General features: G+C 42.9%; 3 protein-coding genes, 1 long non-coding RNA gene and 1 pseudogene across 8 annotated transcripts; 3 read left to right on the top strand and 2 right to left on the bottom strand.

The window, feature by feature from the left end:
• The first annotated feature begins 8,100 nt into the window (after window positions 1-8,100).
• LOC4332820 (uncharacterized) lies at window positions 8,101-13,738 on the top strand. The gene is made up of 3 exons (XM_015777631.3): window positions 8,101-8,497; window positions 9,878-10,696; window positions 11,481-13,738. Exons 1-3 carry the CDS (start codon window positions 8,471-8,473, stop codon window positions 13,281-13,283), a joined length of 2,649 nt encoding a protein of 882 aa, XP_015633117.1. The 5' UTR covers window positions 8,101-8,470; the 3' UTR covers window positions 13,284-13,738.
• Window positions 13,739-15,659: 1,921 nt separating this feature from the next.
• On the bottom strand, window positions 15,660-20,707 carry LOC4332819 (metal tolerance protein 2). 2 transcript variants are annotated; one of them, XM_015773216.3, is made up of 12 exons: window positions 20,314-20,707; window positions 20,147-20,216; window positions 19,238-19,335; window positions 18,910-19,058; window positions 18,327-18,442; window positions 17,908-18,004; window positions 17,319-17,403; window positions 17,160-17,222; window positions 16,915-17,020; window positions 16,229-16,368; window positions 16,064-16,155; window positions 15,660-15,973 (listed from the first exon to the last, which is right to left on the bottom strand). In XM_015773216.3, exons 1-12 carry the CDS (start codon window positions 20,662-20,664, stop codon window positions 15,811-15,813), a joined length of 1,530 nt encoding a protein of 509 aa, XP_015628702.1. In that variant the 5' UTR covers window positions 20,665-20,707; the 3' UTR covers window positions 15,660-15,810. The 2 variants fall into 2 exon arrangements, with proteins under 2 accessions (XP_015628702.1, XP_066165149.1); XM_066309052.1 differs by having other exon boundaries at window positions 19,273-19,335.
• A 2,072-nt stretch (window positions 20,708-22,779) lies between these two features.
• On the bottom strand, window positions 22,780-29,658 carry LOC4332818 (E3 ubiquitin-protein ligase JMJ24). Of its 3 annotated transcripts, none has more exons than XM_015776850.3 (13): window positions 28,953-29,658; window positions 28,707-28,864; window positions 27,694-27,793; window positions 27,451-27,583; window positions 27,304-27,358; window positions 26,461-27,220; window positions 25,756-26,085; window positions 24,847-25,266; window positions 24,678-24,750; window positions 24,149-24,234; window positions 23,533-23,652; window positions 23,369-23,439; window positions 22,780-23,175 (listed from the first exon to the last, which is right to left on the bottom strand). In XM_015776850.3, exons 1-13 carry the CDS (start codon window positions 29,328-29,330, stop codon window positions 23,076-23,078), a joined length of 2,784 nt encoding a protein of 927 aa, XP_015632336.1. In that variant the 5' UTR covers window positions 29,331-29,658; the 3' UTR covers window positions 22,780-23,075. The 3 variants fall into 3 exon arrangements, with proteins under 3 accessions (XP_015632336.1, XP_066164809.1, XP_025879678.1); XM_066308712.1 differs by having other exon boundaries at window positions 27,694-28,088; window positions 28,953-29,484; XM_026023893.2 differs by having other exon boundaries at window positions 24,678-25,266; window positions 28,953-29,484.
• Window positions 29,659-36,785: 7,127 nt separating this feature from the next.
• Window positions 36,786-37,257, top strand: LOC136355870 (uncharacterized). Its single transcript, XR_010740413.1, has 2 exons — window positions 36,786-36,874; window positions 37,012-37,257. It is a non-coding gene; the product is annotated as an uncharacterized lncRNA (long non-coding RNA).
• A 7,194-nt stretch (window positions 37,258-44,451) lies between these two features.
• Window positions 44,452-45,382, top strand: LOC4332816 (flowering-promoting factor 1-like protein 5; annotated as a pseudogene). Its single transcript, XR_010740433.1, has one exon. The product of XR_010740433.1 is annotated as a flowering-promoting factor 1-like protein 5 (transcript).
• Window positions 45,383-65,213: the final 19,831 nt, after the last annotated feature.

Raw genomic sequence — 65,213 nt, 5'->3', positions numbered from 1 at the left:
ATTTTGTTTTTATTTGAAATCTGTTGTTGGAATAGAAGCTTTTGTTGAGGCGGTTGCAATCGGTAAAGGGAAGGATGATTTGACTGGTTTTGTTTTGGACACATCCAAACCAAACCAAGTCCTTTCTATTCAGCCTGGCATACCTGCAGGCAAAGATTGTTCCTCTCTTGCTTCAAGAGATATAATCGAATTCTTAACGGGTGATTTCAAAAGAAGCAAGACAAGATCAAATAATCTTTTTGGGGAAGCTGTCTGGCCTCGTTTGCTTGCAAGAGGGTGGCACTCAGAGAAGCCAAATGATGTCAGCACCACTAAGAATTGCCTTGTCTATTCATTGCGCCTGGTATTCAAAGGTTTTCAAGAAGTGAACTTACAAAAGGCACTCATTATTTTGATTTTGCCAGTGATGACCTCAAGAAAGTAGTAGCAGATCTTGTTTGTCTTAAGCTAGAGGTTGATGAAATGGGCAATGGTGTTAATGCTAAGAAAAAAGGCTTTGATACAGACATAAAACTGAACCAAGATGTTCCTTTGGATGGATACCACGAGCTTCCAAAGTTCACAGTAATTGATACTAACATGGTCCAAGGGAAAGAAGCCTTGCAAGTGAGGAAGCTAACGAGTCTTTTAATACTTCCATTTGCAAATGTTTTACCCTTATGTTTTCCATTTTTTACGGTTACCATTCCCTAAGGTCCAATAGGTGAAAAAAAGGGGGAGCAATAGCTACTCAATGAAGACTTACCGGCGCTTTTCAATCTTAACATGTGCGTAAGGGACAGAGTTGGGTTGAGGTTTTGAGGTGGGAGGCCTCGTGTAGAGGGTGGTGGATGCTCACGTGCATGGAGGCTATGATGTTCTTGCACCTCCACCACATCGTTGACCCATCATGGACTCAAAGACCAGTCATCACCCCGTACAAAAGTAGGGCTTGCAAAGCTATGGGATAGATTGCTTGGATTTTGGAAATAAAATGAATGTTGTTGGACATTTTTGGATGGCATATGTTTATTTATTTGATACTAAATTTAATATCTTTCAATAGTCATTTGATATAGATCCAACCGTCAAGCCGATCCCCTTCATCTCTGTATAAACTCACTTCTAGACCTAATCTCCACCATCCTCATCTAGGACAACCTTATTCTCATTTTAGAGAAAGGGAGGCCCACATGAAAGGGACTCTCATAGCCATGTGCATTCGTTAACCATAACACCTAGCCAATCCCGTTCATCTCTATATAAACTTACTTCTACCTAGTCTCCACCATCCCTACCTAAGATGCCATTATTCTTACTTGGGAGGAAAGAAGGCCCACCTACAAGAGCCTCCCATCGTCGTGTGGATCCATCGACCATGGCACCTACTAGTGTCTCCATCATGCTGCAGGTTTACTAAAATGGGGCCCATACCAACCAATGCCTCCCTCCAAGCCCCGACGAGCACTGGGCGTAACATGTAAGCTGGTGGTCTAGCGGTGGTTATCAGTCTTGACCAGCAAGTTGGTGGTATGGCGGTAGCAGCCACCAGTAGTAATCGTCGTCTGTGCGATGAAGAAGGAAGCCCACAATCAAGAGGTTAGAAAATTCTATTGAGATTTTACCATTTGTGTCCAAAATATTTTTTTATGTAACACACATAACCTGCGGAAGTGTGGAGCACACACCCGGTTCTCCCACTTTTCCAACGGAAATGGAGCCCACACATTGTTTGTCCGATGGTCTGATGGCGGCTATCAGTCTTGATTGGTAAGGTGGTGGTCTGGTGGAGGCGGCCACCAACATCAACCATCTTGCAAGCAATGAAGAAGAAAGACCCACAATCAAGAGGTTAGAAAATCATGTCGATACTCTATTGTTTGTGTCAAATACATTTTTTTAATGCATCACACATAACCCGCGAAAGTGGGAAGCACACACCTAGTTGTCCCACTTTTTCCCTTACTAGTAACATACCATATGTTGTAGCGGGCCAGGCCCATATAATTAGGGATGGGCTAAGAGTGTGATTGAGGATAAGGCATTCGATCCGAGAGTTACACACGCGTACGTGGGTGTTGTGCATTCTGGGAGGGAATTGCAACACGACAACTTCGCTTTTACATTAGTAGAGAAACCCACCCCCAGCTCGAAGCTATAATCCTCGGTTGCACTAGGATAGAATACACATCTACATGCGGATGACATGCAGTTGTTGACGTGAAATTCGTCGCACATATGAAGGCTTGAGAGATTTATTTTACTATAGTGCATGTCCTATCAAATTGGGTTCAGAGCGTGCTAATTAGTTTGATTCTGCAATTAATAAGAAAAACAAAAAAGATTAGATCGTGGGGCCGATCAGCCATAGGGCTGATATAGTATTGAGTGCCCAACCAATGCCCATGGAATTTCGGATCGATCGGCTATAACCAATGGATGAAAAAAAAATGAAGGATTAAAATGACATCGGCCGGAGTCTAGGTATATGTGTGTGTGTGTGTGTGTGTATATATATATATATGTATGTATGTATGTATGTATGTATGCATGTATGTATGTATGTATGTATATGCTTGTAAATATTCTAACTTTATTACAATTAATCTTGATAGATCGGACTCAACCGAGGCAGTATAATATTGAAAGTGATAAAATAAGCACTTTGACAATTATATTTGTCCCTAAATATAGGCTGATGTACCATAATATCAATTAAAACCTATCATTACTCATTAAGTAGACAAACTAATATAGGCTATCCCAGCTTATAATTGTTAGCAATCTAAATTTATTAATCACAATCTTGATAGATCGGGCCTAACCGAGACAGTATAAGATTGAAACTAATAAAAATAACAACTTAACCGATTATGGCAAAATTTATGCATTATTCGATACAGTAGATTAATTTATAATAAATAGATAACTCATCGGCTAATATTTCGATTAAACTATATCAAGTATTTATTGACTTGAACAAATCTAACTAACAGATTATAACCTAGAAGATTGGACTTAACCAAGATAGTTCTAGATCAATAACAAGTTTGGTAGATCTAACCTAATTGATTGATACTTTTGATAGTGATTGATATAAAAACCCTAATAATAATGGCATGAACAATCAAAGAAAGACATGATATATCCAATAGGCAATGCAAGCAAAGCTTAACTAGTATATCGGACTTAACTGAGAAAGTATTAATTCCTCCGATACAAGCGAAGTTGATGGAACTTACTTTCTCGCGGGAGATCAAAATTGATGCAGCCTAAACTTGAAAACAAGAACTCGTCGAAAGTAAAACTAGGGTTGACGATGTGCCAAAAGTTATATATTGAACTGTCGTTAATTTATAAAGACCTTGTGTGTACATATTTATACCCATAGGTTATACTAAGTCCGACTCTATTACGATCGGATCAACTAAGGACTCTATCTCTAATTAAGGAAACTACTAATACAACTCCAATTCAGACACGACTCTAATCAGCTAAACTAAAAGAAAAACTTATCTGAGCCCGATCTTAATATGACTCCGTTGGCCCAGAATTCTATCTATAGAAATAGAAACTTAAAAATATTCCTTATCATGGAAGTACATTACAAAAATGTGGATAATCTTGCTAACCAAATCAACTAAAATTATGGCGTGAATACCATCTTTGACTCAACCTTGACTAACAAAAATTGCCAAATTTTGCCGTTAACACCAATAAAGGCCAATGTCCATTCATTGTCCACACAACCCTGTTACCTCCCACATGCATCACCTCCACCACCTTTTCCGGCCCAACCCACGATGTTATCGGCCCAATGGTAGCCCAACAACCTACAAGACCGTCTGTCCTAACCACAAGCCTCTTTCTCTTGCTTGTTGTCACCATTCTCTCTCTCCATCTTATCTCTCGTCCGCCTCATTCTCTCTTTGCTCCACGTGTTGTCTTTAAAGGTGTAACTCCACCCACCGCTTCTGCTCCGAACCAACAATGCAACCATGCTAAGAACCACCATGGGATAAGCCACTTGGCTTTTAGAAGCAAAATGCATGTTTTTAAGGCACTTTTGGATGGCACATATGCATGGCTTTTAGAAGTAAAAAATAAATGTTGTTGGGCACTTTTGGATGGTGTGTGTCCATTTATTTGCTAACAAATTGATTCTCTTTCAATTGTCATTTGCTGTAGATCCAACCGTCTAGCCGTTCCTCTTCATCTCTATACAAACTCACTTTTAGACCTAATCTCCGCCATTACCACCCAAGGAATCGTTATTCTCACTTGAGGGCAAGTAGGCCCACCTGCAAGTGCCTCTCAGGCAGATCCATTAATCACGACACCTAGTTGATTCCCTTCATCACTGTGTAAACTTATTCTACACTTAATCTTTGCCATCCCCACCTAAGGCGTTGTCATTCTCACTTGAGAGCAAAGGAGGCCCACCTTCAAGGGCCTCTCATCACTGCACAATCCTATCACCTCCACCTCATTGTGGGTTCATTATAGACCCAAAGACCGCTAGCGGACACCACCACTACCCTTCCACCTCACCGTGGGTTCATCATGGACCAAGATCGTCAGCAACCACCATCACTACCCCTCTTCCACGTGTAGGCCTGAAAATGGTTGAAAAACAACCTCTATCATTTTTTTCTCAGAAAGCGGTAGAGCCGAAAATGGAAAAAATGCCAGAAACAAATTTGTTAGGGTAGAACATGTTGTATCGATCAAAGAATGGAAATTCAAGTTGAAAACATTGAATGTAAAATCACATGTGGAACTTAACATGAATGAGAGTTGATGGCCTGTTGGCCTACGAGCCAAATGGAGACATGGGCCATGGTTATTGGGAGTATTTAGAAGCATAATAATCTATGTAAAAAATATGATAAACCAAGAAAACATTTGGTAGTACAACACAAACATTTTTGTTTTTTTTACCATTTATGTTTTCAATGGTTTATCCTTTTGTTTTCTATTTCTGATGGTTTACCATTCCCAAATGGTTCAATCGGTTAAAAAAAGGCCACAAGGGAGGGAGTTAGGTAGGGGCTTCGATCTATGGGGCCTTGAATAGAGGGTGAAGGTTGCTCACGTACATGGAGGCTATGGTGTTCTTGCACCTTTCCGTATCGTCGAGTTACCATGGACTCGACCAACCACCACCATGTGAAAGCTAAGGGGTTTTTATAAGTAAAATGAGTGATGTTGGGCATTTTTAGATAGATATGTCCATTTAATTGATTCTAGATTTAATCTCTTTCGATAGTCATTTGATGTAGATCCAATCGTCTTGCCGGTCACCTTCATTTCTATATAAATTCACTTCTAGACCTAATCTATACCATCTCCACCTAAGACGTCATTATTCTTACTTGAGAGCAAAGGAGGCCCACTTGCAACAGCCTCTCATTATCGTGTAGATCCATTGACCACAACGGCTAGCCAATCCCCTTCATCTCTATATAAACTCACTTCTACCCAATATCTACCATCCCTACCTAAGACACCATTCTTCGTACTTTGGGAGGAAAGAAGGACCACTCGCAAAAGCTCGCCACCTTGCAGATCCGTTGAACACGACACCTACTAGTGCCTACTATATTGTGGGTTTATTATGGAACCAAAGACTTTCAGCGGCAACAACTCAATAGGGAAATGGAGCCCACAACAACTAGTGCCTCCCTACAAGTCTCAACAAACATTAGCCGTAACCCGTAAGCTGGTGGTTCGGCAGCTGTTATCGGTCTTGACCGGTAAGCCGCTGTCTGGCGACAATGGCTACCGGCATCAACCATCATCCAAGAGATGGAGAAGAAAGCCCCAAGACACAGGTCAAAATTTTTTTGTCAAGATCTCACCATTTGTGTCAAATACATTTTTATCAAGTAAACCCAAATAGCTGATAACCCATGGAAGTGTTGAACCCACATTTGCCCTCGAATCCGTCGCCTATTCGAAGCCATAACCATCAGGTGGCTGCAACAACTAGCGTGGTGTCCACGACCGCATCCGCATGTAGACGGCACATGGGAAGGCAGCCGCAGCCAACGCCCATTTGCAGGTTCGAGGTCGTGCACGCGCGGCACGATGTCGTCATGCTCTGCACGCGGACGGCCTATCCCAGGAGCGAGAGGCCCACGAGGGCATATGTGCGTGGCATGACCACCACCAATCTCTCTCGTAGTCACTGTCACTGTTCTCTCTCTTTCTCTCGCCTCGCCTCGCCTCAGCCCCCATCTCATCTCCTCTTCTTTGCTCCTCGCGTCTTTAAAGCCTCTCTTGACTCCGCCTCAGCCCCCGTCTCCACCTCAACTCTGATTCTTCGAACCACCACCACCACCACCACATCGAGGGTGGTGTCGTTGCCATCGAGGACGCTGCTCCATCCGGACGAGGGAGGGGGGATCACGTGTGGAGTGGCTGTGGGCCTGCCTGCAAGGTACTCTCGTTGCCGTGTAGATCCCTAACCATGACGCCTAACCAATTCCCTTCATTTATATATGAACACACTTCTACCAAATCTCCACCATCCCTACCTAAGACGTCATTATTCTTACTTAGGAGGAAATAAGGTCCACCAGTAAGAGCCTCTTACCACCACACATATATGTCGACCACAACACCTACTAGAACCTCCACCATGCAACGGGTTCATTGTGGACCAAAATATCGTCAATGGCCACCACCTCATATGGAAACGGAGACCGCAACAACCAACGCTTCTCTCTAAGCTCAACAAACACCGGCCGTAACCTGTAAGTTGTTGGTCCGAAGGTGGTTATTAGTCTTAACCAGTAAGACGGTGGTCATAGCACCTCCGCCTCACCCGTGGGTTCATCATGGACCCAAAGACTGTTGGTGGCCAACACCACTACCCCTCGCCCACATGTAGGTGTGATATTGGTTGGAAACCAACATCAATCATTTCCACAACCATACTTTTTCTCGAGAAACGGTAGAGCTGGAAAATAAAATGAATGTTGACGGCCATTCTTGGATGTCATATGCCCATTTATTTGATGCTAAATTTAATCTCTTTGGATAGCCATTTGATGTAGATCCAATCAACCAGCTGATCCTTTTCATCTCTATATAAACTCATTTGTAGATACCTTATCTCCATCTCCATCGAAGGCGCCATCATTCTCACTCAAGAACAAAGGATCGAGGCGTATTCGCAAGGGCTTCTTGTCACTTTGTAGATCTGCTAAACACCACGCCTAGCCGATCCCCTTCATCTCTATATAAACTAAGTTCTACCTAACCTCCACCATCCCCATCTAAGACAACATTCTTCTTACTTGTGAGGAAAAAAGACCCACCTGCAAGGGCCTCTTACCTCCGCATAGATCCGTCAACCAAGGCTCGTACTAGTGCCGCCACCACGCCGCGGATTCACTATGGACCAGAAGACCACTGGCGGCCACCACCCCACATGGAGACGGAGCCCGCAGCAACCGATGCCTCCCTCCAAGCCCCGACGAGCACCTGTCGTAACTCGTAAGCCGGTGGTTCGGCGGTAGCGTCCACCAGCATCAACCATCGTCCAAGCAATGAAGAAGAAAGCTCCAAAACACAATGTTAGAAAATTCTATCAAGTTTTCACCGTTTGATTGTAATGCCTTTTATTTTCACGTAATACATAACCTATGGAAGAAACACAAGGTAAAGAAAATTCTATCGAGATTTCATCGTTTATGTCGAATACATTTCTTTTTTCACGTAAACTCACATAACCTGTGGTGAAAGTGTCCAACACCCCCCCCCCCCACCACCCCCCACACACACACACCACACACATTTCCCCCGGGATCCGCCCCTTGTTCAACCGCTGGGCGGCTGCAGCTATAGCGTGGCGTACACGCCCGCATCCGCACGCGGACGGCACACGGGAAGGGCGGCCCAGCGTCCGTCCGTCCGCGGGTTCCCGGTCGTCCACGCGCGGCACCCCACCCACCACGTTCGTCACGCTCTCCGCGCGGAGGACGGCCCAGCCTCCCAAGCCCAGCCCACCAGCAGCGAGCGGCCCACGAGGGGGCGGGGGGTGTGTGCGCGGCGTGACCACCACCAATCTCTCTCGCAGCAGTCGCTCGCTGTCACCGTTTCTCTCTTCCTCTCTCGCCTCGGCCCCCGTCTCGTCTCCTCTTCTCTCTTTGCTCCTCCTCCTCTTTAAAGCCTCCCCGTCTCCGCCTCCGCCTCCGCCCCGAACCACCACCACCACCACCACCACCACCGCGTCTCGAGGTCGTCGTCGTCAACGTCGCGTGGGGCGGCGCTGCCTCGTCCCTGCGCGTCCGGAATCACGCCGCGCGGGGGTGGTGGCTGTGGGGGCTCTCTCCTGTCCGTGCGCGTGGTCCAGATTCTGCCGTCTGCTCCGCGGGGGAGGGGGGGAGGCGTGGGGTTCTTGGCGGTTGGCGCGAGGGGAGATTGGGGGGGGGAGCTCGGGAGGAGGGCGGCGTCGGCGGCGGTGGCGGCTTCGCGTGCGTGCATGGACATGGACATGGAGGCGGCTAAGGTGATTCTCTCCTCTCCTCTCCTCGCCTCGCTCTTGTTCCCTCCCTCCAATCTTTAGCTCGCCTCGCCTGCTGCTGCTGCTTTGCTTGTCCGCCCGTGTTCTTGCTTTGACCGTGGGTGGGTGGTTTCCTTCCGTGATCACGTCATCCCTTCCCCCCGAGATTTTCTTTTAGGTCCGTGCTAGTCGTTCGTGCGGGTTCTTGGAGCGCCATGGATTAGGCCCCCGTTGCTGCTCCGTGTCGTGGTCGCGCGTGGGCGTGGCTCGCCTGGGTATCTCGTGCTCGACGGGATGCGGCCGCCGCGGGAGGTGGGATTGGGTGGGTTGGTCGCGGGTGGTGGTGTGTTGCCACCGTGCCCGGGCCTTAGATTTCGCGGAATGCAATTGTTGACCCTGTATCTACCAACATGGCTCGAATTTTACTCGTGTTTTGGGTTGTAGCTGTGTGCCACGAGACCCTCGCCGATGCCGCGAGCAATCTTGATAGGTTCTAGCCATGGTGCACTCTTTGATGCAATGTTGCCAGTGAGCAATTTGTGTTGATGTCGAGTAATTCAATCTGTTGGGTGGCTGGTAAAATTTCTTTTCTTTTCGTCAATCATTCTGCCTGTGGGTTATGTCCAACGATGAACCCTACTCAGCCAGTGGTTATACATGACAGACATTGTGTTGGTTTGCTTCCTGCAAGCCATATTGCTGCCGGCAATACGATGCGAATATGCGCACGAGTCTCCGAAAGCTTTGGGGCTCGGAAAGTAAGTTTGGTGGTCGTCTGCTATGCGGCATTTTGAATGCATTATGGATGTTTGCATTACAGGGGAACTTTGCTGCAATTGTGAGAGTAGCAAGGTTTTTCCAAATGAGTTGTGGTTGCTGGGAAAATTTAACCCCTTTTTATAAAGCATTGTTTTCTATTATCAATCTTTCATGAGAATGGGTAACTTCAGGGACTTTGTAGAACTGTAGATACAGTTAGGTATAGTACATTATTGATGCCATGTAGACTATGTTTCTGCTTCAGTTTCTAACTGCCAAGTTCATAAATTAGTACTTGGTCATTTTCTGTTGCATACAGTATATTTTAGATGCCAAAAGATGGTGCATCATAGGGAAAAATGTAAGTATATAAGAGTTCTAGGAGATTAGACTTGGGCTTAAAAAGGAAGAAGATTTTACATGCGTTGAACTTACTGCAGTTAGCTGTTTTTGTTTTTCCATGTGTTAACAAAGAAGAGCTGTGTTGATGATGCATCCTTCTGATTCATAATTCGAAAGTACATTGACAATTTAATTATTTGTGCTGATGGTGAAGTGATAATGCACTTTTTTTTGTATCAATGTGAAATGTTTTACAAATGTTCTTTTTTTTTGTAATTTTAATAGATGGAGTCACTTGAGCCAGAAGACGGTGATGGACACCAATCAGATGCTACAGATGACGACTTACCACCACGTATATGCACTGGAAAAGCGTACCAAGCAGAGATCCCTAATCTTGCCACAGAGGATGAGCGTCGTCAGTACATGAGCAACACAACTGATAGTTGCATGGCACTTGGTTATGATTGCCCTATACCAATTATGTGGACATTACCAAGTGAATTCAATAAGAAGGAAGAGGAAATACAAAAGCAGCATTCTTCAGAAACCAAGGCTATAGAAAATAGCAGAGATGGGGATAGCCAAACGACCTCAATTTGCCCAACCAGTAATAACACAAGTGGACAGTGTTCAACATCTCAGGATCCGCATCCAGAGCTACCTGATCAGATAGTATCTGACAGTCATCAAGCACACGATGATAAATTGGCTCCATGTTCCACTCAAGAAGGTCTAAACTTCACTGATAAGGCCATGGCAGATCAAGGAGAAATTGAACAGTTTATTCCAGTGCCTAATTCATCCACTTCCATTTGGAGTGATCAGGAAGCAGAATTATTGCTCCTTGGCCTCTATATTTTTGGCAAAAATCTGCATGTGTTGAGCAGATTTGTAGGTAGTAAGACTGTTGGGGATGTGCTTTCCTACTATTATGGAAAGTTCTACAAAGGAGAAGCATATAAAAGATGGTCAGCCTGCAGAAAAGCAAAAATAAGGAGATGCATTCTTGGGGAACGCATTTTTATAGGTTGGCGAAGGCAGGAGCTTATATCTCGCCTTAAATCTAAAATCCCTAAAGAAGCTCATGATCTGTTGGATGAGGTACGTCACAATTATCACTCATACTTTGATCACCTATTCGGCTCTTCTATTTCTATCTATGCACCGAGTAATTAAACATTGAGATGCCTCATCATGATACTATTCTCATGATTAAATGAGGTTCTGTTAGTCTGAACGCCAGTTCCATCACTGTTTTTTTTTTTCTCATAGCATTTCTTGTTATAATGGAAAACACTTCCATTCTTTGAAGTTTTAGTTTCAAGCCAGATTCTCTTTTTAGATTCTTGCCAAGTTATGTCAACCAGATTAATCTCTTACCTATTTTCGTAGGTATAAGTCTCACCTCATCATATGCCATATAAATAGAATGAACAAAGTTATCTTGACTTAATCATATGGAGAGCTATCCAAGTGTCATGGCATGTGTTTTGGCTGATCTTGCATCAGAGTGTAATAACTACTCTATTGCAACTATTACTATAGGATTTCAGTTATAAATATAGATGTTACACCTGAAAATTGAAGCAAGTGCACAGTACACTTCATTTGGCTATTATGTTGGGATTTTCTGTGTCTTGATCTACCTTTTTTGTGAATTGTATTCTCTTTGCACTTTTTAAGGTAGAGCTGTTCCAAAAAGACAAAAAACCCTAGTGCTCTCCAAGTATGAGTACACACAAGGAGTTCAATTTGCAATGGTCCAAGGAACTTTACGTAGTTTAATTTCACAGAACTAAGTTATTTCAAATTTATGGATATTAATAGATAATGTTTTTCTATCAATCAGTGCTATATGAGTTGCATTGTTTTTTTCATGTTGCAGATGTTCAAATCTTTCAACGACAGCCAAACATCATTAATGGATTTTGTTTTTCATCTGAAATCTGTTGTTGGAATAGAAGCTTTTGTTGAGGCGGTTGCGATCGGTAAAGGGAAGGATGATTTGACTGGTTTTGTTTTGGACCCATCCAAACCAAACCAAGTCCTTTCTGTTCAGCCCGGCATGCCTGCAGGCAAAGATTGTTCCTCTCTTGCTTCAGAAGATATAATCAAATTCTTAACGGGTGATTTCAGAAGAAGCAAGACAAGATCAAATGATCTTTTTTGGGAAGCTGTCTGGCCTCGTTTGCTTGCAAGAGGGTGGCACTCAGAGAAGCCAAATGATGTCAGCACAACGAAGAATTGCCTTGTATTCATTGTGCCTGGTATTCAAAGGTTTTCAAGAAGTGAACTTACAAAAGGCACTCATTATTTTGATTCTGTTAGTGATGTCCTCAAGAAAGTGGTAGCAGACCCTGTTCTTCTTGAGATAGAGGTTGATGGAATGGGCAATGGTGTTAATGCTGAGAAAAATGGCTTTGACACAGCCATGAAACTGAACCAAGATGTTCCTTTCGATGGCTATCACGAGCTTCCAAAGTTTACAATAATCGATACTAGCTTGGTCCAAGGGGAAGAGCCCTCGCAAGTGAGGGAGCTGAGGAACTTGCCTGCTGATGCAAATATTAGTTTTGGCCCTTTGCGTCATACACATAATATGGTGAGTGATAGTTCCTCAGACGAACATGACACAGATGACAGATCATCAGATTACAAGGAAGGCTACGCAGGAGTTACAGCTGATGAGAATGGCACTGAAATGGTTTCATCCAAGAATGCAGACAATGAAAGCCAAGTGGACTCTTTTCGAAATATGGCTGCTACATCATGCTCAGTTTTTCCAGTTAATGGCCATTCTTCTAATGGCAATGGTGACACAATTGGTGCGACAAGCTTCTTTCCCCAGAAAACTAAAATTGAAAAGCGCAAGTACTTATCCCCAGTGACGAAGCGCAGAAGACTAACTAGCTGTAGCAATGACCAGACCAGTCGACGCAGCTTTTCTTTCTCAAAAGGCCCCGGTTTAGAAAAAGAGAAAGTCAAGCTGCCATCAACTTCATCAAAACCAACTGCTATTGATGTTGGTGGTAGTTTTCAATCCAAATCACTTGCGAGCTGTTCTGGCAAGGAGAAGCCATGTCAGCAGATAAAGGATGCATCAAACTCTCATGCCAATGACAGATCAAATGAGAAGATGAATGTGGCAAGGCCAAAGGAGAAGCCATCTGGGCATAAGGTAGATACACTGGCTTCTGTTCATTCGAAGACCGCCGTTGAGGATACAAAACCTGCCAAAGGAGTAGCTCAGTCTAGTGATTTGGTGGCTAATCAGGTTAAACTAGAAACACCGCAGGATGATAAGACTGTCACAATTGCGCACGCCCCTTCATCAGACAACCATGGTAGCATCCTCAAGAATAAGGAGACTACTTCCAGTTCAAACACCGAGATCGCTCATGATGCCCCGGAGGCAACAAGAGGAGGACCTGCCAACCCTCAGCCTGATCTTCAGGCTTCTTCGCAGGCAATGAATCCTCGGAGGCAAGGAACCAGAGTCAGGCCTCCCACGGCAAGAGCCCTTGAAGCGGTCGCCTTTGGCCTCCTCGGAAGCGGGAAGCGCAAGGCTGACCCCACTGGCTCGAGCAGGCCTCGTCAGCGAGCTCGCAAGTCCACCAAGGAGGCAGCTTCCGTGTCCACCAGCAGCGACACCGAGAAGTCGAGCATGCACTCTGGAGCTCGGCAATGAGCTTTTGCCTGTCTGGTGCCCGCAGATGACAAACGAGGAAGACACCCATTTCGGCATTGTGAGAGTGATCGATCGACACCAGCCTTGCCGAAGGAAGAAGAACATCAGGTGACATTGTTGGAAGCGACGGTTTATGCAGATAGGGAGATATGCAAAGGTGAGCTGCTGTAGTTTAGAGGGAGTTGCGTGTTGCTGCCATGTGAAGGCTTTGCGTAGGTGCGGCTCTTGTACCGGGAGAGGAAAAGAACGAGAGAGGCAGTACACCGTACTTTTAGAGAAATTCATTCTGTGATTAACAACAGGGTTTTCTTTTTTTAATGTTCTCGTTGATGATGCACTGATCATCCATGGTGGATATGTTAGCTTAGCTTGATGATGATAGTAGGAGCAGCAAGTGGCTGTATCCATTTTACCGTCCTTTAACTTACCATGCAATGCAATGTTGTTATGCGACAGTTTGTGAGTTGTGTCACCTGCATGCAATGGTGGTCTCGGTGCGATACCTTCTTTTATTCATTTCTCCTCTCCTGTCCCGGTGCTATCGTTTTGTGGGGTGGGATGAAAACGGGGAAGGAAATTCCCGACTGACTTAAGTATGGTTTTCGTACAAGTGGTATTGATTTTGATTCTGACTATTTGTGTGACTTTCTATTTCTAGTCAAATAGGAGTACCAAATTTATTTATTTTTCTAATTATCGTTACTATAGTTAAATCAATGAATATAAAAAGTTTCTGACCGGTTTAGAATTGACAGGTGTGACCCAAATCTCTCGTACGTTAGAGGAACCTCCTACACTTGTACTAGGCAGTTGGAGCAGCTTCCTACACGTGCGTACTACTAGCTACTAGCACGCGTAATCCACCACACAGTCTCTGCACGTCGCCGATCATCCCGAGCCGAGCTCCATAGTCGAGAAAGCAACAACTCGGCAACGCTAAGCAAGCAAGCAACAGCAAAGCTCAGAAGTCGAACGATAACAAACTCGTCTAGGGCATCCTTGCCATTGCTGGACCGACCCATTAACGGAAAATTGGAACAATCATTTTTTGACGTCGGAGGAGCTCCGTCCGGCTGATGAAGTGATGAGGGACGAGATGGATATTGGAGGCAGCCTGTGTCCGTCTGTGTGGGTGGTTGCCGACGCCACCAGACCACCACCCCGTCCGTGCGTACGAGTAGACCCTACATGATGGTTAGACTATCATACCCCACATGATCGGGATGCCAATGACGAGGTCGATGTGTCTGAAGCTGGTTTTACAATGATTATTATTGTTCCATAATAACACAAAACGAATGAATTAGAAAGTCGATAATTAAGTTGATTTCAAGCTCTCTAAGATATGCTGATGAAGAGAGTTTTAGAAGCTTATAAAAAGCATGTCACAGTAATCCATAATCCTGAACAGGACCGAGGTGCAACCTAGCGCATCTGGCCAGTTGCATGCATGGTTTTGTCAGTCTGGGTGCAAAAAAACATGCCAACTTGTGTGCAATATAGATCAAAATATGAATGCAGCCTCGTATGGTAGTATAGTTGGTAGATTACTCAAATTTTCATCGAAATAACAAGTGTTCCCGCGATACAAAGGAGAAGCAGCAGCAGCCTCTCCTGGTATCGGGCAATTTATACATTGGAAGTTCACAGCCGGTCGTTAAGGTCGTAGTCTCTTCCAGTAGCCATCTCTAAGCATGTCTGCTCTCTACATTATTATTATAGTAAAACCTTTATGGATATATATATATATATATATATATATATATATATATATATATATATATATATATATATATATATATATATATATATATATATATATATATATATATATATATATGTATATATATATATATATGTATGTATAGTAAATTTGGTTGGTGCTCCATGGTGCCCGGGCACCATTGTTGAAATTGAGTATATACCTAATTCAAATGAGTATGAAACTTTTTCAATTACTTAGATATTAACATTAGCTACTTTACTAACTAGTTCAAAGCAAGTTTGAACTGAATTTGAACTTGTTTTTGTTAGATTTTGATTCTAGGTATATAGCATCCATACATATAATTAGTTAGGTATGTAATCATGGATTGTGAAATAAAGTTAAATTTGAGTTGTTTTGTTGATAGGTATAGGTATGAATCGAGTTATTATAACTAGGTATATACTCACAATTTGAAAATTTTGAAAAATTTGAGTGATTTTGTGTATTTGATACCATGGTGCCCGGGCACCATGGTGCCCCATATGAGTGTCCTATATATATATATATATATATATATATATATATATATATATATATATATATATATATATATATATATATATATATATATATATATATATATATATATACTGCTCCATAGTAGTATCTCTGAAGCCTGAACAGGCTAAGATCACTCTGTACGAAGCTAGAACTAGTCTACTGCCTCAGCACTCAGCAGCAAGCGAAGTCGATCGAATAATGTTTGAAAAAAAAAAGAAAAAAAAAACAGCCTAATCAACCGTGACAGTGTAGCTGACGCTACTGCATTTGTGCCTGTTGATTCTTCGCTCTATTTTTGCCTCCTGGCAGCTTAAGTTGCTTAATTTGCTGGCCCAATCTTAGCTGTACGCTTACTTGGCTTATGCTGGAATCAGCCTTCAGTATCTCCTCTTCCGCTTGCTTTGCAATGTCCATTGCATCCCTTTGGGTCGAGCAATTGGAGAAAAAAAAAACACAGGGTTAGAAACTTGTAAGGTGAAGATTTGGGATAGAAATGGAAGAGCTAATTTACCGGATCATAATTTCTGGAGACATTGAAACTTCGACCTGAAGTAACACTCGTCCTTGCAAGTAATGCAGCATTAGGTGTTCAAGTGACATTTTCTGCACCAAATCATGGTTTCAGTAGATGCAGGAGGGAGGTGTTCGCATTGTCATGGACTGTGAAAAGATTTACCTTTGAGAAATGGGAGGAAATTATACAAGACACAATGGCTTCTGCCGTTTGTTGTCGTGGGATAGCATCTGAGTTTCTTCTCTCTATATTCTCCCAAATCCCTTTTTGGTCCATGTTGGATTCCACTGAATATGAAGGATCTACAATGCATGTACTTCATAAATATTCCTGCTGTGGGTTTTGGCATGGTTGTGCAATTAACCATGAGAAAGATTGCACAACCATGTCTCGTGGTTAATTGCACAACCATGTACTTCAGAACTGTACGTTTGCAATACAAACTGCATGTGTCTAACAGCTTTTCAGAAAGCCACAAGAGTTAGAACTCTAAAATTTCAAGCCTGCAACACTAAATTCTCTGTGTCTAACAGTTTTACATAATCGTAGTACTATGAGTAAAAGATGTATTTATACACTTTTTTTTTTGAACAAGTATGCATACTAGTAGCAGTCCCGCAAACCATAGATTGGACTAAAATAAGATAATGCACAATCAAGGTAGCTGCCCAAAACATATAATAATAGCTTGTTTCACATAATGAAATGCATTCCAGTAGGCAGTATGTATATACGGGTTTGCGATATTAAAAAAAAAGCTAGAGATACCAATTAGTACATGCAAAGAACTCAATGCGTACAGTAGCCAAATGGTTAGAGAGCATTCTGGTTTAAAGGTTGCAGGCTACCTATGTGTATGAAAACCTCAGCAACTTGATTGTGTGACTTTTGTATTTGATGACGGACAGTCTCCCCAATATCATGTGCTGCACTGACACTTAAGAAAGGATATACCTACAATACAACAGATATCATAATCAATTTCTCTTATTTAGCACCTAAGCACCCACATTACAAAACTGTCAGGGCTCTCATCTTGAAATCCAAAAAAAATAAATACCAAAGCAATAAACTAAATCACAATGCCATGTACCTCAATGTGTACATCAAGATATAAGGAGGTCCCAGCTTTTCTTCCCCTCAACCGATGGCATCCCTAGAATTATTTCAATACTTTCATTGTTTTCGACTTATCGGTTTAACATTTTAAAAATCATGATGGCACAAAGGAAATTTATCCAGGCTGTATTACCTTTACACCATCAACCTGCAAAATTGTTTCCTTGATTGGTTGTAGAAGCGATGGATCCACAGCTGCATCAACTAGTTCCAGCACACTGCATCAGTGAAATCATCACTTCAAGTAGCATCATGAAAGCTAGCCTTGAATACAGTGGCGGAGCAGAAACACTGGATTTTATTAGTTGGAGGGGCCCAACAATACTAACGGTTTAAAATTTTATAAAAGCTACAGTAAATATAGTGTGCTTGGGGGAGGCGAGACCCCTTCCTGCCCCTCCCTGTCTCCACTACTGCTTGAATATAAACTTCTAAAGGTGAAGACTGTAAAGCACTAAACAAGGAACAGTAAATGTAAACAGACCAAATTTCTTTCATTCTTGAAAATGATTTTCAGCAAAAAAAAAAAATCCAAACATTCCTAATTAATTAGACAAGAAGAAACACTAATGCGTAACAAAATATTCCTTGAGTAGAAAACAATTCTTGATTTGAGATTGACAAAATATCATTGAACTCATCATGACCAAGTTAAATTGAAAACCCTGACTGACAAAACAAGTTCAATTGACAATCCTGCTTGACAATAAAAAGAGAGTTACCTCTCATATCCAGTATGAACACCAGCTTTAAGAATCATGCCCGAGACAACAAGTCCAGCTAGTGGATCAAGATAAGGAACTCCAAGAATGGAGCCACCTGAAAAACAAAACAATGTCTTAACATAAACACTGTAATTTCTGTAAGACCTTCAAGGTGAAATTTATAAACCAGGTGATTTTTCTTAATACTGCTAACTACAAGATAAAATAGTGCTCTCATATCAATTGCATAAAAACTCCAGGTCAAATACATATACAACTATTTCCAAAGCCAACAGTCCCCCACTGTACACAGGGAGTAATGGATGCTATTTCTAGCTCGGGGTTCATAATGCATCATTCTACCATTCAGGATCTAAAACATGAAGAAAACTTGCCTACTAGAAAATGGGAGTTCAGGCCTTCATTTAAGGTCTTACCTACCCCTAATAGGGCAACAACAGAAGAAATAGCATCTGAGCGATGGTGCCATGCATTAGCTTTCATCAGCCCGCTCCCTTCCTTTTCTCCAGCTCTTTTTGTGATCCAATAGAGCCTGTAATTCCAGACCGTAACTTAATTTTACACTTTCAGATCTTCTTATGTGATTTGTCGCATGATAATTAACTGTGCATTAATAAACAAAATAAATTCAGATTAAAACAGAAGAGTTTTAAGGAGATGCTGCTACCTGCTATGGATATAAACGGATAGAAAAATAATCATTAGCCAAAACATAGAAACATAATGTCAGGTGTTCAGAGCTACATATATTCTACTATCAACAAAGTTAACAAAGAAACACTTCTGCCATTGAATTACAAGCATTATATTACAGGAGACCATAAAATTTAAAATCATGGTAGGCAAAAATAATATCAAGAAGGGTAGCGAATAACACTTAGTAGCTGAAAACAGCAAGAAGTACACCACATAAGATAAGATTGTAAAATCTGGTAGAACAACAAAAGAAAAACTTACACAGTTTTCGCAGCATGAGTACAGTAGAAAACACTCACTTACCCTTCTTTGACAGATATTGCAAAAGCTGTCACACTCAATGCAAGGATTGGATGTTCCAAATCTATTCCATGGTGATGCCCACTGCTACCATGGCTATGATGAGCATGCGATACATTGCCAATAATATCTGGAGCAGAAGACATAACTCCCTGAAATAAACAAACTTCAACATGTGAAGTCCATGTGTAATTATGTATGATGGGAGTATATGTCATCAGGGACCAAACACTAATTTACAAAAACAGAAATTATATAAGAAAAAAGGACAACATCACTGAAAAACATAAATTTAGTGTTCTTGACATTGTGACATTGAGTAGTAATAGACCTGAAGAACGTCAAAAGCATGCCAGGCAATCCCACCTGCAGTAACTAATAACATACTTGAAATTCCAAGAGCTCCTAAACTCTCAAACTTTCCATGACCTGGAAGGGAAGCAAAATAAGACATGGAATCTTCAACACTTTTAGCGCAATCAAACAAGACAATAAATCAAATAGGCATGGAGGCTGTTCTATGTAGACTTTAATAATTATTATAACGCAAGCAATTCAGGTAGCTTAGAAAAAACATGAGAATCAGTAAGAAAATGCCCTTACTAACTTTTCTAGCATTTATATCTTGTTGCACACATGAACATGCATGTGGCTGCAATAACGCACAAGCACATGTAGTAATAGCTTCCATACTGTAAACAACTGACGGATTTCAGCTCCCTTCATATTCTTTTTTTTTTCTTTCAAAAAGTAGGCTAATCATCATATATGAGCCTTGACTATTCTTAACAGTTTTAACACATAAAACATGACCCTAGTAACAGCCTATGTTCTAGTGGAGCTAAGTTTCTGCAATTCCATTATGAATGCAAGTAAACTGCCTATGTCAACAAAGGAAGTGGGAACAGGAGATTGTCGTCTTGTCAGTCAGTATATCAGTTAACTAATTGCAAAACTCCCATAAATTGGTAGACAGATGCCTCTTAGAAGTGGCGTTACTACATAGTAATTCCTGGGGTCAGAGGTCCCCAGGTAGATTATTCAATTCTAGTTAATTTACATCATATTAATTAGTATATCAGTCAATAATTAGATAATTAGTATCTATTGGACCCTCGGTTTGCCACGAGCTTAGAACAATGCATGACATTTACCTAAGTATCAGTCCTGCCACCATAGCCAAGAATCACATCCGTATACAAACGAGGATCACAGAGTAGAAGAGAATTGGGAGACTGACCATACGGATGCTCCTTGTCTCTGGGAGCCTTGGCCGCCTTGTACGACAGCAGAGCCACCCCGCTCAGCACCTGCACATCTCAAAAAAACCCTGCACAATCAGCACCAAAAAAAAAAATCAAGCCGAAAAGGAGCACCGATTTTGTCATCAGGGCTCAGGCAACGCACAATGTCGGAGAGGGAGTGAGCGGCGTCGGCGGCGATCGCGGTGCTGCCGGAGAGGTAGCCGGTGACGGCCTTCCCGACGGTGAGGACGACGTCGGCCGCGAGCCCCAGCCGGAAGATCCTCTCCGACGCCTCGCCCCCCACCTCCTCGCCGTGGTGGTGGTGGTGGGAGTGGCCCACGTGGCCGCGGGAGGGGACGAGCCAGTGCGGCTGGCCGCCGCCGCTCGGCTCCCACGGCGAGGCGAGGAGAGGGGCGACGAGCGCGGAGGCGGCGGGGCGTGGCCCCCGGAGGCGGGAGGAGGAGGCCGCGGCGCGGGCCACGCAGGCGGCGAGGTGGGCGAGGCGGAAGCCCATCGGCGTTCGGGGGGAAGCGAAGGCTGATCTCTCCAGATTCTTCGGGGGTGGCGTGCGAGCGACATGCTCGGAATTAAGTTTCGATTGAAATTTTGAGGGTTAAACAGTAGATTTGATTGAAATTCAATCAAAATTTATCGAAATCTGATCGAAATTTATTGGAAACCGCGATACTAATAGTGCTCGAAATTTAGTGGTCAACCAGTAATGTAAACCCTGCTCCTGTCCCAAGCTTCGTCAATTGCCTAAATTGCTAGTACTATTACATTTTTCACAAAATTTCAAAATTTTGAACCGCTAGGTTAACTGGTCAAACTTTTTTTTAGAAAAAAATATAGCAGAATTTCAAAATATTGACGAAATTTTTCTCAGTTTCAACGATTTCTTTTCACTTGTGGACACTACTTGTACCTTTTTCATAAAATTTTACAAGATTTCACGCCATGTCCATCGTAATAATAAAAAATGTAGTAGTAGAACAAGAAGAAGTTCATCGCTGAAAAACATGATTTTACAAATCAAACTGGAATTAACTAATGATTTTTGGACAAATTTATAGTTTTGAATCTTGCAAAATTTTCAACCAAGGGATATAGCCTGTTTTAAATGAATTTTTTTAAAAAAAGAGACAATCGTGTCAAAAAAATCATAAATTTAGAGAAAAACATTAATTCCAACATCTATTTTTTGTGCACTGTAATTGAGTGCAAGTGCACTACAACTCAATATAAGTACAATATAACTCTGTAACCATGTGTAATTAAAAAGATATACAAGATGCAAGATCCTATGAACTAAAAAGTGAAAGACAAGAGCCTAAAAATATGTCACAAGTAAAATAGCAAAACCGTTCAAACTTGTGTCTGAAATTACCACGAGACTTAACAATCATCGATTGGCCATGAGGTGATTACAAGCTACACAAATTATTAGGACAAAAACAATTTAATTTATATTCCCTCCGTCTCATAATATAAGGGGTTTTAGAGGGATATGACATAACTTAGTACTATGAATCTAGACGATGAGCCTATCCAGATTCGTTGTATTAGGTTATAGTATCACATTACTCCAAAATCTGACGGAGGGAGTATTTACTAGAAAAATATGCCCATGCAATGCAACGGTAATCTTATTATTGTTATTATGGTTTAGTTAAGGTAAAATTCACTGTGGGAATTCACTTGGATATATATATTTTTAGAAAAACATGACTTATAGTTAGGAGTTTGATCGTCTCAAGTTAGCATGCAAGTTTATTTAAAGAGATTTCTTATATGTGTTCTTCTATATTTCCAAAAGCGAACGACATTAAAAACCGACTCATACATAATAACACAAAATAACATACTTATACACGAATGACGTACCAAAGTACCGGTAAAAACCTTCAATTTTTATAACAGTAGAGATGAGTCCTAAGCAACTTAAAAGCCAATACAATAAAATATATTTCATTGAAAACATCATAAAATTATCTCCAAAGTTAAGTTTTAAATGTTAAATTTTGCCAATGGTTAGAGCCTTTGCCCATATTAACTAATAAGCCAGAATGTCTTATTAGAGAATAAAATTAAAATATAGATAACTTTTTTACGTATTTATTCGTAGCGACTTAAAAACTAACGCTAAAAAGAAATTACGTTGAAAATTACTCAACAAACATAGTATCTCTTAAAACAACACTTCTTTCAAAACTTATTATCACTAGCAACAAGATGGTTGGAGTCACACAAATGCACTACTCCCTCCGTCCCATAATATAAGGGATTTTGAGTTTTTATCTGTACTCTTTGATCACTCGTCTTATTCAAAAAATTTTAGAGTTATTTATTTTTTTTGTGACTTGCTTTATTATCCAAAGTACTTTAAGCACAACTTTTCGTTTTTTATATTTGCACAAATTTTTTTAATAAGGTGAGTGGTCAAACAGGACAAGCAAAAACTCAAAATCCCTTATATTATGGGACGGAGGGAGTACTTCGTAAGCTAGTTCATCTGCAATGGAAGGAGACTAGTTCTCTTTCGAGAAAATGCACATTCACCATGATAAAACAGTGCCAATCTCCAGAATACAGATTGCTCACTGTAACAAGTTCAACATGTTAAGCAAAGTTACTTAATAACAGTCAACAGATGTAAAATTTCTCCCAGAAGCGGCAGAAGAATTAGTTGTATCAAAGTGACAGTCTCTAAGCAACCCAGTAAATCTCATTCTGACAATCTAATGCTAAATAATTGCTCCACGTTTATTCTGTTTACATGAGCTCAGCCGTTAGTCCTAGTCCAATTCCAATATACAGGTGAGGGCTTATGCTATCTGATAACAATTAGAATGTGTCATTGTGTTCCTTTCATATGACACCATGTAATACATGTACAATTGCTATATCTAATTTAAATGGAGTATCTCAGCTGCATGGTACATTCCGTTGTTTGGTGACTCTAGCCAAGTTCTCAGAAACCGCCTGAGTTAGATTCTGATCCTCGAATTTAAGGTCTAGATTAAACCTGAGAAAATGCGAAGGAAACTGATTATAATTTGTACGGGTAAATAGCAAAGTTGTTCGAGATGTTATAGTTCAAAGTTTTAATAATTTGATGACGGTGCTCAAGATATAATTCCAAGCTGGCAGGCAATGCATAAAGAAATGAACACAACAGGTGAAACTTTCTCTAATACTCCAAGAAATAATCCACTTACTTGGGATCGAGGGTTATTCTCTGAATTTCTCTGACAGCAGAACTAGCTGCATATAAAGAGATTTTTCCAATCTGTACAGGGACAAAACTTTTTTCAGGTTCTCCAAAACCTAAGAAAGTTAGGCATGAAGTCAACTTATAACCAGATTAGTACTAGTCAGGTACCTCGAGCATCTTCAGTTTTGCATCATGATCATTTGGTAGGCAGCGAATCTCCTGGGCCATTCGGGCCGACTCCCCCAAACTTTCCGGTGACAGGAAATCAAGAGCCAATTGAACCGTAGACTGAAACATTTTGAAGAAAAAAGAGAAGATTTAACTCTCCAGTGAGAGAGAATCAACACCATGTGCAATTATCATGTGCTCCCTAAGCATCGATGCCTCCCAGCATCTATTTTCTATCTGTATTTATTCTTTTGGTATGTCTACATCCAAATCACTAGATAATTAAACATATGATTATATGAAAACCCTGCATTTTTTGTTTTTTATAGTTCATTTGCCCAATTTTTAACCGCCATAGAGATTGTTTACCCAAATCGACATTCACATCAGCACATTCTTTATTCATAGAAGAAAGCTTTTGACCATACAGAGAAGGGAAGTATGAGCACATAATTAGTGTTTGGAGTACCATGGTAAGAATTTGATGGAGCAAAAATTATGCTTTATCCAAAATCTTCACATATTTAGGTTGCATATTCTAAATGATCACTTACAAAGCAAACAAAAATATTTAAGGACAATAAAAGGGCAAATACGAGGAACGGAAGAATCACACCTGGAGATTTTTCACTTGGAATGGGCAGCCAGCAGGAACAAATACAGCCTCACCGATATGTTGTTGGAATGTCCAGGGTTCAATTCCTGTAACAAGATCCAAATTAAGGCTCTCACAAAAAGTAACTTAGAACCACATTAATAAGATAGAACTAAATTTCAATAGCCTGAGATTATCCTCATAAATATTATTAGCATTCTGCATGGTTCACTAAGCGCATGTACTGTAGCACGGAAATCAGAGATCAGGCAGCAAGCAGATCCTAGCAAAGCAGACTGCAGCACTTGGTTGCCCTTCAAGCAAAGAACCAATGGAGTCTTATTGGTTACTGGAAATTTAGACAGCTATTGTCTATTTGCTTTGGTATTGCAATGAAATGTTTTCTTTGGAATATGGACACAAAGTCTGAGGAGTGAGTGAAGTAACTACATGAAATGAGATGCTATGGCATATCAGTAATGATAAGTTCACAGCTAAATCATCTGCCAATTTAGAAGCGACAATCATCCATGCCGTACTTTGTGCTTACCATATTGATCCTTCAGTATCCTTTTATGATACTTGTTGAGATATATAGATTGTTCATAAATAGGATTCTTAACCTGCAACAAAAACAGATAATCATGAAATAGCTTTCTCAAGGATATGTCAACAATATCCGTCATAAAGAATTGTGATGTCATTACAGAGAGCGCTACCTGACTACTAGCTGCCAGTTCTTCCCAGTTAGCAGTTAAATATTCATTCAGCTTTGAAATATCCTGCCTGCGGAACACATCCCAAACAGAACCAGCCTGACTTCTTTCTGAACCATTAACTTTTGGTTCCTCTGAATGTGACGAGCAAGATAACTCAGTTGAAGAGCCTTCGAAACCACAATTAAGTTTGGCATCTGAAGACTTCTCTTGTAATCGCAAGGCAGACGCATGCGCTCTTTCATCAAACTTTGAGCTTACATGGTCAGGTGATTGTTCCCCCATATCCACATTCAAATTTTGAACAGGTGCATGAGCATTTACATGCATTGTCATTCCATTGGCAATCTTTTCAGATCGCTCAGGTTGTAGCCTCTTTGGACATACGTCATGCCCTTTGGCTGTATGCATTAGCATATGCACCTACAAGAGGAATAAATAGCACATGTATCAGATGACTTTTATTTCATGCACTTATCTGTTTAGAATTCAAATGTTTTTTTTCTCCCTCAAGCATTCTCCTTTCTGACCATTGGATAAATATCCAACAGATCAGACAACTCCCTAATCCACTTCCTGCCCATCCGGGCATCCCCTGATGCCCTTTAACTGCCCCAATCTATTCACGCTTGTGTTCTTCGTTTCCCCCAACCTCGACCCAACCCACTGCTCTCACCCAACCGGCACACAGGGCAGTGCCACACGCCAGCCTGGCTTCCTACCATAACCTCGGAGCACCCTCTCTTTCCCCTCCCCAACCTTCTCTTTCCCCTCCCCACCCTTTACCTTTACTCTGGTGCTTGACAGCACGAATCTTCGAACAGGATCTAAAAGAAAATCGCATGTTCTTGCCTCCTCCCTTTGCAACAAAATCACAAGAAACTCGAAGTGAATCTAGAAAGCCCTACTTACCACATCAGCCATGTTAATCATTAGATTTGTCACTGAATCACCTTTACCAGCTTCTTGATGTCTTCCATATGCAATTAACAGCTTCAAGCCAACTTCAGGTTGTAGGGTGTCTGGGGGCAATTTAGCAGAAAGATTTAGGAGCCCCCACCTGGAATGTATAAAATCAACTAATGGAAAATTGACAATAAATTCTGGTCTTTGGCATAGCAGAAACTCCTCCAATACACTGGGTGGGGGCCACTCTTTCAATTTCAGCATCATCAATTCCCCATCTTCCCCCTTGTGACCATCTGAATAACCTTTGATAAACTGTTTCAGCTCAATATCCACCTGAAAAGAAATAGAACACAGGATATATTGTTCAGATGATCATAGTACTAAGACTTGGTAGCTAGAAAAAGTTATCCAATCCATCACTTCTATGTTACATATTTGCCAGATGAGTAATACGTGCTATGATCATGAATTCATATTCAAATAGACTAGCAGTAGCACTAAAAGTTAATAGCATGGCAACATCCCAGAATAGAAGTCATAGCACTTGGGAATCTATATAGTGCAAACAGGAGGCACAGTGAATTCAAATAGGAAGCAACTTTTTTGTTCGCGTGCCTTATGCAGAAGGCGAGATAAATCTATTCCTCTATCTAAAAAGAGTAACTTTTGTTCAGAAAGACAAATTAGCAACTAAAATTTCCTGCTAACCTCTGCTTGGTTTGAGCAATCCACAGCTTTGACAATGACATCGTCATCCACTTCTTCATCCATGATTTCCTGGATTCCTCGCCAAATATTTAGTGGGTCCCAGCTTGATGACAGAGAAGGCTCAAACGCATTCCTGATAACTACAGGTTCTCCTTTTATCCAGTGTTTACGAAAATGAATAATACCTTCAGATTTCAAGTCCTCTAATACAGGAGAGAACACACAGAACCGATCAATACCACCATTATTTGAACATGTTGAGACACCAAAGTTACGATGACCAGTTAACTCTAATGTTCTGCCATCATTGCAGGATGAGCATCCATTCTCAAGAACATGTACTTTACAACCATTGACCATTTCCTCAGAATTTTTTACAAGCTTACTAATCCAGTTTATTTTGAATATTCGCCTTAACACTAACTTCGAGGAGCCACAACCACCAGCCTCATGAGGCCCACAAGTAATGCTTCCATCATTATTGACTCTCCATGTAGGGAATAAAGATCTAATGTCAATATTTTTTATGTCCCTTCGTTGTGGGACTGACTTATCATTTGCACTTTCTGCAGATGGTTCCATTCTTGCTCTTTTATTCGAAGTATCTTTACTTCTATCTACCACACGACCTTCAGCATATTCTCCTCTTGCAACACTGGTCCTAGATCGCCTTATGTCTCGACAACAGTCAAGACATAAGTCATACAAACACCTTGGGCAGTGTCGGTGATAATCAAATACTGGCACTTTGCAGAAGTCACTGCGAGGATAATTTGAGGTATCACTACAAGCCAAAGCATAGAAATAAGAATCTTCTTGTGAAAAATAAGCAACAGACAGTACCAGCACATTTGCTCATCAGGATTGACCTTCGCCCTGATTATATCTGTCCTAAGTCCTACACAAAGAATATGGTGCGCTAGTGTTAGAAATATGAGATTATTCGGATGAAAATAACAGAAAAGAATGTTAAGAGGGGAACTGGAATACCATAAGCTTTTGTATCAACACCAATTTCGAAACATTGATCAGAATAAATCTGCTTTAATACTGGAAGGACAGATGCCAGAATGCTATGAAGATATTCCAACTTATCTACAGCAGATATCTCCTGAACCCTTGCCTTGTGATTTAAGAGTGAAAATAATAAATTTAAGAAAAATCAGTCAGCATAAAAATAATAAATAAATATGGCAACGGAGAAGGGAAAAACTCTTGGTAAAGGTTAAATACCTTTATTACATTATCTCCTAGTAAGCAAACTCTGCAGTTACAAATGCCACGACATGCTGGACAAACCTTTCGAACATCATCAATTGGGATATCAGAGTACCTACAGTTCATGGTAACATTAAAAAAGTGTAGGACAACATAATGCATGTAATGATCCAAAAGTATCCAGATGGCTAGATATATGAAATCTGGCCAAATAATCACAAGGATGTCCTGGTCAATTTTCAATAGTTTGGCTTCACACTTCCAACGAGGACAGTTTTTCTGTGACTGGAGGGAGTACTTCATATGATAGGTCTGTGGTGTCCGGATAGCCATTGCCTTTGCATTTGGTGATTTTGAGTGAGCCGATGGGGAAAAATTAGCCTTTAAAAGACAAGGCGAAGATTGTACTTCTGAAATTAATAAGGTAACTAGTAAAATATCCATGTGCTTTGGCTGCATATTGGAATAGAATGCCCTAAAACAGTTTTTTTTTTAAAAAAAAAAAACATTGTATACACAAGGGTTTTCTATGTGAACAATAAGATGATAGTTTGGGAATTACCATTACTAACCGCAGTGTGATCACAAACATTAATTGTCTAGCAACAACTTCTGAGGAATAATTCTTTCAGTGTGATCATATACTAATCATAAGCTGCACACATAGTTGAAGAAGATGCTAGATTCTAATAGGTCGGCAAGGGCTCTGCCTAGGGCAAACTCGACCAGAGAATTCCAAGCAATTAGCAAGCATATTACATAAAAATACACGATATAACACTAAAGTAGCAGCAGAATAGCCCCCAAGGCAGGTTAGCTGCATAATCCACCATCTAATGCTTAATCGCGGTGGCTACCCTGCACCTAGCAGGGACTTTTAGAACACAAAAACTGAGTGCTGAAAATAAAATTCTCTAATAATAGTTACAAATGGTCAGTCCTCAAGCCTGTTCTGAATCTACTCGGAAATCATCCTTATGGGGAACTAAAATTTACTCTATAACAGCACAACATATACCGGAGCATACCATCTCGAGATGCAGTTGGTGCAGTACCCCCTTCTGTCGCAGCTTGTACAACAAATGGTATTAGCGACCCTCCGGCACTGATGGCAGGTTGCGGCCGCTGCCGCCCCCGCCGCCGAGCTGCAGGCAACCAGCCCCGCCGAGCCCCTCCCGACCAGCTCCTACCATCACAAGGCACGACGAATCAATCAGCACCAAGCACACCGTGGATTTACCCAAAACTAGAACGCGTCCCGGAACCCAACTCACCGCCGCGGTGCGCGCGCCGGCAGCATTGCCCATGGGCAGCCCGTGGACCGGCTGCCTCCTCCGTGGCGGCGGCGGCGGCGGCGGCAGCGCCGGCTCCGCCACGTACACCGGCTCCCCCGCGACCCTGCCGTAGATGGGCCTCGCGACCGCCATCCGCGCAGGCGGGGTCGTGCCCCGCGCGGCGGAGGCGGAGGCGGAGGACCTGCGGAGGGAGGCCCGGAGCGCGGAGGAGGCGGCGCGCTTCTTGGCCTGGACGTAGTGCTTCTCGCAGACGGTCTTGTCGGGCATGGAGGGCGCGCTGCATCGCCACTGCTTGCCGTCGGAGCGCTTGCACCGCAGCTCCTCCGGCACGGCGGCCGCCGCCGCCGCCGCCTCCATCCCCGTCCCCCCACCGCGGCGTCACACCCCGCCGCCGGCGCCGCCGCGGCGGAGGAGGGGGGTTTCTAGGGTTTGGGGAGATCGCGCGGGGAGGGGAAGGGGGAGGAGGGGAGAGGAAACCAGGAAGGGGTAAAAGCGTGGGTGGGCGCCGCGTGATCGAATGAGAGTCGCGGGTGGGGGTCAAGTCTCGGGTGGTGGTTGGGCTCCTCGACTCTTCTCCTCGTTGCGTTGCGGAGGCAGCCGCGCGCGCGGACGGTGGTGGTGGGCTGCGGCTGCGGCTGCGGTGCAAGTAGGAGGAGTAGTAGTCTCCATCTCCTCTCCGCTTGCTGGTTGCTGCTGCTGCTGGCGCCTGGTTTTTGGTGCGGGGAGTAGTAACTCCTTCCTTCCTTTTTTTTCCCCTCTCCTCGTCCCCCGCTTTCCTTTCCCTGCGTCACACAACCTGTGCTGTGCTGCGCACTGTGGGGGAGAGAGAGACACACAGGCGAGGCGAGGCGAGGCGCGGCGCGGCGCAGCAGCACGCGCGTTGCGTTGAGGCGGAGGAGAGGAGGAGGAGGCAGGGAGGAGTTTTACCGGATTGCCCCTGCGAGATCACGCGGGTGGAGTGAGGGATTTGGGCTTTTTTGGGGTACGGTACGAGACGAGTTTGCAGAGGGGCCAGCGCGGTTTGCGACAAGGAAAGGGACGACGAGATCGCCTGGTGCGATGCGACGACTTGGCACGGCCGTGGGGGTTGGGCTCGCCAGGCAGTACTGCAGGACAGTCAATGCATCTACAAGCGGCGTCAGATTGAAAATCGACGCTCGTGGGTTCTGTTCGAAGCTGATGATTCGTACAACAAGAAAAGCATTAACGCCCTATGAATTACTAAAATTTAATTATTACAAATGGATTTATTTGATAGTTTAGAGCAGTTTCTATATAGAAAGTTTTCATACAAAACACACCGTTTTAGCGGTTTTGAAATAAGTACCGATGAAAACCGAGATAGAAACTACATCTTAACCAAAAAGAACAGTATCACTATCATTTCGCTCATTGTCTTATATTTTCTTCATATCACAATGAAATAAGGAAAGGGGTAGGGAATAGTGCCAAGAGCAACGGCAACTATTGATGTGGCCTCTCCCTACAGGTTAAGAGGGTCCGTCTCATCTTGTTGATTGTAGCACTCATGTACCTTCAGGTTGAACGATGGCCCCTGCAATTCAACTATCTAAGACGACATGTGGTCGAGAGGGTGAGGGACGGGCGATGCCTCTAATTTGGAGAAAATTTGATACGTAAGAAGAAAACAATCCGGCAAAAAAAAAGAACCTTTTGTTTTCGACCAGAAGCACAGACCACCAGTTTTTATTTGACTCATAGCACTTCCATGACAACCATAAATATGGTGGAGTGTTTAGCCGTGAGTCAGCACTTATTTTTAGATATACTAATTTTCCCCTGGTCATGTATGTCTAGCATAGCAATCATGGTTAGGCTGATGTTCGTTCCATCATACTTAGGTTGTGTTCTTTCTCATGGGTTCCCAACCCATTTCCCTCATTTTCCACATACACACTTTTCAAACTGCTAAACGGTACACGTTTTGCAAAAAGTTTATACAAGAAAGTTGCTTTAAAAAATCATATTAATCAATTTTTAAAGTTTTCTATGGCTAATACTTAATTAATCGTGTGTTAATCTATCGCTCCGTTTTTTATGAAGAGAGGAGGGGTTACCAACCCCTCCAAAAGAACAGAGCCGTAATGTCGCACACCACGGAAGAGAAAGGGCAATGGCGGCGGTTGCTTGTAAGGCATTCCACGTTGGGCAAAGGGCGACGGTGGTCACGCCGCTGATGATGGCAGCTAGCAGCTTGTTTGACGACGACAACTGGCAGCTTGCTTAACGATAGCGGCAGTTGGTGGCTTGCTCACGACGGTGGATTAAAGGGAGCTACCTGCTAGGTAAAGGCATGAGTAGAACTTATCTAGAACATGGAATAAGATAGAACTTGTCTTGTGTCCAGAATAGGATTTAACATATATTTCTTTTTTTCAAGCGATAATGCTTAGTAGAACGAGGAGATGGGGAACGAGAAAGAGGAGATGAGGAACAGGAAAGAGATGAGTGTATGTGGTGTGGAAAACGAATGGCAAATGAGACTGAGGATAATTTTCTCTACCCCGATCTAACGTCGCCACCTCAAAATACAACAGAAGTGCTATAGGTTAAAGAAAAACTGGTAGTCTATGCTTTTGGTCGAAGAAAAATTCTTATAGTACCAAGTTATTTTTGGTGCTATACATCGAATGTTCTTTTAAATCTTTTTCTCCTGTCATCAAACTCATAAATCTTTTTCTCGGTAACAAACCACCACTGGATTTGGCTAATTTGGCTAATTTCAACCGGGTGACAAGTTCTGTCTTCACCGGATTCACCCGGGAACAAGAAGGATGATATGAAATTAAGTCAATGTGTGACAACAACATGAACATGGTGAGACCAGCGAGAAAAGAAATGAAACGAACGTCAAAATGGCTAATGCAGTTGTTAGAATGATACTAATGCTTTCATGCAAACGTTTGGATTTATGTGTGAATTTAGATCGATCGAATATGAACAATCCTATGGGATTTACGTTTAGATTTATGTTACCATGAACGGTAGGTACTCTGATATCCTATGGGATCGTGTGAATTTTCTATATGATTGTTTCAAAAGGTCTTGTATGATTTTAATTTTAATGGACATTTTTTTCCTAAACGGACCTTTGAAATAAAGGACTGCACGCTATTGGATCATATGAAATCCATATAAGATGCCTCAATCCATACATCATGTTTTCATGAAAAGTTTTCTTTGAGTCTTTTTCTCTCCTCACCATCCTATATTTTTCCTGCAGTCTAACCAAGCCATCATTCCTATATTTTTATGCATTTTGCAATTCTCTATTTTAAACCTATTTGATTTGTAGGAAAACATAGGAAATTAAAGAATTTTAATCCTATGGGAATTTCTAGGGAGACCTTCAAACAAAGAATTGAACAATCCTATAGAAAATTTCTAGGAAGACGTTTGAGTTCTATTTGTATCATTATAATACTCTGTTCTGCACATATATTTTTGTCAAAATCATGTATTTTATACAATACCATAGCATGGAAGATACCACTCGATAATCCTTTCACTATTCAAATTGTATTTCAATCATAAATTTTGAACCTGATCGCACAATGCTTGCTTTCGAATTCAATGGAAAAAAGTACACCGAAGGTCCCTCAACTTGTCATCGAGTTACAAAATCGTCACCCAACCGTAAAACCGGATACAACGTATCCCCCAACTTACAAAACCAGTGCAAACTAGGTCCCTCGGCGGTTTTGACTCCGGTTTTATCCGACATGGCAGTGGACTCAGCGTGGGATCCACGTGGGCCCCACGCATCAGCCTCTTCTTCACCTCCCCTCCCTACCTCTATTCCTCTCTCCTCTCTTCTTCACGGGCTCCAGCGGGGGAACAGCTGCGCGGGGGAGCAGCTGCATGGCGGCAGGCTGGCGCAGGCGGACGACGTCGTCACCTTGATGTGTCCCAAACCAGCCGCCGCGAGCGCGGCGTGGACGTCTCCATGGCCGGGACGAGGAGCTGCATGTCGGCGCTGGAGACCTCGTTGCCCACGACGACGAACCGGAATAACACCGTCGGGTAGGCCTGGATGTTCTCGCGGATCCAGGCGGCCGTGGCGGCTGTCCTGCCGTGCGCCAGGGCGGGGAGGTCGTAGTTGGGCGCACCGACGACGACGCAGATGCCTGTGCTGCCGAGCGCCACGAGAGCGGCGCTGTCCGGCGTGTAGAGGCGGACGACGGTGAAGCCGTTCTCTCGGAGCATCTCGGTGACTTTGCTCGCCGGCGGCAGGTTGTCGCCGCTCATGCCCCAGCACACTCCAACCGCTGTCGTTCCTGTCTCAGATTCCATCTCTTCTTCGGCATTCATCTGCGCCGTGGGGAAGGGGAAGGTGGGCATGGCTTTCTCCTCACTGTCCGAACGGGCTCACCGGCCCCTCCCTTGACCAAGCCCAGCGAGCGGTGGCGGCGGCAAAGCTCGGCCGGGGCCGAGCTCGACGGCTACCTCTCCGCCCCTACGTCCCTGGATCCCCATCCCTCCTCACCGCTGCCTCCGTATCCTCGGATTCTCATCCGTCCTTGCCGCTGCCCCCGCGTCGCCGGCCGCCGCGCCGCGCTGCCACGGCACATGGCTGCTGCCGGGCAGCCCACGCCGAAACCGCCGCCCAGGATTCGCACGACTGCGCTGACGCGGCCATCCTTCGCCAGACAGCGCCGTTGCACGGCCGCTCTGCCCCCGCGCCAGGGTCGTCGCACCGCTGAACGAGCTGCCGTCCTACACCATGCCGTCGTGCCGCAGAGAAGTGAGTGAGATATGAGGAAGGGAGAGAAGAGGGAAAGAGAGAGGATGCTGACGTGGCCACACTGACATGTGGGGCCCATGTGGGTCCCACGCTAACTCAGCCGATATGTAGGATAAAATCGAGGTCAAAGCCACCGAAGGATCTGCTGTGACCGGTTTTGATTAGTTAAGGGACACCGGATATCTGGTTTTGCGGTTAGGGGACGATTTTGTAACTTGATGACAAGTTGAGGGACCTTCGGTGTACTTTTTCTAATTCAATGTACTGTGTAAAGCTGGGAAAAGGCCAGATCCATTCAGAGTTTCAGACAGAGCCCAACAAAAAGGAATCAAGAGGTAAGCCCAGAAACTGAAGGTTTACACGATCAAAGAGGCCCACCCGATGATCATCGGGCGTCATCGCCATTGACTTATGGGCCTTCATATAAAATTCGCATCTCGATCGATGGGCCTCATACTGTGCAACTTAAATGAGTGAGGAATTCGATTCATCCTCGACATATGTCATATTGTCATGGATGTGTGTTTAATTTGGTGGTGAGGCATTGGCAACGAGAAACGCAAGTTCTTTTGTATAGATGTACACACTTTCTTTTTGACAGAATATGTTATATGTATATCTAACTATCGTGTATCTAACAATTACCCCCTGCTAATTTAGTTGGGATAAAAATATGATTTTTTTTGACAAAAATATTATCACTTTGTAAATAAATTAAAAGAAAAGTTATTTGCCAAACCGATCGAGTACGTGAATAATTACACTGAGTGAGGTTATCATGAACTCATAAGAGTAAAGTCCATCACCGGTCCCTAAACTTATACCGCTGTGTCATCCCGGTCCCTAAACTTGCAAATCGACCGTTCAGGTCCTCAAGCTTGTTCGCCTGTATCATCCCGGTCCCTAAACTTGTAGATGACTCGTTTAGGTCCTCCAACTTGTTCAGTTGTGTCACCCTGGTCCCTAAACAAGACGGTCTAAAAACTTTATATCAAAAAATAATTCATAACTTTTTTATGTGAACTCTAATGAAGACAAACTTTGTATCAAAATTGTAACCCTCGACGTGACCTGCAACTTTGTAGTTGAAAAGTTTTTTAATTAAAACTGTTTAGGGTCCCAAAATATTGTTGCATATTTATAGATTTTGAAATTTTAATTTTAAAATTACATTTTGGGACAAAAAATGACTTACAATAAAAAAAATTCAACTACAAAGTTGTAGATCGCGTCGAGGGCTACAAATTTGATATAAAGTTTGCCTTCATTAGAGTTCACATGAAAAAAATATGAATTATTTTTAAATATAAAGTTTTTATACCGTCCTATTTGACCCAGATGATATTCAAATCCAAGTTTAGGGACCGGGTGACATAACTGAATAAGTTGGAGGACCTAAACGAGTGATCTGCAAGTTTAGGGACCAGGATGACACAGTCAAACAAGTTTGAGGACATGAATGGTCGATTTGCGAGTTTAGAGACCGGGATGATACATCGGTACAAGTTTAGAGACCAGTGATGGATTTTACTCAACTCATAGTCCACTTGAGCATGCACCATGTAATGAGTAACACATATGAATTATTAACGGTATTGCTAAAATTATGACGCCACATTTTTTCATCATCTCTTTCCTATGTCGTCTATATGTAAGTATCCTTCTATGTCCTATTTTCAGTTGATAATAAATTACTTTTAATTCTAATTCTATATACATGGTATATTAGAAAAAATATAATGTAAATATTAAACCTTACAATATAATTACAATGAAATAGGTGATAATTTACATGTAAAAACGATTTTACTATTTTTCATTCAAAAAAATAGATGCCATAAATATAAGCTACACTCGTTAATTAATTAGTGCTTTAACTACTTCTTGAGCTATTTTGGACTGATAAAAGTATGCACAACCAATTAATTGGCAACTTCAATAATAGTCAGGATTAAAAGCAATTTTTTTTACCAAAAATGTGATGGCCAAACATTTGATTTCTTACCCTACCATATTATTGTAAGAAACCAAAATTGCCCGTACTTCCTCCTAGATGTTGCACAGTGTTTTGCCAATTTCTATGCACTGCTTCACAATAGTATTAATCATCTGCCTGCACGTACGGAGAGAATCAAGAGTACACCTCCGTGATTAACTATTGCAGATTGAACTTCCTCACCCGTGACCTATAAAGCTGTACTGACTAGTGACTACTGAGATACTCCAAATTACTGTGGTACTACTGTTTATGTTTTAGGACGAATGCAAAATCAATCATTCCATGTTTTCTGTTTTCTTCGTCTTGATTTGAATCTTGATGGAACCGCTAGGACTCTCTCGTTCCAAAATATAAATATTTTTTAGCTATAAATTTGAATAACTGTGTGTCCAGATTTATAGCTAAAGACGAAGGTAAAGATGGAAACGGAAAGAACTCTATCTGTGATCTGTCTATAGTTGGATCCTTTTCGATACTTCCCAGAGGCAACAGGGTTAAGATTTGGTTTATTTGGAATTCAGCTACGTGGCCAGTGGCCATTCACGCATGCCCGATCGTTTTTCTGTGCGACGCGCGGTCACCGGTGACCGATCGATTTGTCACCAATTCCTGACAAATATTGTGTTAATAATTTCACCGGACTTTATATATCTACTCCTTCGCTTCGTACTATAAAACATTTTAACTTTTTTTTTCCAAGTCATTTGACTATCAGTTCATAGAAAAACATAACAATATTTTCAATATTAAATAAACATATTATCAAAATATATTTAATGAAATTAATTTTGTGTTTTAAGAGTTACTATATTTTTCTATAAACTTAGTTAAAAGTTTAACTTATAAAAAGGCAAAACATCTTTTCATATGAAACAAAGGGACTAGTTGCAAATTGATCAAGGCATAATTTCAGGCTTACAGCTGCAATTGTTTTTTCAATGCACATATACAGAAACAAATTTCATACTGCTATGGAACAAGGGAAAAAAAATGTCATTAACCGTGTCAAGAGTCTGATATGGCTCATGTTTTGAACGATAGAAGGAACAAGGGGTGGCAGAGGGGAGATCTATCTTCTCCCTCTACTCTCCCCCCCTCTCTCTCTCTACGCACAAAAGATTCTGTTATTGAAATTTGGTATGGGCCATGCATGCTCAATCTTACCTACAACTCTACAACTGACTGCTTTTTAAGAATCATCGTTAAAAAGTTGTACTGTAGTACGTTTTGATCTAACTGGAATTTGTACTATTTTCTATAAAATGCTCCACTAGCATGCCACTCTTTTTAGAAGGTCCGTCCTACCAATGGCATACAACTCTCTCCTCTCTGCGCGGCTACCCTCCTTCTCTCAAATCCGGATGGGGGAGGGGAGGCGGCGGCGGCGACAACAGAGGCTGCGGCGCGGGATGGGAGGAGGATGCCGGTGCTGGTGCGGGATGGGCGGAGGCTAGATAGGTACGAGTCCAGATCCGCCCTCTCCTCTCCCAAATCCGCCATCTCCCCCCAGATCTGTGGTGGCGGAGACCGGGGAGGGGGCTCGGCGGCGGCGGCACGGGGTAGGGGCTCGGCAGTGGCAAGGGGACGGCGCTCAGCGGTGACGACGCTCGGCGGCAGCGGATGGCGCGTGGTGGGTCTCGGTGGTGACGACGCGTGCTGGCAGCGGTGACGGCGCGCGGCTCTCTCCTCTCTGTGCCTCCAACCTCCCACCTCCCTTCGCCTTTCTCCGGCTCTCCGGCTCGACAGCGACCGCAGCGACAGGACGGCGACCGCCTCTCTCCAGATCGATTTGCTTCCTGTAAAGGATTTGTTGATGCATGCTGACTGCTGTGAAATCGATTTGCTTCCTGTGAAGGATTTGTTTATGTTAATTTTTTTATGTGAGTCTGCTGATTTGTTGAATATGTTGATGTGAATCTGCTGATCTATCGATGAATCTGTTGATGTTGATGTGTTTTTTTGTTTTGAAAATGATGTTGAGGTGTTTTTGTTTTGAAAATCATGATGAATATGTGGATTTAATTCTTTTTTGGGAAAAATCTCTTCACTGGCAGTTGACCTAATGGTGCCACTAGCGAAAATGGTCATTTTTGCTAGCGGCTAGCTTAAGACAGCTGCCAGCAAAGATATTTTTTCGCTAGCTGGCGTCACTGGCCTTTGCTTTGTGGCGGCTTCAAATTCCACCAGCAAAAACTTAAAATAACCGCCACAAAAGATGGTTTTCGTAGTAGTGTCATCTATTCCAAAAGAGGCTATAAATCGTTAGATTATTATGAACTGTAAATTATTATGAAATGGAAGTTACATGATTATATCTTTCGTAACGTACTTCGGTACTATATACTAGTATATATTTAAGATTTCAAAACATTATTTATGAGAAAATAGTAGTTAAATCTTAAATATAAATAATGCCCGGTAGCAATAATACAGTAAAACATAGATAATCTGCAGCTTGTTTCTTATTGATGTGTCAGGGAAAGGGGAAGGTTAGGCCTCCTCCCATCACGCCGCCGCAACCTTTGCCGCGCCACCGCGTCTGCATCACCTCTGCTGTGTGGGGAGAGAAGGGAGGAGCTCGGGAGGGGAGAGAAGGGAGTGGAGCTCGCGAGCAGAGAAGAAGAGAATGGGTAAAGTGGAGAAGAAGAGAATGGCAAAGTGGAGAAGATTAAATAAGGCGTATATTTATTTACAAGCGGTACATTTAGCCTCCGCCAGTGAAAATCCAATTTTTGCTGGCGATTGCTTAAGAGGCCCGCCTCGAAAAATTGAGTTGTTTTTTATGGCGGATCTCTTAGTGTGACCGCCAGTAAAAATTGTTTTTCGATGGTGGTCCGTAGCCCCCCCACCCCTCATTATGTTTTCGCTGGCTGTTTCGTATTTTTCTACCAGCAAAAATTATAGGGCAACGTCATGAAAAATCGTTTTTTAATAGTGTGATACTCCGTATGAGGACATTCCTAACCCAATGAATAGGATGGTATCCATAACATTAAATAAGCTGCCACATAAGATGAAAAATGATGTGGCAAGTGAATAAATGAGGAAAGAGAAGGAAACTATGTCTTGCATGAAATATGTTTTCTACACAACATCTGAGATATCATGTGAGATAAGTAGCATTAAATTTAAGTATAGAATAGTTGTGCTTATATTGAAGAGTAGTGTCTAGTATTGGTTTCTTGATAATGTGGAGTTTATAGAAACTATGTCTAGTGTCTTGGGTTGGGAATGGCCTGATAGGCAAATTTAGGTTATACGTTTTGGGGATTGGGTTCCCCGGCATATAAATGGAGCTGCAGATTAGCGTATTAATTAAGTACTATTAAAAATCAATATAATATTTAAAGCAATATTCCAATATATATATTTTTAAAAAAGGTTTTTTTAAGTAGATTAGGAAGCATGCGCAGTGAAAGCTGGGAAAGTGTACTCCTGAACACACTCTTAGAGAATAACAAAAGGGAGAAGGTTCATATGAATCTTTTTGGATCACAGATCTGGCGCGCAACTACAATTAAATTCTGTTGAAATTTACATGGAATGGAGTAGGGGGAGGGGTTAAAAATGGTGACTGAAATTGCTAATCGACCATGGTTTCAGTAAAAGTGGTACGTTTCCGATTCCAGCCATACAAAAAATTATATTTTTCTAAATCTTTTAAGCATTATATTGCAAACCGACACTAAATAGTTAAATAAATTGATAAATATGGCTGATTCTTGACCAACCGAGAACCGTTCCCGTAGAGGCTACCATTTTCTGAATGTTTTCATCCCCAATTAATGGCTATTTTATAACCCTAGCTAGGAAATTTGAAGGGAAATCACAAAATAAAGCCGATTACCATTTGGTACGTACTACTCCATTAAAAAAAAAGCAAATCCTACTTTGTAGTTAGGATTGAATTCTTTTTGAGACCGAGGGGTACACCTTCACGGTCCCAGTAGTAGTAGTAAGGGTATCTATAATCAGGGACACTCTATGGATGCCCTCACTAACTGAGGGCACTCTCCGAGGAACTCATCTCACAATTGAGGACGCTCTAGATGTGCTCCCTAAAATATGAGCTAACTGGATGAAGATACTCAAGCTCACAATGAGTGTCCTGGCCCCTGTAGCCTCAACTGAAAAAATCCGAAAATACCCCTCCCTACAGCCGCTCCTATCTCTTTCTCTACTCTTCTCCACCGATTTTTCCTCCGCTCTCTCCCCCGCCGCTCCGTTTCCTCCGCCCTCCCCTTCTACCTCGCCGGCGCCGGATCCCCTCTCTCTCTCTCTCTCTCTCTCGTCGCCGCCTCTCTCTCCCTCTCTCGTCGTTGCCTCTCTCTCCCTTGCGGTGGCCGATGGCAAGCGGCGCCGGCGGGGTCGTCTCCATCGCGCGGTCGTCGCTGGGTCGGGTTCACGACCTAGGCCGACGCCGTCGCCGGCCGGAGGCGGCAAAACCCCCGCTCGTCGCCGCCTCACCCCGGCACCGTCGCCGACCTCGGTTCCGGCGCCGCCGGCAGCCGGAGACGGCAGATCCGGCGCCGTCGTGCGTGGATCTGGCCCCCTCGTGGCCAGATCGGGATGGAGCGGCTTCGGCCGCGTCGCATCGAGGAGGAGGCCGCGACGCCGGCGGAGGAGGTTGCGTAGGTCGTCGCTGGCATCGTCTCCGCCGCTCGTCTCCCTCTCCTTCTCGCCGCCGACTCACACCTCTCTCCCTCGCCGCTGCCGCTGGCCTCTCTCTCTCCCCCTCTCTCTCCCGTCGCCGGCGGCCACGAGGAGTGGAAGGGGAAATTTTTCGGTAGGAAAGGTGTCCACAGGCCACGCTCGTGCCCAACGCGCCCCCCTCGGCTGTGTTCCCCTGCCAAAAGCGAGCGAGGGACACGTCCCCCCAACAGAGGGACGCGTTCCATCATGGGAGATGATGCCAACGATAAAGCAATCGGCGACGGACGGAGGGGGATAGGGGGATGACCTGGGGTTACGCATTGGTGATGGCCTAATACAGTGTAGCAATAATTCATGCCCGGCCGACCCGGTCCCCCCCTTATCTGATGGCCTTCCGCTTGTCAGCGTCCTCTGTCTGAAAAAACAAAAAAAAAAAACGCGCATGCATGCGATGATACAGTCAGTGGGTCGAGAAAACGAAGATGATATGTCCAGGCGTACGGACCCATCCATCGAGCGCATGATGATATAATGTATTAGTTGCAGCAATTCTAGCGCGGTGGAATGACCGCGGCTGCTGCCGCTGGTCGCTGGCCGCTGAATTGCTTGATTCCTTGGGGCCAAAATAAGGGCATGTTTAATTCGCGAAAAGCCGAAAATAAAATTTTTGAGTGTCACATCGGATATTTGACCGGATATTGAAAGAGGTTTTCGGACACGAATGAAAAACTAATTTCATAACTCGCCTGGAAACCGCGAGACGAATCTTTTGAGCCTAATTAAGCCGTCATTAGCATATGTGAATTAATGTAGCACTTATGGCTAATTATAGACTAATTAGACTAAAAAGATTCGTCTCACGATTTCCTCCCTAACTGTGCAATTAGTTTTTTTAATCTATATTTAATGTTCTATGTATGTGTTTAAATATTCGATGTGATGTTTTTTGAAAAAATTTTGGGAACCAAACAGGCCTAATCCGCCCCATCGATGTCCACGGAGAGAAAAGCTATAGTGAACCTGATGCCGTCAAATATCATCACAGAATATGTCCCAAGTCTAGCTATAGCTCGAGTATAGCCGGGTCCTCTGCCTCAATTGGTGTGGACTGTGGAGTGGTGGCCCTGTATGACCGTAGGCGCCGTTGATCGAGCTGGCTGGGCTAACTATAAGCTAGCTACACGTGAATCGATCAAATTAATGGAAGGATATACCAATCAGGAATTCAGGATGATTGGCATGGTTGGTGCAGTGGGAAGGTGATCAGGGAGGGGAGGAGGGCCAGTGGATGTGTATACCGATGGGTAGTTGGGTACACATACATCCTTTCCAAGCTGAGCGATGCATGCATTCCTCTTACCAACTCACAGCAGCTCTACATTCTTTTTTCCTTTTTTTTTTTTGGGAAAACTGCACTGGTAGAGAAACCATCTTTGGTCGGTTGCCCAAAATCCATAATAATTCCGGTTTAAATAAAAACCGGGACTAAAAATGATCTTTAGTCCCGGTTGAAAAAGCTGACGTCACTTTTTGATCTTTAGTCCCGGTTGGTAACACTAACCGGGACTAAAGATCATTTTTAGTCCCGGTTCGAAAGAAGGCAAGATGTGTTAGACCCCTCTATGATCTTTAGTCCCGGTTGGTAGATCCAATTTTAATCCCGGTTGCTTATAACAACCGAGACAAAAGAAAAACGAAAAAAAAATCGCGCCGCGCCTCCTCGAGAGGACCAACAGCCTTATCCTCTCATCCACTCATCTCTCCTCCTCTCCCTTATCTTCTCCCATCTTCTCCTCCCTTCTCATCTTCTCATCTCCTTCTTGTCTTCTTCCCTCTTCCTCCCCTTCCCCTCTCCTCCCCCTCCCCTGCGGCCGTGGCAGATCCCTCCCCGACGCAGGCCCGGCCGCGCGCGGCGAGCGGCGGATGCAGCCGCGGCGGCGCTTCTGCCGCCCGGCGGAGGGCGGCGGCGGTGCAGGCGGCGCGTGTGGCAGAAGCGGCCGCGGCGGCGGCCGTGTGGCCTGGCGGAGGGCGGCGGCCAAGTGACAGCGGTGAAGCGATGAATTTGCTTTTGAGAATTTGTGGTGTATTTGATCTGTGCGATGTAAATATGTGATGTATTTGTGATGTTTCTTTTTAGAATTTGTGATGTATTTGTTTTGATTATTTGTGATGTATTTGGATATGGTGGATTTGTAGACGATCGATTTGGGATTTGGAGATGATCTTTTGTTCTGTGATTTTAGGGATGATTTGGGGATATGGTGAAATCAATATTCAAAGTAAAAAACAATAAAAGAAAAAAGAAAATACTAACCGGATCTGGCTTTATTTTTAGTCCCGGTTGGTAATACCAACCGGGGTTAAAAATGGCTCCATCTTTAGTCCCGGTTGGTGTTGGTGTTACCAACCGGGACTAAAGATCGATTTTTAGTCCCGGGTATTTGAACCGGGACTAAAGATAGCGATCTTTAGTCCCAGATTCGTAGTCCCGGTTAGAAAACCGGGACTATAGGGGGTTGCAAACCGGGAGTAAAAAAACGTTTCTCCACCAGTGCTGGTAAAATCTTACCTTCTACACGAATGGGGCCATGTTGAGTTTTGGAGGTGACTGGGCTACGTCGCCCGTCAAGGAAAATGGTTTTACCCCTACGATTGATTACCGCCAGCAAAAGGGACGTATTTTTATGGGGCAATTGCAAATTTACCACTACTTTGAATCGTTATTGCAAAACTGCCACTAGAAAATTGCAAAAATGTCATTAGAACTGTCATTCGAGTGGCATCCTTGCAATATTAAAAAAACCGGTGGTAAATTTGCAATTGCCCCTATTTTCATTGGGCACAGGTCGCTTGGCGCCACCTTTAGCCGTCGGAGAAAACTCGATGTGGCCATTAGTAGTGATGGTCTATCGATACTTTGCAATGAGACTGTCACCAAAAAATCATCGGTAGAAATTGAAAAACATTTTCGCTGGCGCACATCATTAGCTGGACACGCGTGAAGAATATTTTCGCAGGTGACTGGGCTATATTTGTCCAGCAACGAAAACGGTTTCACCCCTGCGGTCGATTACCGCCAGCAAAACAAACGTATTTTCAGTAGACATTGGTCGCTTGGCGCCACCTTTGGCCGTCAGAGAAACCTCGATGCGGTCATTAGAGCAAGTTTAATAAGTTTAATAGTATAGCCAACTACTAACTCCAAATCATCTATAGCCAATCTAATAGCTCATTCATACAATAGTTATTACCTACTACCTCCGTCCCATATTACTTGTCTTTTTGAGTTTTTGTTTGTCAATGTTTGATCATTCGTCTTATTTAAAAAAATTTGGAATTATTATTTATTTTGTTTATCATTTGCTTTATTATTAAAAGTACTTTACATATGACTTATCTTTTTTTATATTTGCACTAATTTTTTAAAAAAACGAATGGTCAAACGTTACAAATAAAAAGTCAAAAACGTCATCTATTATGGGACAGAGGGAGTATAAGTATATATATACTACAACATTGATATATATCCAACCTCTCATACACACATAATGTCCGTGCTGCATTCCTTCTCTCTTGTTTTCCGTTATTGTACTCGCTATTAGTGGTGATGGTTCTATCGATATTTTGCAATGAGACTGTCATAAAAATCATCATCAGAGGAAGCTGTTGAAGAACAAATAATACAACCACCACCGCCATGCATGGCGCGCCATTGATGCGTTCCTCTGGACTCCTCCGATCCCCTCTGTTTATCCAGCTCACCCCGTCCGTAGGACCCCCCCCCCCCCCCCCCCACATTGAATTGACGGGTCGCCCTCCCCGCACATGCATATTCCGTTATCTGTATTATCCTCTCCCGGTGTCCACGCGTGCCATTGCATTGCATTTCATTCATAATTCATCCATTCATTCGGTCAACCGGTCACACGGTCCCAGACCCTACCTGCCTGCTGCCGTGCCACTGAACCTAGCTATGCTTTACTGCAGTCGCAGCCGGCGATCGACAGCAGCGTCATCGTGGTGGTGGTGGTGGCCTATATAAACCAACCACCCCCACCCCAGCAACGTTATAGCAGTAAACAACATCTCTCACGAAAACATCGAGAAAAACCGTGTGAGTTGGATGGCGGGGACGGGGGTGTGGGTGTTCAAGAGGGACGGGGTGATGCAGCTGGAGGCGGACGTGGAGGGGGGGGACGGGGAGGAGGCAGAGGAGGCTGGTGTACGTGCCGGCGAACGAGACGATGGGGTCGCTGCAGGCGCTGGAGCGGAGGCTGGCGGGGCTCGGGTGGGAGCGCTACTACGAGGACCGCGCCGTGGTGCAGCTCCACCGCCGCGACGGCGGCGCCGACCTCATCTCCCTCCCCCGCGACTTCGCCCGCTTCCGCTCCACCCACATGTACGACGTCGTCCTCAAGAACCGCGACCACTTCAAGGTCCTTGATAACTAGCTAGCTAATTTAACATCTGTCGTCCATGATCACTAGTATGAATTATGATGATCCATAGCTATCAGCTGCCAGCTGCGTACCACTTCTACTCATCGATCGGGCACGTACGACTGATTTTTAGCATATATAAAGCGTGTGTGTACAGTACTGTATGGCTGTATTATGCATGCACAAGCAAAAAGGTTAATTTGCTTGATTATATTGATGAGCTTGCAGTTAACTTAATTAATATAGTTTGGCTTGGTTAAGTTTCTTGTGTGACGCGTGGAGAACGAACACACACACACACACACACACACACACACATATATCAGCATGCATTATTGTGTGCTGTGTGTACGTGTTCATGTACGGCCGGACTAGTCCGGATTAAATTAATGGCCGGGGCATTATTAATGATTGTGTGGCCGTGTAACCGTGTTGTACACTGTTGTTGCATTAGTGTGTCTCAAACCCTGCTCAATGTGCGCCTGCAAAGGTGATGTAACACGAATATATATGTATACACACATTTGGCCGATCGATTTGGCTTAATTTGCTACACTAATTATTACTACAAGTTTTTTTGTGTTTGCGAGATATTGTCAGTTGTCAGCTTTAATTTATATGTAAGGATCGATGTCGCAAAAGGTTAAGAGAGATCATACTAATAAAGTATAGGCCATGAGCTGCTCAAAATATGCATGGTATTTACGCTTGGCACATTACTAGCTAGCTAGCCAGTAGCTGATCGAGGTTCTGGACTACATCGAACGATGTTTAATCAAGCTGCATAATAATAATAATAATAATAATAATAATAATAATAATAATAATAATAATAATAATAATAATAATAATAATAATAATAATAATAATAATAATAATAAAATCTCCTCTACGTACCCTCGAAAGAAAAAGGAAGTTGCCCCCACAATATGTTCAACATTTAATTCCACAGTTTGCACGTTCTCTGATGAATTTTGTATGCATTGCCCATTGATACGTTCAATCAGCTAGCACAGGTCGGGGATATTAATTAAGGGCAAAAAGAAAAAGGACAGCCTAGAATTAATAAATTTTATATCGCACATAATAAATGGTTCACAATCGTGCGTATTAGCTAGGTACTCCATTTATATATTAAGAAAGGTGAATATATATGGGTTATTAATTATTGGGACAATTGCTTATATGATCCCGTTTTGAACCCTAACTGCTAATTTGTCTATATTTTTTTAAGTTTGCTTATTTGACCCTCCTTTTCCAAAATGAAGCTTCCGTCTGACCCTGCTTCCACTAACCCGTTAAATTTTGATTTAAAATACAAAAAGAATGTAACTAATATTCATAATACCCATAATACCCCTTAGGAAACCTATCCATCCACTGAACCCTATCCACACATCTCTCTCTCGTTCTTGCGCTAGTTGCGGCGGCGGAGTGTGTGTGCACCTTTTCTTTTCCTTTCATACACACGTCCCAGCCAAAAAAGAAGACTCATTGATTTTCTCTTTATACCCGGCCCAAAAAGGGATTGGGATTCGGTGACATTGCTCTGGTGACATACCCTGTGACAATGAGTCACTGACGTGTGGGACCCATGTGGGCCCAGCACATGTGGGTTCCACATGTCAGTGACTCAAAATGTCACGGGGGAATGTCACTGAATCTGCGTCCCCCAAAAAGAACATCCTGGCAATAAAAAAAGATTGTTTGTTCTCTATCCATTTATTTTTCAGGGATGGGGTATGGTAGGCATAAAATTTGGATAGGGAGATTATATAGAAGTATAACTTTCTTTTGAAAATACGTAAATATTTTGTCCGAGACGTGGAAAGTTTTTTTTTTTAAATATAATAAATGAACTTTCATTCGTATTAGCTTAAAACTTCCAAAACATTTTTGAAATGCAAACAATTTTTCAAATATTCCCGGCCTGCTATTCACAATGAAAGTGCACAAAATTTGGCGCAAAAAAGCCATCTTTATAGGCTTTATTTTTTTATTTCCCTTTGGAATTCAATCAATTTTATGAAAAAAAGGCTGAGAAATTATACTTTTCTCATACGTCATAAAAACTATATTTTTATCCATTTGACTAGATTTGCACACGCTGGCACTATTTTAAAATTGAAAAAAAAAATAGTTGCCAATCAACAAACATGAGGAGTAAAACCTCGTGCTTAGACTCGTACTTGTCTGCAGTATAGAAAGCAACTGTTTACAATAGGTTTGCACAAAGCTGACGTTGTAAAATAAAAATATGCTCTATTCGAGTAATCAACAAACATTCTTGACTTATATATTTTACTAAATTTAACTAGAATTAAACAATACATGAACCATGAGGTCCAAAACATGTACAGACTTGAAAACATATGTCCCTTTAATAAGAAAAAACCTGGGAAGGAAAATGACTTCTATTATATAATAAGTCTTTGTCCGCCCCCTGTTTGTACAAAGAAAATGGCATCATACATTGCTAAGAAAAATGCTTTTTATCTATAATCACTGAGCTACCAATCCCTGAGAAATTGAAAACACAGATGTAAGACATAAAATTAGGTTAAAAAAATATTGCCTAGCTAGAAGCAAAACTGACATTTTTTTTCATGATACCTATGGCCGCCGCTATTGTCGTGCTTGCCCCTCCCCGCCACGCCAGATGAGGCACCACTACCACCACCTAGTCATCAACGGCGAATCCGCCCATTATGGCACTGGCACTCACTGGTGCCCATCAGCAACGCTCTCCTCCCGCAGGCCTCCAATGGTGGACTGCCCCTCGCGTTGCCGCCTGCTGGTCGCTCCCATCGTCGGTCGTCAAGGAGAGTCGATGGATGAGAGGAGAGAAAATGGGGGAGAGGGCTATGGAGTAGAGAGGAGAGGAAAAGACTTAACAGGAGAAAGAAAAGAGATGGAGCCGGTCGGGTGCAAATATTCACAGGCATGCCTCTTAAGACGTCCACCTGTGAAAATGGATTTTTATAAACGGGTCTATATTGGGAGTTTTTCGAATCCTTTTACATATGGGCTTTCTTTTAGTCCGCCTAAAAAAGGTGATGTTTTCACAGAAATCGTTTTTCAATATTGAGTTGGTGAAAAGGTAACACATAACATGTTTCGTCATGAAATATAACAATCTAATATAAAATTAAACAAATCTTATTATTTGAAATCTAGACATATAAACACTAATGTACTACACGCATGTAGACATGATGTAACCAACAGGAGGCGAAGACATCGATCATGTGAGGTCACATCAACATATATAGTGTAACAAATTAACAATCTACTTCCAAATTCGGTGTGAAAATAAAACCCTTTATTTCATCAAGAAGAGGGTTATGCTTGACACGAGTGAACGGATGGCCCCCCGGCAAGGGCTTGTTGCACCCGGACGCGGAGATATGCTGTTGCCTCAGGCCCAAACGCGGAAGAGGCCCCCGGCTCCAAGCTCCACCTAAGTTACAGCCCGACCCAGCAACAGAGTGCAGGAAAAAGTATACCTGAGGTCCCTTACCTTGTTACCGTCTTACCGAGTTACAAAATCGTCCCTGAACCAAAAAAATCAGATAAAACGTATCCTCCAATTTCTAAAACCACTGCAAACGAGATCCCTTACCTAAGTTACAGCCCGACCCAGCAACAAGTGCAGGCAAAAGTATACCTGAGGTCCCTTACCTTGTTACCGAGTTACAAAATCGTCCCTGAATCAAAAAAAATCAAATAAAACGTATCCTCCAATTTCTAAAACCACTGCAAACGAGGTCTCTCGGTGTTATTGTCCTCGGTTTTGACTGACGTGGCGTTTACGTGGCTCCTTTGACTAGGTCTTCGTTCCACGTGACATATACATGACGCTTACGTGACAGTTTGATCCGAAAAAGTAATAAAATAATAAAAAGTTGGGCCCACGGCTTAGATCCCCATCTTCTTCCTTTTCTCTCTTCTTCCTCTCTTTCTTGCACCATGTAGGGAGGAAGCGCAGAGGAGAGGGCGTGGCTCCGTCGGCTGTCGGCGACCTCGACGGCGGCGGGAGGTGGCCCCGGCTGCGGTGGCGCTAAGGATCGGAGTGGCAGCCGGTGGTAGGTGGCTCCAAGGAACGTCGACGGCCTAGCGGCAACGGGAAGAGTTTGAGGGAAGAGAGAGAGTGGAGGAAGCTCTGTGCCGGTCTCCAGCATCACCGCTGCCAACGAATCAATCCCTCCACCGCTTTTTGGCCGCACGACTCTCCATCTCGTTGGCTCGCTCCATGGGCGTCGCCATTGCTGTGCCGTCCTCCGCCACCTCGGTACCTTGCTCGATGCTATCACCACGCTCGTGCTCCGCCGGTGCCGCTGCTGCCTAGCTCCTCTGCGCCGCCCTTCTCCCTGCTAGCCACTGCCCGTTGTCAGGGGGCGCAGGAGCGACGCGGGGTAGGAATGGCTGTCGAGGCCACAGCGTTGGTCGGCGGAGGGAGACGTGGTAGCGGAGGAGGAGCGATAGGAGCGGAGGTCCCTGGACCTCCCCACAGCATTCGAGCTCGGTGCCGCCGCCCACCACCTCTCCGCCGATCGTCGCCCTTCTCCTAGCGGAGGAAGAGGAAGCCATCGAGGAGAGAGGTGGTGGTGGATGAACTGGTGGCATTACAGCGACCGAAGATGCAGCGGGAGAGGAAGCCCAGGCCAGCGACAAGGTCAGCGAAGGCGCCGATGTTCTTAGGCTTGAGGTCGTCAATGATTGAGAGGCTCTTATAGGCATCAAGGCCCGAGAGGCTGTCGATGTAGCTGTGGAAGGGCTTCTTGGGTCCATAGTAGTTGCGGTGCTTGGTGTCGACGGGAGCGTGAAGAGCGGCCGAACGGCATTGTCAAATAGGCTAGCGCGAATCTCCGAAGTGAACTGCGGGTAGTGCGCATCGAACCAACAGTGGGTTGTGAGCGCATCCATCACCTGGGCACGCACCTCCGCTCACCGCCTTGTCCTCGGTGCCGCCGGGTCCACGCCACGTCGGAGAAGTCGATCCTAGTTATGAAGAGAGGATTGAGGGACATGCTGACATATGGGGCCTACGTGTGTCCCACGCTGACTCAGCCACGACGTCAGACAAGACCGGGATCAATACTACCTAAGGACCCAGAGTAACCCGGTTTTGTATGTCGAGGGATTTCATATATCTAGTTTTATGATTGAGGGATTATTTTGTAATTGGATAACAAGATGAGGGATCTCATATATACTTTTTCCACATTGCCCTCATATATACTTTTTCCACATTGCGCATCCTCGTTTTACTAGCTAGGCCGGCGCGCGGGTGTTTCTAGCTGGTGAGAAGATGGGCTTGGATTTACGGCAGACAAAGATGGGCTTGGATTACGGGAACGCGATATTCCGCGGCCCAACGAAACAACCTAGCTGGTGACAAGCCTCAGCTGAGCTCCATCGTCGAGCCAGCCCACACGTTGTGGTATGTACTGTAAGATCCATGTTCTAGATCGAATCGCACGCGAAAAAAAAAACAAAACAAAACAAAAAAAAATCTGATCTTTCGCCACACACACCACGAGATGCCGCGGTGGTAACTGGGTATACGCTCAAGGATGCACAGTAATTTGGCATTTCGCTCACCGATCGATCGAGTCACCTCACCCCGTCTCTCTTCCTTCCACGCATGGCAATGCAAACGCCAATCGCCGGCGATGCGTCTCGCCTCGCGCGGCGGCCGCTCCGGCGCACGAGCGGACGCATCGGCGCGTCGTAATTCTCCACGTACGCCGCGCGCGCGCGCGGCGTCGCGGTTAATTTTGCACACGAGGTTAGGTTGCACCAGCGAATCACGTACGTGTTAGGTCGACAACCCATCGGTTCGAGTTAGGTGTGTTAGGCGCGCGCGCGCGCACATGCTTCGGTCGGATCGTCGATCGCCTGCGTGCGTGCGTGCTACCGTGCACAAGCACACGTACGCCCACTGGCAGGAGATGATAATTTTTTTTATAAACACGGTGCAAACGCAGATGTCCACAATACGTGCATACTTATCCCCTGTGAACACACACGCACACCCTTATGAAGTAAATGTGAGCATCCTGTGAACACACATGCAAACCCTTCTGAAGTAAATGCGAGCATCCGTGTGTAAAATCTAAAATTTGAATCTGGGTGGACTGTCTCCAACACAAGGAATCTAATCGGTTGAGCTACGCTCACTTTGCAATACGATGATGATTTAATGTTAAATTCAGTCCCTATTTGCCATAGCTCCAGATTCATAATGGATTTGAAGTTTGTATGCTAAATTGCATTTAAAATTTTATATTTCATCTAAACTAAGAACAAAATGATTCTTGCAATTATTATTAACGTAATTGTAGGTCTATATCTATATCTATAGATTTGTGGAGCCAGGAGTATCTAACTCAATGAAAGCTTGGATATAGAGCTATGCCAAATAAAGCCTTATTAGTATTTAGTTTAGTCACCTGGAGCTCAGATCAGCTAGGCGAGATGCTCACAAACGATGGTTAATTAGATTCCAAACAGACCAAGTCCTGCGATTTCAATTAATCATACACATTAGCTTCAAAATTGTTCTTCAAGGCATAAACGTTGCGATTAATCAAAGCACCGAGTTGCTTGCAGGAGCTAGCTGCAGCATATATACTGTATGATGAGAGTGAGAGCGCCCAAATGTCCAATACGTCACAGCACTTTTGGAACCCACGGACAGCCATCAACGGTTGCAATTGGAATCATTCTCTCTGCATTTCTTTTCCCACGATCGAATTAACATTGACAAAGACTCTCCGACATGACACATCCGCTATCTGGACGAAGAAAAAAAAACAAAAAAACAGCCGTGTTAACTAAGACAGCGCTGTTAGCTACACCATCAGCTCACCTGATCAGTCACCAGCTACTTTACTCCTAGCCATATAGCCCAGATTATATATTGGATTATTACTCAACACCTGACGTAGCTACAGTGCAAGGACGAGTACCACTGAATTAATCAACCTGATCTCCTCCTCACATCGTTAACACTTTGTTTTTCTTTCTTGTCAAACCCAAGGATAGGCATGCCATTATTTATGTATGCTGCATGCGCCAACAATTACTTATCCTAAACAGGTGATGAGACCCATAAGATACATGTGTTTCGAAAGCAGACGGCAGAGACGAATGGGGAGGCCAAATCCTGATCTCAGTCAACTGGGACACCTTTTCGCCAAACTTTCAGAAAAAAAATAAAGAAGTGGCTTGAAAGGGTCATTACAATGTGCTCAATTAAACCAGAAACAGAAAAGATGAAACCACCCAAACGTTGCCAATAATCCAACCAGTAGTATACATCTGTATGACCAGCAGGTGATCAACCTGATCAATTGATTTTTAAGGATCTGACCTTCACACAGTGACATTAACAAAAGGAGTAGTATAAAGTTCAGATGAAGTTCTGTTTTCTTCTATGCCCCCTGCTGCAACTTCTAACCATCCAATTTAATTTCCCGTATTGATGATCAGGAGAACTACATATATCAGCTACATATTGTCCCGTATCGCAACGGAATTAACGCGCGTAATGATGATTGATGAGCAAGTGAGCAACGCAAGCAGTGGCTGCAAGAAAGAAGCAAAGCAAAGCAGCCATAGACTTTTTTTTTTGGCCAAATTCGTGGCGAGCAATGCAATCTTCTCCTTTTCTATCTGCGGCTAGCGGTTCAGTTTGTTTCTCTGACGTAGCCATGGAAGCCCAAACAATTTCGCAGTCGTTTCAGTCTTTCACTAATGTCATACATGTAATTCATATGTTTGTCTCCACTTCTTAATTTCTTTCAGATTACATCTAGGTTTAGGCTACTAGGTCTGCTATATTGCTGGCATCGTTGCACACGTTGCATGCACCGATATATGTGCTGCCAATTTAGTTCCGTGCCTGATCAGGAATGCTTCATCATTGATAACATATAATAGGCTATTATTTCATTCAAAAGCTTAAAACGATAAGAAAAGACGGATAATTCGCTTTCGGAGCTATCAGCTCTTCCGAACCTCAGATGTGCAGATCACAGTGGCTGTAACTTTAGGCCACAGTGTGTAAATCAATCTAGCTTTAACATTACATTACACACGCCGTGTGTGGTCTATTCTGAATCTCGATGACAACGAAAAAATAAAAGTATTTTTGGGGTTGTGTTGCACTGCGCATCGGGGAAAGCAAAGTCATCGTCCGATTCAGCGAGGGGATGGGGGGGAGTTGGAGTTAACTGGTGAGCGGAGGAAATCCAGACGTCGCCCATGCCGCTGCATGTGTGTGCTGACTGCGGCCGCTGCTGGACAGGCATGGCGATGATGCGGCTTGCGGCGTCGACATGGATGGCCTTGGCCGCTACTCTACTCGCGGAAGCTGTTTGGTTTTTTTGTTGTTTTAGCGTGAGATCATACGAGATAGAGGACACGTACGTACGCGCATACAACAAATCTCTCTCGCGCGATCGAGCGGCGGCAACGGAATTTGTCCGATGCATGTGTCATATGGGTCGTTACGGACTAGGAGTATTATATGGGATGAGGAGGATGCAGATGAACGTACATGGGTTTTTGTGCATGTGTCGTGTGCTAAGCTTTGAGCCTTTGACGTCTTTGGTTTTTTTTTTTTGAAATCACGTCTTTGGTTTGGAGTAACGATCAATGAAAACAATGAGCCAAAACAACCAGCTGTATGGTTCGTAAGGTTTTCAACGTTAAATTTCTTCGTGTTTAGACAAACTAATAAAGTTAATTGGATCCATATCATTATAAATGTGTCATTTTAAAAAAATAATTACTACTTATTTATTACTAACGATTCCATCTGCCTTCTTTCCTCTTTTGCTGGCCGGCCACCCCACATCTCTAGCCCCCCTCTCTCTCTCTCCCACCATAGAGCATATGACGGTGGCGCCTAGCAACGATAGTGGTGGCGGGTGCTTCATACACGTAGCTCTGGCTGCACAACTCCGATGGCAATCCCGAGAAACCGGCGGCTAAATCACCCGTCGTACGTGCGCCACTAAATCTCAGGCATTAAGTTTGGGGCTCCATATCCTTCTGTCGGCAGCCACAAAGAAAATGACGCAATGAGGATGGCGGAGCTTGTGGTGACAGGGAGAGCATCAACCTAGATCTAGCGAGAACAGTCTTCTTCATTGTCGGGAGGAGCTCGGGGCAAGTGGCAGCAAGCTCAAGCGGGGTGACGCTAAATTCCCTCCATCCTTCGCAGGCCAACGGGTGAACGGGAGCTAGTGGTTCGCTGTTGCCTCCCCATTTGCCTCTCTCTCGTCGGCACCCTCCTCACAACCCGATGTTTTCGGCTCAACAAGGTGTAGAGAGATGGAGAAGGAAAAAGAGTAAAGGAAGGAGGAAGAAGATGGAATGTAGGTCCCACGTCCATGGGTGTTTTAGTCTATATGATGACATAAAACGTGATGCGACTGACATGGTTTTAGTTATATGCATGTTCGTATAATATGGATACATATAAATGAATAATAATGTTATTTTTTAAAAACATAATATATTTGTAATGATTTGGATCCAACTAATCTAATTAGAGCTTTGTTTCTGTCCAGCGAAATGTACCGGGTGGTACCAGATGAAATCTAGCCGTTGATTACACGGAGGTTACGATGGGAATCGGATTATGTTAGCGAGAGAGAAAAGCTTGTCGCCCTCATCTGCCGTCACTAGGGAGCCACTCCACCGCCGCCAGCGACTCCACCATCACCGTTGCAGCCTCCGCCGTCGGGAACGACTCCGTCGCCACCGGAAAACGAAATTGATGCCCACCACCTTGGCCGCATCACCGTCGCTGCGGGGGGAACGACTCGGCCATCAGGGAGCCACTCTGCCGTCGCCATCGACTTTGCCACCGCCGCCGAAGTCGGGAACCCTCCAGGAAACGACATCGAATCCTATTCTAGGGTTTTCTGCATGCCTCTTCCGACCATGGCACGCGAAAATACAATCTTACCCCTCCACCCTTCTCCACCGTGCGGTACAAAATCAAGGGCTGAGTTAGTACCGGTCAGTCCCGACTAATATCAGCCGTTAGATCGGCCAGGATCGAACGGCCAGCAAACGGTACCGTAACGGTACCACACCTAGTTGCTGGACGGTAAAAATCCTCATCTAATTAATAACATCAGGGGGACTTTGTATAGACTGTAGAAGGTCTCTCTACTACCATTTCTGTTTCAATTCAAAGCTGACGGCTGACGGACAGGCCAGGGCCCAGGATGCCAGGAGGAGTCTACCGTCACGTGAAAGCAGAAATGCATGAGTTTAGCGCGGAGCACACGCACATACTACACGCATATGCTACGAACTGCAGCTGATTAATCAGTCAAAATCCGGTCGCGCTGAATTTCGCCGTGGCTTGCATGCATCGCGTCTGGGATGACGTCCTTGCTTGGATGATGAGCTGATGACCCTTGGCACCGCAAGGAGGAGGAGTTGGTGGAGCAGGGCATGTTTGGTACAGCTACAACTTCTAAATTTAACTTCAGGAGTTGAGTCTAGAGTGAAGTTCTGGAGCTGTCTAAATCCAGTTTCATAACTCTAGTACATTTTGTGAGAGAGCTCTATCCAATTCCACTCTCAGTTTTAGTGGAGCTAAAACTGCTTGGCTAAGTTTCAGCTCCAGAAGAGGTGGAGTTAGAGCCTGAGATGTGCCAAACAGACCCGTAGGAGGACTCGCTTGGGACGGGGGTCACGGCCTCACGGGTCCGCGCGCGTACGGTCCTTGTGGCGACTCCGATCCGCAACGTGGAAGGTGCGTGCCGCATGCGGCGCTCTGTACACGGGGGCCAGGTGCGTGCATGCGGACAACCAGTCAACCAGATCGATCGAGATCAAACTGCATCCAGGTGCATCCGGCTGTGCGCCTCCTCCTGATCTGACACTCTCTAGGAGCAACTATAGCCAACTACTTCATCAGTCCTATAAAAAAATCAACCTAGTACAGGAGGTGACACATACTACAAATCTAGACGTATCTCTGTCCATATTCGTTGTACTAAAATATGTCACATCCAGTCCTAAAATTGTTTTTTCAGGATGGATGGACTACTCACTCCAAATTATCTATAACCAATTTATAGATTAATTACTTACAAACATATACTACATAATTAATATCTGATTTCTCACCTATCATACACACATGTATCTTGAAGGAGTCCGTGCTACAACTGGCTACTAAAATTTGTATCCCATTACTCTTCTCTATACTCTTTTATCTCCTCGAAATGTGTTATAGCTAATTTATAGTCTGTTATTGTACCTACTCTAAGGCTGTGGTCGGAAGCTCTTCTTACTCGTTTTTCACGTGCACGTTTTCTAAACTACTGAATGTGTGATTTTTACAAAACTCTTTTTATACGAAAGAAGTTTTAGAAAATAATATTAATATATTTTTTTAAAAAAATTAATACCTAATTAATCATGCGCTAATGAATTGCTCTGTTTTACGTGTGTAAGATATTAGTTTTCAACTCAAACTACCGAGCACAACGTCTCTATTCCTCTACTTGCTTTTACCCCGCAAGTTAGATTTGTAAGCTACGGTAGGAAAGAGCTTATTAGCTCGCACGTAAAAAAAACGATTAATATATAATTAATAAAGTATTAATTATTAAAACTTAAGACAAATAGATTTTTATTTTCAAGTAACTTCTGTATAAAATGTTTTCGTACTAAATATAATGTTTAGCAATTTAAACGTGTTAAGACCTTTTCATCACACGAGAGACTGCACGGACAGACCAGTATAGCTGTGCCCTTTAATACTGTCTCTCCTATCTAGAGGATGGTAATGATTTGTATTTAAAATTGCTGTCGAATTGTGAGCACCAGGATTTATGACACCACCAATATACACTTTGTCTAATAATGTTCGGTTTATTTATCGCCATGAGCCCATGATACTCTACAGTCTGTTGGCCCAGTTCAAACTTGCTACGTAGATTGTTTATAGTATGAAAGGTCAAAAGGAAAATGGAAATGGTACACACACATCTTTTCCCGATTGTTCAATACTTCCATCTTTCGGGGATGACTGCATTCTAGTTTGAATTAATTAAACCTACATTAGCATCCCCTTTAATTGGTGCGAAAAACATAGTATATATATTTGGAGGATTTAATCCTATAAAAAAGTTTCTAAAAAGGTCTTGAATATAAAGGATTGAATCATATAATTTCCTTTAGTATTTGTATGAAATGAACAATAATATAGAGATTTTGGAGAAAAGTTAGCAAGATCTTGAAAAATTCTATTTTAGTATCTCTCTTGTTATTTTTCTGTTTCACATAGCCTAAGCAAACGATAATTCCTGTATTTTCGTATGTTTTCGTATGTTTTGCACCTACATTCTTATTAAAATAACGTATTTTTATATGCCTCTGTTTTTTTAATCACGAGTTTTGAGGGAACCATAATAGAATCGCTAGTAAAACATGTACGGTTTGTTTCTTTTTTGGGTTTAACATCTTAGTTTGAAACATACTGTTTTTTTATATGCCTCCGTTTTTCTAATCATGTGTTTCGAAGGAACTATAAAAGAACCGTTAGTAAACCATGTACGATTGTTCCATTTTTGGGGTTGACATCCTAGTTTTAATTTGAAACATACTACTCCCTTTATCCAAAAAAAATACTTTCCATAATGTATATATCTCACTTTATAAGAATAATTATTGTTTTAAGGTTATCTTTTTTATACATTGTGGTTGCCCTGAACCATGTCTAAAATAGTTGCACCAAACAAAGTTATTAGAGACGAATGTGTTCTTATCCTAGTTTTCATACTCGATTGTAATTTTTACCCCACACCCCAAACTTTTATAAATTTAGGATTTTTTCCCCTTTTTTTATCTAAAGTTTGTATTCGTTCCAAAGACTTACTCCTACTTTTCATATATGTCCTTACATATTTACTCCTACTTTTCAAAGACTTAATGATTTCGCACATGTTTTGACATGAAGCATTCAGGCATAAATTTCGACCCTGTTTTAATATGAATTGTTGCTTATTCAGATAAAAAAGGGGGCAGGTATAAGCTTGACATGAATTTCAACACCATAAAAAAACCCCCTTAACGAAGCGGGATAAGCATAAGCTTTAATTTTTGTTCTTTAAAAAATAAATATATCTTTGTTGGCATTCTAACCACAACAAAACACACCTTATATCACAGAGGGTGTACAATTAACTAAACAAATAATCCATCGCTCAGTTTTCTCTACCTATGGCCTTTATTATCGCTAGCAGTTAACCCTCGAGAACAAGCAACATATTATCCTATGCATACAGGTCCTCATGTGTACATACGTGCATACTAACTAAAAAATATCACCAAAATATCTAGAAAAAATCATACACATACTTTCAATTGTATAACGTCAAATTCATTATATTTTAGCTGTAACAAAAAAAACAAAAAATCTGACCAGTTTTAAGGTTGCAATTTTGTCAGAATTTTATCTTTTTTTGTTATTCTCTATGTAGAATGAATTTGAAGATGCGACTTTGCACGTAGATGTAATACTATTGAAAGTACATGTATGAATTTTCCTAGAATTTTTTATGATAATTTTTAGTTGGTGTACATGGTGTGAACACGCGAGAGCCTGTGTGTATAGGATACGCTCCCCGAGAACAAGCTTCAATTATTAGCCTCTTGGTGCACTGTGTGGCCTGAAAAGTTAAATGGTCTAACCCTTTAAAGTGGGATCTTTTAATTTGATCTTCTTAGGGTACCCACAATGGTTATCTATAGGCTCTCTATAAGAGATCCATGTCAGCATATTTTCCTACTTGGAAGAGATTAAATGAAGAGAGAGAGCAAAGCTATCTACTAACCTGTAGATAGTCTATAGAGAAAAACGAGGCAATGTATTAGAGAGCTATAGATACCCATGTAGACATACTATTGAGATGGTTTACTATTAATCTAGTCTATTGCTGAGATGTACATGTTTTATAGATAGCACCTTACTTTACCATTGCGGGTGCTCTTAGGCTGCGTTCTTTCCACAAGTTTCCCAACCCCTTTCTCTCGTTTTCCGCGTGCACGCTTTTTAAACTGCTAAATGGTGTGTTTTTTTCAAAAAGTTTCTATACGAAAGTTGCTTTAAAAAAACAAATTAATCCATTTTTTTAAAAAAATTAACTAATACTTAATTATTCACACGCTAATGGACCGCTCCGTTTTCCGTGCGGTGGAGTTGGGTTCCCAACCCCAAGTATCAAACACAGCCTTAGTAGCTTGGAACACGTCTCTTCCCTCCCCTCTGGAAGTGGCGATCGGGTTTTAGAGGAGCAGAAAAAGGCAGAATCATCAGAGGCTTTCGGCACATAGAAATGTGGCAACGTACGTTAACAGTAGCGGCCCAATGGCAAGTGACAACTGGAGTTCTTTACTAATTAAAATAAAGACTTTATCATAACTTTTATTAACATATTTTTTAAACTGCTAAAAGATATATTTTGTGAAAAACTTTGTATATAAAAGTTATTTTAAAATATCAGATAAATTTACTTTTAAAGTTTATACTAATCAAAACTCAATTAATCATACAGCGATTGTTCTCTTGTTTTTTTTTAACTCTAGTATCGTTATATTTTTATCACATAATATCATAGATTTTTATATTCTTATATATTTATTATTAAGATATATTAAAATGGTAAAATAATTTTAATTTTTTTTTACTAACTTGAGCAATTTAATCAATGTGATTATTTTCAATCCTATCATTGATTGTTTGCCTCGGCGGATCCTAGTAGGTTTCACCCTTTCTCTTAGAGGAGATCAGTGCATGGCAATTTGATTGATCCCCTCTTGCAAAGTCCAATCCTGGTTGATTATTAGTAAGGTTATTCATACTGTATGTATTCTTTTAAAATTTTATTTATTTTTATCCAAGTTTTCAAAAATTTAAAATTGTATTTCTAGACTCTATTTTAAATTATATTTCTTGTTGGACTTTCCACATTATTTCTCTTTTTTTTCCTATTTTTCTTGTCCGTGTTCACTTTTTTTTTCGGTTTACACCACACTCAATCATAGTACCCTTCTTTTTTTTCTTGTTATTTTTCCGTTTACACAAAACCCAATCCTAATACCCTTCTATCTTTCATTCTTCCTCTTCTTTCGCTTAATGTGAAACTTCCTAGGTCGTGAGACGGTGAGAGTAAACGCGAGGGATTTTTTTTAGTTATTAAGTTACTCCCTCCGTTTCTAAATATTTAACACCGTTGGTTTTTTAGCACATGTTTTATACCATTTATCTTATTAAAATTTTTTGTGAAATGTGCAAAACTATATGTATACATATAAGTATATTTAACAATGAATCAAATGATAGGAAAAGAATCAATAAATACTTAAATTTTTTGAACAAAATAAACGGACAAACATATTTAAAAGATAAACGGTAATAAATATTTAGAAATGGAGAGAGTAATAGATTAGACCTCTCGCGACGGCGGCAGGCAACCTAGATCCATCAGCCCCCGGCGGCTTGTTTACCCCGAACCGATTTCTATTTTCTCCGCTCCGCGGCGGTAAATCAACGCGACGAAATGAACCACACACGCCCCTCCATGCGTCGAGATATTGTCGACGCTCACTCGCCTCCTGCATGCGACCACGCGCGCCCACGCACGGCACATGCCTCCCCCGGTCATGCATGTGGCCCCAATCGGTTAAAAAAATATGTTTAATTATTGTTTTACATTAGAGCGGGTACAATATCAGGCTATAAGCCAGCTATAAACATATTTTAGGGGTGTTTGGGAGAGAGGGAATTATGCTTTTGTGAGAGGGACTAAACTTTAGTCCCTCCTTCCCAAACACCACCTTTAAAGAGATAAAAGAAGAGAGAGAAGAGCAGCGGGCTACAGATCTGTAGCCAGCTGCAACACGGACTGCAAGACGTAATGTGTGTATGACAGGTGGGACCATATATTAATAGTATAGTAAGCAACTATTGTATGAATTGGCTATTATATTGGCTATAGATGATTTGGAGTTAGTAGTGGGCTATACTATTAAACTTGCTCTTAGGGCACCCGCAATAGTTATCTATAGGCTCTCTATAAGAGATCCATGTCAGCATATTTTCTTACTTGGAAGAGATTAAATGAAGAGAGAGAGCAAAGGTATCTACTAACCTGGAGATAGTTTATAGAGAAAAACGAGACAATGTATTAGAGAGCTATAGATACCCATATAGATATACTATTAACATGATTTACTATTAATCTAGTCTATTGCTAGATGTACATGTATTATAGATATCATCTTACTTTATTATTGCGGGTGCTCTTAGATGTTATATCCGATCGAATTTCTGAAGCTTTTTACTGTCAATGATGAAACTTGAATTAACCTAGACACTTTTAATTTGACCACCACCTGATTTACCCGATGTATACACGTACTGGTCCTGCATGCTGTCCCGTGTGCTAGCTAGCTGCTCGATCGGTCGTAGTACGTGTACACTCCTCCTCGACTGTAACCAACAAATTAAACACCCCTTTAATTTCTATACGGTTGCATTGTATACGTACGACGACACGCATGTCACGATCCAGGTCCAGTACTTGGTGGTACACCCTTCATAAATTCAGACCCACACACACGAAAAATAAAAACTGAAACAGAGGGAGAGGCGTGCCGTTCTCTCTCGCCCGGCCGCTACAGAGAGAAAACTAAACAAAACTCCAATATGTAAATATATTTCGATATTTACGTATAAATACTAATACGTGCTAATCATAGTCGCAACCAAGCCAATTAGCTGCCGTCTCCGTCGACGCTGAAAGCGATCAGGAAAAAAGCGCAAGTTGAATGCGAGAACGGATGCATCAGCTAATTAAGCTCGGATATATATATATATAGCTGAGAGCTGACGATGAGTGTGTGACACTCCTACCATACCACGGCTAAACCACAACTAATGAACACCTTGTACTATATTAGTATCTCGGTCTGCATTATTATGCTGACCCCATTGTTCTGATCGAATCATGCAGTGCAGGGCGCGCGTTTGCTCCGCAAACATAAACGAAGACGGAATCATCAACAGACGACGATGAAACGGACAGTTTATCCGATCAAATTCATCAAGATAATGCTTCATATTCGCAGCTGATTTGCGACTGCTAGAACAAATTAAACCCCAGATTTTGTTTGAAGAGCTTCTAGCAACTACAATTTTCTTAATAATAAAAAAGAAACTAGATCTCTTAACTGGTGTACCTTTTTCATTTAGATTTTAAGAAAACATAACTGTAGAATCTAGAAAATAAACTGAAAACGTTTTCTAGCTTTTTCGGATTTTCAAAATTGGCTGCTTATCAGAATTTAGGGCTCACTGAACATGCCCCTGTTCTGCTTCTGCTCCAATGCTGATCGCTCGTTCTCTCGCTCGATGAGGGGGGCAAGCAGAATGCAAGTTGAGCAAACTGCGTGTCTCTCTGTGCCAAGAACTCGAAAACGCCATCCGGGTCAAGGCTGACCACGGAAACCGGGTCTCTCACGTACAGCCACGGGTGGCGCAGCTGCGCATGCAAAATTTCGATAGATTTCAGCTTTAGCTATAGCTATTAGCTGACGAATGTGACGGCAATGGCCAGCAGAAAGGGGCAAAAGGACGCCTATCAAGTTCTCGATTATGCATATCCAGCATCTATCCATATCTTGCACTGGCAAGTAACAGCGCCTGCGTACTATAGTACAGAGACGGTGTACAGTGTAGTAGAGTCGTCGGTAGCTAGAGCCTTATCGACATCTCAGGACCCAAGAGAAAAAGGGAGTTATAGTAGCTAGGAGGAGTAGAGGAAGAACAAGAAAAAGAAAAGAAAAAAGGAAAAGAAAACTATGGCTGTTCTTTTCTCCTTAATTTTTTTTTGAGAAACACAGTAAAAACGCAGACGCTCACAACGTGTGTACACTCACCCCTATGAACGCACACATGCACACCCTACCCCTATGATCACCTGCGGAAGACTGGGCCGGCATGTCTTGAGATTGACGAAGTCACCATAGGCGCCTCGCTGTCGAGGGGTACGTCGCTTACTACTGAAAGAATAATTAGCCGTAAATACGAGCATCCGTGTCAAATCTAGGATTTGAACCCGGGTGGGCTGGTTCCACCACAAGGAACCTAACCAGTTGAGCTATTCTCACTTCGCTTTTCTCCTTAATGGATGAATGGATGAATACGTTTTTTTTAAGATAATAAAATATAACATCGCAGCCTTTGCTTAACGAGTTACAGCCAATTATATATATGAATATGTATGCTTCCTAAACTCCATTTTGTAATAACTCTTTTATATATGACTTTCTTACAATCTATTATAAATCCATTTTAAACTTTATAATAAGTTAATTCATTTACATGTACACTTGAATACTATCTCCCTGCATAATATAAGGTATTGTTTTAGTTTTTAGAGAGGTTAAGGATAAAGAGAAAGAAAAACTAAGATGCCCTATTTAATCAGAATTGGTTAAGTGAAGATAATAGAAAGAAATCCGAATTGAAGTTGATTAATGTGACAACCAGCGCACTAAAATTACTTATATTGCGAGACAAGTTACAACAGATAAAATCAATTATATTATATTATAGAACGGATGTACTAGTGATTAGCATCAATCATTCATCAATTCTGTCATTTAGCCATTTAACAAAAAAACAATAATTAGTAGTAATACGTTGTAGTGGGAGATGAGATGGATGATCCATTGGGGTGGTGCAGTCCACCGTGTCATCATACAACGATCCATCGTGCAGGACAGGAGGGGTCGCCATTTCGTGCGATGCTCATGTCATCGAGATCAGACGAACGTGGACCGTGGGCCCACCCGGCCCATCTGGTGGGCCCTCGAGATATGGTCCCTACGTCCCAGAGCTGATGTAAATCAACCTAGCAGCTGTATTGGCTAGTGGAATGTGGGTCCCTATATTCTTTCTCCTTTTTTTTTTCTGATTTTCTTATGTGGGGGGTAAGATGTGTCTATTACAAATTAATCTGTGGCTGTAATTTTTTTTTCGTAAATCATAAGTGTTACTACTTAATTGACTTGCAAATTGCTCCAATCATTCAGAATCCAATCACAAGGCATGCCACGGACACTAATCATGCCAAGTCAGCCACACTAGTTGCTTATGCAAGGGTTTATTGGTTGTCAAACTAGTTGCGTTCGGTTGGAATGTTAGAGCATCTCCAACAGCTTCTTCAAATCTAACTCTCCAAACATCTGTATAGCCAACTCTCTATTTGATTTGGCTAGTCAAACTAAGCTGTTCACTCCAACAGCCTCTCTATCTACCCTCTCTACTTTGATTCTACGACACCGGGACCCATATGTCAGCCTCTCCCTTCTTCTTTTTCCCCTTCCTTCCCCTCTTTCTCTTTTTTCTCGTGTTGGCTGGAAGCAGGCGGCGCCGACAAGCTGGGAGCGAGCGGAGGCGGCGGGCGCGGTGCGTGACGGACGGCGGCAGCGGCCGCGACGAGTGGGGGACGACGGCCGCGGCGAGCTGATGCGGCGGGCGCAGCGCGTGGCGCGCGGGGCCAGCGGCCGCGGCGAGCGGGGGACGGCGGCCGCGGCGAGCGGAGGCAGCGGGCCGCGCCGTGCGGGGGCGGGCGGCCACGGCGAGCGGAGGCCGGTGGCCGCACCGTGTGCGAGGGACGGCGGCCGCGCCGCGCGGGGGCTGGCAGCGGCGACAGCGAGCGGAGCGGCGGTCGTGGCGAGCGCCTCCTCCTCGTGCTTCTTCCGTGCGGTTGTCGTGTGGGGAATTGGGGATGGAGAAGATGGGTTGTGTGGGGCCCACCATTGGCCAGCCAAATAGAGTGGCCAAATTTGGCTAGTGGAGGGAGGGTTTTGGCCAGGGTTGGAGAGGCTGTTGGAGATGCTCTTAGGCTGAGATTATCAGCGGCATGTGAATCGAAACAAGTTCAAAGCTTGATTAGTTAAGTATTAAAAATTTTAAAATTTAAAAATAGATTTATTTGATTTCTAAAGTGCATAAGTATATGAAAAAGTTTTTTATAAAATATGTTTCTATTTAGCTGTTTGGAAACATGTTTGTGGAAAACGAAGAGTTAGCTCAGCCAATTAGCCAAACGGAACATGACCTGTAACATCTTTGGTTGCCTAAGGTCTTGTTTCTGTTTCTTTTAGCTTGAGATTATTATAATCCAGATTATTGGGAGTAAGCTAAAAGAAACAGACAACTTATTGAAGTAGCTTATTATAATCTGATAAGCTCATTTAGGTGAGTTTTTTTTCCAGATTATTGGGTGAAAAATTACCCACCATGCCACCCCACTCTCTCTTTAGACTTGCAA

This window comes from Oryza sativa, chromosome 3, assembly GCF_034140825.1.
Source record: "Oryza sativa Japonica Group chromosome 3, ASM3414082v1".
Classification (NCBI taxonomy): Eukaryota; Viridiplantae; Streptophyta; class Magnoliopsida; order Poales; family Poaceae; genus Oryza; species Oryza sativa.
The sequence above is the reverse complement of the archived record's forward strand: the minus strand, read 5'-3'. Positions and strand labels throughout refer to the sequence as shown.

Bases quoted from the DNA above. Each gene is read 5' to 3' on its own strand.
- LOC4332820 (XM_015777631.3), top strand. From the start codon at position 8,471: ATGGACATGGACATGGAGGCGGCTAAG. The intron at 8,498-9,877 runs GTGATTCTCTCC...TAATTTTAATAG, and splicing joins TGGACATGGAGGCGGCTAAG to ATGGAGTCACTTGAGCCAGA. The intron at 10,697-11,480 runs GTACGTCACAAT...TTCATGTTGCAG, and splicing joins CTCATGATCTGTTGGATGAG to ATGTTCAAATCTTTCAACGA.
- LOC4332819 (XM_015773216.3), bottom strand. From the start codon at position 20,664: ATGGGCTTCCGCCTCGCCCACCTCGCCGCCTGCGTGGCCCGCGCCGCG. The intron at 17,223-17,318 runs GTAATACAGCCT...AAATAATTCTAG, and splicing joins TGCAGGTTGATGGTGTAAAG to GGATGCCATCGGTTGAGGGG. The intron at 15,974-16,063 runs GTAAATTAGCTC...CTCGACCCAAAG, and splicing joins TCTCCAGAAATTATGATCCG to GGATGCAATGGACATTGCAA.
- LOC4332818 (XM_026023893.2), bottom strand. From the start codon at position 29,330: ATGGAGGCGGCGGCGGCGGCGGCCGCCGTGCCGGAGGAGCTGCGGTGC. The intron at 27,794-28,706 runs GTATGCTCCGGT...CATGAACTGTAG, and splicing joins ACCAACTGCATCTCGAGATG to GTACTCTGATATCCCAATTG. The intron at 24,235-24,677 runs GTAAGCACAAAG...ATCTTGTTACAG, and splicing joins GATACTGAAGGATCAATATG to GAATTGAACCCTGGACATTC.